This window comes from Wyeomyia smithii, chromosome 3, assembly GCF_029784165.1.
Source record: "Wyeomyia smithii strain HCP4-BCI-WySm-NY-G18 chromosome 3, ASM2978416v1, whole genome shotgun sequence".
NCBI lineage: Eukaryota > Metazoa > Arthropoda > Insecta > Diptera > Culicidae > Wyeomyia > Wyeomyia smithii.
In genome coordinates this window covers 117922332-117993168 of record NC_073696.1, presented here as the reverse complement: position 1 = coordinate 117993168, position 70837 = coordinate 117922332, and the positions used below count along the sequence as shown (strand labels likewise).

The 70837-nt window shown below is 38.2% G+C and overlaps 7 protein-coding genes across 9 annotated transcripts; 3 read left to right on the top strand and 4 right to left on the bottom strand.

Annotated features, from left to right (window-relative positions):
- The first annotated feature begins 10414 nt into the window (after positions 1 to 10414).
- LOC129730073 (histone-lysine N-methyltransferase eggless) lies at positions 10415 to 16987 on the top strand. Of its 2 annotated transcripts, none has more exons than XM_055689097.1 (10): positions 10415 to 10585; positions 10641 to 12905; positions 12970 to 13093; positions 13380 to 13523; positions 13586 to 13992; positions 14060 to 15313; positions 15478 to 16242; positions 16300 to 16342; positions 16398 to 16564; positions 16619 to 16987. In XM_055689097.1, the coding sequence occupies exons 2-10, from the start codon at positions 10659 to 10661 to the stop codon at positions 16823 to 16825; spliced, it is 5358 nt and encodes a 1785-aa protein (XP_055545072.1). In that variant the 5' UTR covers positions 10415 to 10585; positions 10641 to 10658; the 3' UTR covers positions 16826 to 16987. The 2 variants fall into 2 exon arrangements, with proteins under 2 accessions (XP_055545072.1, XP_055545071.1); XM_055689096.1 differs by having other exon boundaries at positions 10421 to 10585; positions 10653 to 12905; positions 16619 to 16986.
- LOC129730074 (MTRF1L release factor glutamine methyltransferase) lies at positions 16947 to 18849 on the bottom strand. The gene is made up of 2 exons (XM_055689098.1): positions 17697 to 18849; positions 16947 to 17485 (listed from the first exon to the last, which is right to left on the bottom strand). Exons 1-2 carry the CDS (start codon positions 18204 to 18206, stop codon positions 17024 to 17026), a joined length of 972 nt encoding a protein of 323 aa, XP_055545073.1. The 5' UTR covers positions 18207 to 18849; the 3' UTR covers positions 16947 to 17023.
- A 498-nt stretch (positions 18850 to 19347) lies between these two features.
- On the top strand, positions 19348 to 20778 carry LOC129732137 (protein C10). Its single transcript, XM_055692686.1, has one exon. It carries the CDS (start codon positions 19416 to 19418, stop codon positions 19764 to 19766), a length of 351 nt encoding a protein of 116 aa, XP_055548661.1. The 5' UTR covers positions 19348 to 19415; the 3' UTR covers positions 19767 to 20778.
- Positions 20779 to 29760: 8982 nt separating this feature from the next.
- LOC129728510 (uncharacterized) lies at positions 29761 to 30822 on the bottom strand. Its single transcript, XM_055686956.1, has one exon. The coding sequence runs from the start codon at positions 30820 to 30822 to the stop codon at positions 29761 to 29763; it is 1062 nt and encodes a 353-aa protein (XP_055542931.1).
- A 7365-nt stretch (positions 30823 to 38187) lies between these two features.
- LOC129732014 (uncharacterized) lies at positions 38188 to 39406 on the bottom strand. Its single transcript, XM_055692462.1, has 3 exons — positions 39270 to 39406; positions 39030 to 39207; positions 38188 to 38955 (listed from the first exon to the last, which is right to left on the bottom strand). Exons 2-3 carry the CDS (start codon positions 39186 to 39188, stop codon positions 38638 to 38640), a joined length of 477 nt encoding a protein of 158 aa, XP_055548437.1. The 5' UTR covers positions 39189 to 39207; positions 39270 to 39406; the 3' UTR covers positions 38188 to 38637.
- An 11079-nt stretch (positions 39407 to 50485) lies between these two features.
- On the top strand, positions 50486 to 54884 carry LOC129731372 (FAS-associated factor 2). 2 transcript variants are annotated; one of them, XM_055691300.1, is made up of 5 exons: positions 50486 to 50906; positions 52766 to 53196; positions 53261 to 54030; positions 54148 to 54364; positions 54437 to 54884. In XM_055691300.1, the coding sequence occupies exons 2-4, from the start codon at positions 52818 to 52820 to the stop codon at positions 54322 to 54324; spliced, it is 1326 nt and encodes a 441-aa protein (XP_055547275.1). In that variant the 5' UTR covers positions 50486 to 50906; positions 52766 to 52817; the 3' UTR covers positions 54325 to 54364; positions 54437 to 54884. The 2 variants fall into 2 exon arrangements, with proteins under 2 accessions (XP_055547275.1, XP_055547274.1); XM_055691299.1 differs by having other exon boundaries at positions 50487 to 50906; positions 54148 to 54884.
- A 10102-nt stretch (positions 54885 to 64986) lies between these two features.
- On the bottom strand, positions 64987 to 66219 carry LOC129728509 (uncharacterized protein K02A2.6-like). Its single transcript, XM_055686955.1, has one exon. The coding sequence runs from the start codon at positions 66217 to 66219 to the stop codon at positions 64987 to 64989; it is 1233 nt and encodes a 410-aa protein (XP_055542930.1).
- Between the last annotated feature and the right edge of the window lie 4618 nt (positions 66220 to 70837).

The window sequence follows — 70837 nt, the reverse complement described above, 5'->3', positions numbered from 1 at the left end:
GCTCGCTCTGAACAAGTTACACCCAGAATGTATCAAAGTTTCAAGACTACGCACTGAAAGTTTTAATGATTGACAAGACTGTTTTAAAATACAAAAACTGTTAGATGAGTCGCTGGTATCTAGATCATTGAAATTCAAATACATAATAGGTCATTTAAATAAAATTCTGAAAAAATACATACCTAAGTATATTGAAATGTTCGGAGACTTGTTCAATATTGTAAGAAACACAATAAGTACTTGGTGAATATTTTATTTAAATAAATTTCTGCTGGCAGTAATGGTTTTCCAGAACATCCTGCAAAAACACCTTAATACAATCCTTCTAATATTTTAACAGTCTCCATACTCTACATTTACACACTTGTTGTGAAAATAACGACAAATAATGTCCACAAAAATAAAACAAATCGAAATAGTAACTAGTACAACTTTATTGGTGAAAATAGTACACTTTCTGTTGAAATTTGCTTCATTGTAAACCTATCGTCCAAAAAGTTTTAAGCAAAAGATCTGCAGTCAAAGAAGCAGATTCAGTTTCCTGTTATGTTAAAAAATGTGAAATCCAGCTATGAAAAGGAACATATTCCGAAGACTACTTGGACTCACTCACTTTTCTCAGAGATGGTTGAACCGATTTCCACAAAATTAGTGTCAAATAATAAGTCTAGCTGCCGCATAACACCCTATTGAATTTTACTTTAATCGAACTGTAACTTCGTCTGTAATGTACCGAGATGTGGAAACCACGAAACTTCATTATCTCATTATCATTCATTACAAATAACAAACTTCATAACAACCCAAGCAACATTTGTAACATCTATTTTACTACGAAATGAAATGAAAAGTCACACAGTGATCTTATTATAGTTACTGTGAAATAAATTAGGTCAAATAAAAGTAGAAAACGTAACATATCAGTCGCGAGTAGACTTTTTATCTCACCAAGATTCATAAATGTTACACAGTGGGTAGTGTAACTTCGATGCCGAACAGTAACATTGATCAATCATTGTTTGTTACAATTTTGTTTACATACAACTGATATGTGGAGATTGCAGAAATCTGATCACATTGTCACTAGTCGACAACTGGTGTGCAATATACGTATTTTGAAAGGTTACATTGCAGATTTGATTTGCTTAGCACAGGGGTTCTCAACCTTTTTTTTGTTCGCGTACCCCTTGGCGATATTTTTCATATCGATTGTACCTGGCTTGGAATGTTTTCGCAGAGTGAGAGAGAGTAGTGATAGATATTGCTACAGTGATGTTTTAAGAGCAAGATTGAAAAACAAATGAAGTATTTTAAAGAAAAATTGTCCGCCATTACTGATTTTTCTTTTGCGTACCCCCTGAAGGCTTTCGAGTACCCCCAGGGGTACGCGTACCCCAGGTTGAGAACCGCTGGCTTAGCAGATCAAAAACATGGACAGCTCTACTTATCCGGAGCAGCTCGTCATTTTTTACCAAACTGATCGTGTTGTTGGATGGTCGTTAACAATTTTTTTCTTCACCCAGTTCGCCTGCACCACCCTGCATGCATGCTCATAGTTGGTAGGGTTTTTTTAGTTATCAGTATCTGCAGTTGTGTTGTGCAGACAAAACGGCATCGCTGCTTTGTTTTCAAACTCTTCACGATAAAAATATTACATCGGAAAACTAGAGCAAGACAGACCATTCGCATTGCTCATTTCTATGTGCAATTATTCATATTTTAATGATTGGAATCAATCCCCCTCATCAGCGCAGCAAACTGATGTAGTTTTCGCCGTGTCGAATTCAAGCTATTGCGACTTTAGGGCTTTCAAAAGTTATAATTTTTATGCTATCAGAATGATTTAATTGGTATTATTTTATGGAAAGTATTAGTACATGTAGAATATTATAAATAAATAGATAAAAAATATGACCGTCTTGTCCGTGGTTTCCCTATGTGACCGCTTCGTTACATTATAACCAGATTCATGGGCATAATAAGTTACTTCTTGACAAGATTTGTCAAGCTATTGTTACATGATAATCCATTGGCAGCATTTGAGATGCCGTTGTTTCAGTGAAACAAATTTGGACGATAAACAAGTGACAAACAAACATGCCGAAGTTTAATAGTAGTTACGGCAGATAATTGTGATTTCCGAATACAACGTCAAATTTATTCTACTACCGACTGAAAGTTTTTGTACACCTTATCTCAAAATGTCATGTTTATTTTTTTTTATTTGGGAGACCATTGCAACTATTTAGTAAAAATTTGATCCTATTGCAACAAAAATCAAAACAGGAAAAATCTAAAAGTAACATTGAAATTTTGTTAGAACAAAAAGATTTCCATACAATGTTTTATAGAATATTTCCGTAACAATTTACATTGTAACCGCTTTAAAACGAAAATCCGCGTAAAAAACAAGGTAATTTAAAAGGCGCGCTCATTAAAAACTCCGCGCAAAAAAAACACGAAAATCCGGAAATCCACGAAAAAAGCAATATTTCGAAAATTTGCGTATAAAACCGTATAGTTGACAATGCGCAAAAGAAAAACTCATATAAAAACGTCTGAAAAAACCTGAGTTTTCTCTTATTATGCTTCAATTAAACTGACTCGTTTCAACTAGCGCTACTCTCAGATCATTTGATTTTTCTTTAATAAATATGTATCTATGGTTCCAACAAAAATATAGCCACTCTATTGACCGGCAATGTAAATTCGAGTGAGATGATAGAAATGGCGATTGTTTTGAGTAAATAAACAAATTATTTCTGCTTCATATAGAAATATCCTGCAACAATGTTTTCCTACAATAAGAGAGGGATAATCGATTAATTTTTGCTGTTAATAAACTACTTTTAGGTATATGATTTGTTCCGGCATTGATAAATATTTTTAACGAGTATCAAAAATTATAAATGAATGTAATAAAGTTATTAAATGCTCCAACATTTTCGAGGCGCGTGCTTTTTACGTGAGCAAAATCATCAGTTTCACCATGAATTTTAATTCGCATGTCGAATTTATGTATAAGCACAGAAAACCACTCACATTTATATGACATGAACATGCTGGTTTTATTTTGAAATATGTCGCTTTCCATTTTGAGGCATCTGTACTGAGTAAAAGCTAGACAAATTTGTCTGAGAAATTTGTTAAATCAAAACTTGAATTTGACCAAAGAAAAGTTTCATGATATGCACAATGTAACATGAAACAAGTTTTTTATCTGTTTCACTGCGATCGATATGTTACAAATCATGTTACCTAATGGTCAAACAGAAACATCATTAGTAATAACTGGATAGTTGCATATAAACTTCCAATTTGCGCTTTTCAGATTACATAGTAGTAATAATGTTTGTTGCAGAGATCGCACATGATTTTTTTGGTTTGTCACATAATGCTTACTGACACTCAGATGTAATAAAATATGTTGCTTGGGAATTTGATATGTGGCTGATAAGTTATGGAAAGAAAAGAAATTCAAAGACTATTAAAAGCTATACCTGCTTTGATCGGTATATGTGGCCTCAACATAATTTAAATGTGGTATCGTACAATTTGAACTTCCCAAATTCATTGATTCCTTGCGATGTGTTTAAAATCTGCAAATGCACGACGAATTGGTCATAGGATATAATCAAACTCGAATAACAAATCGTTTAAAATGATTGGTTTTATCAAAATGACAACATCCTCGACTTTTGGCTTTTGTACATCGCCTTAATTCTGAATATATTCATATTGGGTGGTATTCGGTCATTTTCAGCAGATTTTCTGGCATCAATCTGACACCGGAAATACCCATATTGGGAGGTATTTAGTTATTTTGGTTGTTTTCCAGAAACTAAAAGTGGTCGTTTTTAAATTAAAAATGGTATCCAGGGTCAATGTTTGGTTTTTATGCATCATCTCGATAACGGAAATATTCATATTGAGTATTTTTCGGTCATTTGCGACTGTTTCCTAGAAGTTGCCATTTAGCAATTCAAAATGGTGCCTGAGGTCAATTGTTAGCTCCTTGCATCATTCTGGTTCCAGAGATACTCATATTGGATAGTATTTGTTTATTTTGAGCTGTTTTTCACAAACCGGTAGTCGCCATCTTGGATTTCAAAATGGTATTTAAGATAATTTCTGGCCTCTGAGCGTCATTCTGGTTGAAGAAACACCCATATTGGGTGTTATTCGATCATTTCCGGCTGTTTCCCAGGAGCCGGAAGTCGTTAACCTAGAATCCAAAATGGGGTCTTTAGTCGATTTCAGCTGCTGTGTATCATTCTAGATCCGGAGATACTCATGTTAGACGGGAATCGGCTATCTTTGGCTGTTTTCCGGAAACCAGAAGTTGCCATCCTACAATTGATAATGGTGTCTGAGGTCAATTTTTAGCTTCTTGCAACATTCTGGCTCCGGTAGTATTTGGTCACTTTGGGCTGTTTTTTAGAAACCGAAAGTCGTCATTTTGCCTGTGAAATCAATTTCTGTCATCTGGGCGTAATTCTGGTTCCGAAAACATTCATATTGAATGGTATTTGGTCAAATCCGGCTGTTTGCCAGACACCGGAAGTCACCATGTTAAAATTCAAGATTGTGTCTGTGATCAATTTTTAGCTTCTGTCCATCTTTCTGATTCCGAAGATACTCATATTTAATGGGAATCGTCCATTCCAGGCCGTTTTCCAGAAACCGGAAGTTGCCATCTTACAATTCAAAATGTTGTCTGAAGTCGATTTGTGGCTTTTCGGAAATACCCATATTGGGTGGTATTTGGTCGTTTGCCGCTGTTTTTTCGAAACCGGAAGTCGCCATTTTGAATTTCATAATGGCATTTGAAGACAATTTTGATCGATTTTAGCTCCTGTGTATCATTCTAGATCCGGATATTATTATATTGGGTGGAAATCGGCCATTTTTGGCTGTTTTCCAGAAACCGGAAGTTGCCATCTTACAATCCTAAATGTTGCCTGAGGTCGATTATGGAACAAAATTGTAACCCCTAAAAACATCCACATGCCAAATTTGGTTCCATTCACTCGGTTAGTTCTCGAGATGTGCAGAAATTTGTGTTTCATTTGTATGGCACCCCTTCCTTTCAAAAGAAGGAGGGGTGTCCGAATTTTATGGACATATTTTTGCTACTAAAAACATTTACCTGCCAAATTTGGTTCCATTTAGTTGATTAGTTCTTGAGATGCTCAGAAATTTGTGTTTCATTTGTATGAAACCCCTCCCTTCCAGAAAAGAGAGGGGCGTCCAACTATTATGGACACTTTTATTACCCCTTAAAACATCCACATGCCAAATTCGGTTTCATTTGCTTGATTTGTTCTTGAGTTGTGCAGAAATTTATGTTTCATTTGTATGGGACCCCGCCCTTCCAGAAGAGGGAGGGGTCTCAAACTATCATAGGAACCTTTATCGGCATCAAAAATCCATACATACGTCGATCGGTTCGGTAGTTTTTGAGCCTATATGGATCAGACAGACAGACAGACCGGACTGCATATTTATATGTATAAGATTACAACATCAATATTTTAGAACCTAAAGAGTGAATATACATTTATTAGATTGAAGCGTTTAGGTGAATCTATTTAAACAAATAAAAGTTGAATGAGAAAGGCTGGGTCTGACCGCTAGGTGGATTAATTTAGGTTTTTTTTTATCCAAGATCTTTAGTAGAACACTTCACTTTTAGATTTTTCTTATTCTGCTCACAAAAATTGTAAATCAATTTACGACGGTCTTCTACCGACAACGCCATTTTCTTAACTAAGCGTCACTTGACAGATGTAAGTTTTCGCTTACCACCCCAGCTTTCACGGGGTCGATTTACCCGGCGGGTGGTGTAGCACTGGGGTACATTCCCAAAAAGGGGTTAGATTGGGTGGAAATTTAATGTAAACAAATAAATAAATAACGAATAAAACAAAACAAATAAAAACAAGAAAGCCTAACACTAACCTACTCTTCCGTCCTCCTCGCCGACTCGTCGCAATGGCGATCTCCCGCCTGCTTCATGTTCGTCAAGGGCCACCGGGAGTATCAGCGTCCTATACAGCTTTTTACCTGCCATAATGCCTAACGTTATAATAAAAATTTTGTAATAAACACCTTACTTACCTACCTTTTTGACAACTCTGCTTACGTCAGTTTGACTTTTCATGTATTTCGCAGCGAAAACAATAAATCTGGCAACATTAGTGTTGCCAAAACTCTAGAAATCACGAAACTGACGTAAGCAGAGGTGTACGCAATCTACACACATTGTAGCACCCGCCATTATGGTGCGTAAAAAGCTGGATACAGCGCTAGTTTTGTGCGAGTTTGCAAACTACGGGACCTTAGCTGGTAACGTAGTCCGTAGAATGCACGGCTCTTGTTGTTTCAGAATCGTTTAAAAAGGCAGCTTCCAAATAAAAAAATTCAAACGAAAATATGATTTGCTTAAAAAAGTTTATGTTTGATTACTTAATTTAGAATAAAATCCGTATTGTTATCATAATAACATAACAGCTCAGTTTTAGCAATTTCGTATTAATGAAAAAAAAAACATTAAGTAGCGAAAATAATTATAAAATTTCAAGTCCAATATTGTAATTCATCCTAATTATTCATCACTGTAAGGAAGAGATGTTGTTCGCTTTCTCGGACATAATTGTCCCATAAGTTTTAATGTATTTATTTACCCGTGGATTGCGTGGATTGTGCTTGACTCGTCATAATGGGGATACTGTCAAACAACGTTGATAGTATTGAAGTGTTCCATATACGGGATCATTCATATGTTTAGTACTGCGTTCAGTAGAGGAGGACTATTCAGCAAAGCGTTACACTGCGCGAGACCACCATGTAAAATTGCGTTCAGGGGTATTGAAAATAGTTGAAAATTTTAAGTTCCGTGTTTTAGGTAATGCATAAATGTTTCTACGTTATATCCCGTTCACACTACACCGCATATGTTTATTAGTGCTGCTGATAATCACTTGCAAACGTTTGAACAACTTCTGTTAAGCTAGAGTTCCACTGTTGAATAAGTACACGAACAAAGAATGCTGCAACGTTAGTTCAACAAATAGTTCAACGTGTTGTTTATTCAGCATCGATCGCTTCAGCACTGCTATTGTTCCACATTTGCTCTCATAACAGCTTCCAAATTGTTTCTTGAGTGAGGGGTCTTGGGTCCGTTGACAGCTCGATTGTATGGGATATCAGGTAATATGGATGGTGATATGGCCTCGATAGCACGAATCGTCTGATATCAGGTGATATGCGGTGTAGTGTGAAATATAGACACTATATATATAGACCTGCGAAGTGAATGACAGCAACACTAGAATCGCTGGTTTTTTATATTGTTGTTATTTGTTTGATGCGAATTTTTCATTATATTCATTTTGGCTCGCTCGTTTGACAGTTGTTTTGGCTCGCTGCGATTCAGTCCGCAGGTCTTTATATATAGTGTCTATAGTGTGAACGGGGTATAATGTGAACGCTCGAGATGATATCCGATAAATATCACCTGGGGATATCAAGTGATATCCGGCGTAGTCTGAACAAGGCATTAGAGACGGTATTTAAATCGATATGTAAATTCCTTACACGCTCACTATTTGTTACTCTAAAGTGAGTTAGATATGACCCATTTTTGAAAATAGTGGAGGTACCCTAAATTGAGTACTTTTACGGTTACTCACTTCTGAGTAAGGGCGTCATACGTCAAAAACTGATTAGAATCTAGTCTGTTTATGCAAACCAGGAATTAACGAAAATGAGTACAAGTTACCCAGTTTGCCTAAATTTGGAAATTTGATGATTTCTGGTTTTGTAAATCTTACTCAATTAATAAAATAAATTCAGAACAATCAAAATCATAGATTTATTTTTCATCGAAACATTATAAAAGTTTTAAATCATTCACGTGTCTTTATATAATGCGGCAACCAACCGGTTCACAGTTGCCCGTGAACTGTGGCTCATCTTTTTGTACAGTATCATCATCCGTCACCAAACACTGCGAAGGATTTAAATTGTATCGATTGCATGTATTGGGCACTGTACATCGATACAAATGTTTCCGTTCATCATCACGAATAAAAGCCCGACTTAAAACGGCATCGCAGGACACACAACATGCGGTTGTTCATTTTGAAGAGATGTTTTTTATGTTTTCAAATCCTCTGCAATAATGATGTTGGACTGAAATTGTTATGGAATATTGTTACATGTTGTTTGTAATGTAATTGATTAGGAAATTATTGATTTGATGAAAGATCAAATACTTACTGCTAGCCTGTAACTCTCTAATTCATCCCTCACTACGCTCACGGGGTAAATGTAGTGAGAGCGATCTCGGGGTCGTTCTTCTCCCTAGGCGGGTAAAATCAGGCTGTTCAATCTCACGTAGCCCTGAAATATTTCACCCAGATGTGAATGGGAACTTTTCGCGAATCAATGACAAAGACTAGCGGTCGACTGTGGCCCGCCTACACACGCGAACCTTAACAAAGAAGGTATGCTCACAAGCCGAGAGATGTCTAAGTTTTTAAACCGACCTAAAACAAGCGAGGGTTGGAAACCGCTTTACCGGTTCGGAGTACAGCGAACTTTTCAAAAACAAAAAAGGAAAGTGTATGGACTCACGCACGACACTTGCGATAAACTTTTATCTGCTAGGCTTAACTTAGGTTATGAACAACTCACAAATTTTACGTTAAATACTATTTCCTTCCTGGTTGCCTTCAGCACAGTCCCGTGGGTTCCTTCTCTGGTCTCACTCGTCACGGAAGGACGAAGATTGCCAATGTAGGTTCCGAGTCAATCCGTCGGGACCCCAGCATTCGGGATGTTGCTTTACCCACCGTGATTTTGGATACTGAATCGATCAAACTGCTCTTCCGTCTTCGTCTCCGCCGTCTGGTTAACTGTTGGATCGGGGACTGCTAGTCGAACTGGACAGCGTGCACTAGCTTTTAAGTCGCAATGTGTATTATTTAGCTTCGTGCTCACTTCTACTTTTCTGTACTAATTTTAACTACTTAATTTTCTGTGTATCCCTGTTGGTTTTTTTTTTCTCGCTTGTTTTCCGTCGGTCTAGTTCCGCCACTGTTTTGGCCAATCACCGACGCCCAGGGAGGCGACTCCACACCCAGGACCCTAACTCACGACCCGTTTATTAACGGACCGGCGCCAACGGCTTTACTTCCTCATGCGATGGAAGGCGTGATCCCAGAGATTTTTCGCCTCAGAAAATCTCCCGGTGTCGGCTAGGATTGAATCTAGACCAGTTGGGTTGGTTGTGAGTGGATCACGCCACCTCACAACCATCGACACCTATGTCGGCGGTGGGTTTCGAACCCAGGCGTCGAGCGTGGTTGGCGGAGACGTTACCAACCACACTAGGCCCCCGCTGAAGCTAAAGGTTGTTAGGAGGGAGTTTACATCAGCTAAAAGTAGCCGAAGTTTGACAATTCCTCCGCATCCGCTTGCGTTAGTTGGGTTCCGGAGGACGCGGTTAGTGAATGTCCCTGACGTTTATTTTTCGGGGTCCGTTCACACCATTCTATGGGCAGGTATGAAAGTTGGTACGCAGCCCCAGAAGTACACCGCTGCCAAATGATTTGGTAGTGGTAGTATTTCTGTCGCCTAATCGAACTGTCAGCCTGATTTACAGAGCCAAACGAGGGAGAACGACTGCCCGTGAGTGTTGCAAATAGCTTGGGTTGAAGACCCAAGGCCAGTCCCTTTTGAAACCGTTGGTTACAAGCCGACGAATAAAAAGCGACACCAATTGTTCTTCGGAAACAGATAATATCGCTGTTGAAAACTTTTGACATATACATATACTCAGGGGTGAGTAAACATGGTAATTATGAAAATTTGGGTAAATGTTACTCAATTATCCAGTACCCGATAACTCACTTTTTGACATTTTGTATAAGAATACCAAACTAAGTAGATCCTAATCAAATTAGAGTTAAAATAAAGCAGCGTGTACAGTGTAGTGTGCTAGAAAACAATTGTTAAAAAATCCTAGAAACTGGCATCCTTCTTACTGATTGATTTATCAAGCCAGGGATACCAGATGTGGAGATTTGTCTGCAAAACGCAGATTTTTAAAGCCCGTGTGCAGTTTTTTGTTGATTTGCAGATATTTGCAGATTTCTATATTTTCTCTATATTTTCTATATTCTATATATTCAGATATTCTTATATATTCAGATTTTTGTCAGAGTCTCCTTATATTTGCACATATTATCTCAAAATGTGTGCAGATTTTTGCAGACCTTTGCCTTCGCGAACGAATTTTTTTCGAATCACGAATAGATTTTTTTTCAGATTTCGAGTAGATTTTTCCGGTTTTTCGAGCAATCGCAGACATTTTTCAAAAACATCTGGCATCTCTGGATTGATTTGTCAAGCGCATTGCATGCATCAAAACAAAACTCATTTTAAGCGTCAAGTGAAAAAAAACGGTATCATCAGTAAATTAAAAGAAAACACCTTATACCACTGTGATTTTGATGTGGAAAATACATAATTATGATACTTAGTTGGTTTTGATTGCATGGACATAAAAGTTTTTTAAGTATGTATCACAAACTTTCAATACAATGTCGATTACAATTTGCTAAACGTTGAAGGTTATGTTGTAGCCCATTATGGATACTATGGATTTGCAAGCAGACTCTGGCCCGGCAACGGAAGACACAACGTCGAACATTGATAATGAGTCCTCAATTCTAGAGGAACCTGTTTTGACTGCCAGAGACTCAGATGAAAAAACTAGTGCCGCTCAATCATCTGAAAGTAAGGAAGTGGTTACTGTTCGCGAAAAAAGTGAGAGCAAAGTCGATAATTCGGACCAAAATGATCAGGTAAAAACTGCACCACCAGTGATTGCACTTGACGACAAGGACGAGCCGGCTCAGGTTGAAAGGGAAGACACTCCTTCAAATAGAGAAAATGATATGTTGGATGTAACTCAACTTGGAGATAAAGTGACACTGAGGAAAAAGCAGAATCGTGAGATTGCTTCTTCAGATGAAGAAAACAAGTTTCAGTCGGTCGCAGATAAGTTAGAACAGAAAGAGGAAAAGACTCAAGATGTGAATCAAGAATCAAGCTCTAAGGTTGATGATGAAATATCTAAAACTGAAAACACTGCAGAACAGTTGAAAAACACAGAGTTGGAAAAAGCAACAATAGAGCAGGTAGATAAATCTGATGAAATATTATGTGAAAATGTAGTAACCAGTAACTCAATAGAAACTGATATTAAGACAAGTGAAAATGTGGATTGTGCTGAAAGTTTTGTCGAAAATGAGGCCATAGAAAAATCAACCGATAAAAAAGAGGTCGACAATACGTCAAATAAAAAATCTATAGATGAAACTCCGGTTGTTTCTGAACAAAAAATTGAAGCAGACCTTTCAATATCAGAAATTACGACAGAAGGATCTAGCAATTTAATAAGAGATGAAGTTTGTCATGACGAGACTGCAAACGAAACACAGGATGTTGCCGAAGACATAGTGCCCAACACTTCAGAAGAAAACCCGGCTGATTCATCAGAATATGAAAACTCTGCCTGTGACAAAAGCATTAACGAATCTAAAAATGAAGACATAAGCATTAACGAATCTAAAATAGAAGACATGTCAGATGTCAATGAAGAAAAAAATGAAACCCCAGATGATGATGTAGTTATGTCCTTTGTTCCAGATTCTGGAGGAGCACAACAAACCGAAGGTCATAAATCAGATCAATGTGCAAAAACGGATACCGATTTCGAACATATTTCAAATGATGAAACTGAAGCTACTGATAAACAAAATGACGAGGTCAAGGATGAAGCTGAAGCAACCTCGAATTGCAAACAGGTAAATACTAATAGTGACGAAAATGTAACTACCAAATCCACGGAAGAATTATCGAGTGGCGAAGCGAAAAATAAAGCCCGTAAAGAAAATAATGATGATGATGATGATGACGTTATCATGGTAGAAAGTGATTTAAATTTCACCGATAACTCAAAATTATGTAAAACTGAGAAAAATAGTGAACACATAGAGACAAGTTTATTTTTAAAAAATGCTCTTCCTCAAGAAACCGAAATTGTCAATAACGTGCAAAATGAAAATAAGACAGAAACTGTAGCTCTGGAAGATAAACCTAAGGAACATGCAGAAGAAAATACCGACAAACTCGATACGGACACAGCAGTAACGGTTGCTGCGGAATCTCAAACAATAGAGAAAAGTAAAAGTTCAGATTTATCTGGCACTGAAAAGGATGCAGATATTGTTGACAAGACTACTAAGGAAAATGATATAGAAATTGTTAATCTCGATGATGAACCTGAAGAGCCGGATTCGGCGGCAAATACTGACGATCCCAAGCCAGATGCAGCTGAATCAGTAGAAAAAAGTGATACACTTCCAACAAATGCAAAAGATTCATCGGAAAACACTAAGCCTGATGAGATGCATACAGAGAAGACTTTTGTTCTAGATGAGAAACTGGGAGTTTTCGAAGAGAAAACCACTCAACCCGAAGAAAAAATCCCGCAGCTAATTTCTGGCGATTCAGACGAGGATGTAGTAATGATTGAAGATGATGAACCAGCACCATCAACAACAAAGGCTAGTTTTCCTGGCCCTAAAGTTGTTGCTGGTGGCAAACTCGACCTAGCATCTGTGAAGAGAAATGTGGTTGTAAGCAAAGAAGCCAAACCAAAGACAATAAAACCACCCAGTTTCGATTGTGTTAATCCTGATTGTGCAAAAGTGTCTACGGAAACTGCTCCAGCGCCGGGGTTTGTCTTAAATTTTTACAATCTGCCAAAAAAATCCAAGAAACAACGGGTGTGCTTAGTTTGTTACGATCAGGTTGTGGAAAAATATTCTGTAAGTTGGAAACTGAGCTATGTCCCGCTTATTAACACTCGAAATAATTTGTTTTTCGCTACAGGAAATGTGTGAGTCGCTGGTTGATCAACAGCCTCTGTTGTTTTGTAAAATGCCACAGAAAAATGAATTGGTGGAAATATCAGACAGCAGTGAAGAGGAAGAGGACGATTCACAACAAGAAACAGGTATTTCAATTTTATAGAAAATTAGCTGATGTTACCGCGCCCTTCCATTTTTGGGGGGAGCGGATTAAATAATATTAATTTGGTCTCGAGGTACGATGCTGGTTTTACAAACTAGTCCGTGAAATGTCCGAATCATGGCTCGGGCGAGACTGTTCGTGTCAGTAAGATCGCAGCGTTGTCCTCGCAGTTATCCAGTGTACACTAATAGTCAACCGCAATATCTAATAATGACTGTTAGGCTTACTGCTTTTTTAATGAAATGTTAATTAGTAATGCTTTTTCTTAGGCAAACCACTTTCATCTGACATTATTTCGCTAGTTGAGACTGAATTGCAAGACATACTGACATCAACATTTGAGAAAATTAACCTGAGTAAACAAATAGAATGGACTGAGCAAATTATGAAGCAGAAGATTGCTTACAATAGTAGTAAGTATTCCTAATTACATATATTGATTGTAAATGAAACATAAAAACTACGTTCTGCGCAGGATTATCCGACGAAATCAATAACGAACTCAACGAACTACAGCGCAAAGTGGACCGCATTCATCTGAATCTCTACTCCAAATCACGACCAAGATATCATGATCTTCCTCCATGTAATATCTTTCATGAAGTTGACTTGATGAACAAAAACCAACAATCGGTATTGGGACAATCCACTCACCAGCCCTCTCAGTCCAGCGCTCGTCAATTCTCACCACAGAAAGCACAACCTGCTCAGAATCAGCAACAGCAGACACAAAAACCGTTAGTCTCGTTGCCTGTGGCTGCAAAAAATGAAGAATTCGTCAGACCGGCAGTTGTCGTTGGACAATTTTATTTTGCGGTTAAACACAAATTGCTCAGTAACTGGGCGGAATGTCAAGTAGTCGAAACAGTTAGTGCTTCTGATGTAAGTGCTATAATAACTAACTAAGATGGAACAGTTTGTTTGTAATATTTTTTGTTTTTGTTTATAGAAAACTCTCTACAAAGTAAACTTTTTACACAATCAAGGCGGAGGTAATGCTCCAATCAAAGTTGTTCCAGCAAAATTCTTAGCTTACCGACACTCTTTCAACGTGAAACTACCACTCGGAACCCGTGTGATTGCTCGTTTCGATGCTGGAACAACACAACCTTCATACAAACTAACACAGGCTACCAAAAGTACTTCGTTCTATCCGGGAATCATAGCCGAGTCTTTTGGAAAGTATAACCGGCATCGCTATTTGATTTTCTTTGACGACGGGTACGCACAATATGTATGTCATGGCGATGTGCGAGTTGTCTGCGAAGAATCCAAGGAGGTATGGTTGGACATTCATCCACACTCACAGGAATTTATTAGGAACTACTTGCTAAACTACCGTTCACAAAGACCGATGGTGCAGGTGAAGGTTGGTCAGAGAATTATCACAGAATGGAAGGGAAAATGGATTTATGCAAAAGTTATTGACATCGATGCAAGTTTAGTTCAATTGCATTTCCCTGAGGACAACCGTTTTGAATGGATTTATCGTGGTTCAACACGCCTTGGTCCGCTGTATCAAGAGAAGGCTCTCAGCATGAGTAAAATGAGCAGCAACAAATTTTCGAAATTCCAGAAAAGAAATGAACCTTCTATTGAGTATATTACTATCGACGACGATGAGAACGATCAAAACAAACAGGACTCGAAGAAGCAGCCAACACCTCAGGAACAAGCTCTGCAGTCGTATCAACAGCAAAATAAGGTTCTCCAACAACAGAGCTCGGCTGATGCTGCGGCTAATCGTTCAGTAGCGAAAAAAAGCACTTTTCATCGCGCCGTTGTATCAACGTCTCAACCATCAGCGGTGTTTATGAACAGCTCCACGATCTACTGTGAAGACGATCGCCCGAAGGGTAAAATTGTGTATTATACTGCCAAAAAGCATCTGCCACCACTCAAATACAAACCGCACGAGTGCAATCCAAATTGTTTGTTCAAAATCACGCACAATCTCAAGTCGTACAGTCCGCTGGCAAAGCCTTTGCTATCGGGCTGGGAACGGCAACTATGCAAAATGAAATACAAAAAGGTGTACGTCGTGTATCGGGCGCCCTGTGGTCGGAGGTTGCGTAACATGTACGAGCTGCATAAGTATTTACGCATGACAAAAGCTACGCTCAACGTTGAGAACTACGATTTCGACCCTATGGTGCACTGCCTTGCGGAATATGTGATCGAAAATCATATCTATCATAATCCGGTAAGTGGTTATTTATTCTCATTCATTTCCATTATAGAACCAGTAAAAAGCTTTATTGCTTTCTGCTTAAGCATTTGAGCACGAAACAATTGTTCATCAAAGTAGCAAAACGTTTCCACAGTTCAAAATCTAAGATAACATTCACTTATTTGTTACTCTCACAGGATCTCTCGGACGGTCGCGAATACATGGCAGTACCGTGCGTGAACTATTTCGATGATTCGAAACCTCCGCCCTGTGTATACTCGACAGAGCGTATTCCTACTGAAGGTGTCAACCTAAACCTGGACTCGGATTTCATGTGCGGTTGCGATTGCGAAGATGACTGTATTGACAAAAGTCGCTGTCAATGTTGGCAGCTGACTATAGCCGGAGCTAAATTCGGAAATCCAAACACGTCGATCGATAATATTGGTTATGTTTACAAACGCCTGCAGGAGACGGTTGTTACTGGGATTTACGAGTGCAATTCTCGATGTAAATGTAACAATAGCTGCCTGAACCGGGTGGTGCAGCATCCGCTTCAAACCAAGTTGCAGGTGTTTAAAACTAGTAATCGTGGTTGGGGAATCCGCTGTCTTAATGATGTTTCAAAAGGAAGTTTCATATGTATCTACTCGGGACATTTACTGACCGAGGAAGCAGGAAATATGATTTGCCAAATGAATGCAAACAAGGCAGGTGATGAATATTTCGCTGATTTGGATTACATCGAAACTGTCGAGCAACTGAAGGAGGGTTACGAAACGGATGTAGTGGAATCGGAGAGTGAAAATGATAGTGATGAGCCAGATTATGATGCCAAACGGGACAGTGATGCATCGGACGACGATTTCACTACCAACGTCAACCCATCGAATGCCGTAGTCAAAACCAGATCCCAAGTTAGGAGGGATAGTACAAAAAGAACGGAACCTAAATTGGATAAGGTAATTTTTATGCACTTGCGATTTGAAACATATTTGAAATTATTTTTTATTTTTTAGAAATATAAAAAGAAGGAGGATACCAAGAATGAATCCGATGATGGTAATAACGATACGATTTGTAATATTCTCTCTACTACATTTTTTTATTTATTTAGAGCGTGAAATGGTCAGTTTAGTTCCTAATGCCGAAATGATAATTACGAAAGAAGATGAGACAAATACATCGATAAAATATCGCTCTGTCCGAAAATTATTTGGAAAAGATGAAAAAATCTACATAATGGATGCTAAAAAATCCGGAAACCTTGGACGATATTTCAATGTAAGCTCCTTAAATACGTTATTCTATAAACTTTGACTCAAAATAATGTTCCAGCATTCCTGCAACCCGAATCTTTTCGTGCAAAATGTGTTTGTCGATACGCATGATCTTCGTTTTCCGTGGGTGGCTTTCTTTGCATTATCCAATATCCGAGCTGGTTCTGAACTAACGTGGAACTACAACTACGATGTTGGTTCGGTAGAAGGAAAAGTTCTTTACTGCCAATGCGGGGCAGAAAACTGTCGCCAGCGATTACTGTAAGAGGCACAGGTCAGTACCTTACCATTATGTAAGTGTTTCTATGTTCTGTGTTACTGTACTAAGTCCATACGAAATAGTGGGTGTTCGATAAAGTTTTATGAAATAAAAACCAGATGTGAAATAACTTTAGTGTCAACAAGAAGCAAAATTGTATTAATTTATATATCTAATTTAATAACAAACGGTCACATAATCGTACTAAACTTTCATAATTTCTACAAATCTCTCATTGCGGAAAAGATCCTTGTATGAACAAATGTATTTCAATCCTATTCTTGACTCGTGTTCGTCTAAATATGCGGCAATCTTTTCGGGATGAGAACTGTCCACTTCAAGCCACAGTGTACCTTCCGGGTTCAAGTGTTCGCCGGCTAACTCCAATATTGCTCTAATAATAGCTAATCCATCTGCTCCACCATCAAGCGCACGAAGATCTTCGTAGATTTTAATCTCCGGCTCCAGTTGCAAAAGCTGACCGGAAGGAACATACGGCGGATTGCTGATTATCATGTCAAATTTATCATCTTCAATTTCCTTGGGAAGTTTGTCTACCAGTTTATGCTTAAATATTCTAAGTCTGTCTCGAAGTCCTTGGCTTTGAGCATTTGCAAGTGTAAGCTCGCACGCCAGTCGATTTTGGTCCAAAGCAATTGCTGATGACTGAAATGATAGAACGCAAAAGAATACCTTCTGTTAAAGTTGGTTCACTTCAACGTTCGCTTTTCTCCGTAGGAGTTTGAAATGATTTGTTAGAAATGGAAAACTATAGCTAACATCAAATCATGTTTGGATGATGATCAGTAGCGTTTTGTTGGTTCACAAGTCCCAACCTTTCGCAACAATCCTGTGTGTTATATAATCTTATTCTTACCAGCGGAACGTGCTTCAAAATTGAGAGGACTATTGCGCCACTACCACAACCTATCTCTAGGAATGTCATCTGCTGTTTAGTATCGATTTGCTGTAGTATAAGTTCCACAAGTTCCTCAGTCTCCGGTCGCGGAATAAACACCGGTGGGATCATCTTTAGCGTGATATCCCGAAACTCCCATTCTCGGATTATATACTGTATGGGCATCCGAGCGAGGCGGCACTGGCAAAGCTCATCTATCTTGCTCAGCTGACTATCGCTCAGTATAAGATCATGGCTTTTGCGAACATCATCCAACTTTGGTAGCTGCAAAACGTGAGCTAGAATGTTGATGATGGATGTACCGGCTTCAGGAATGTTTTCCGACTTGAATCGAGTTTCCCACTTTTCTTGAATACTTCCAACGGAGAATGCTTTGGCGGTACGTAATGCTTCGGAGCAAAACTCCTGCCGGACTAGAACGTTAATGCTGGGTTGGTTTTTTAATAGCCAAGGAATAGAACGTAACATTTTGTTTTTTTTTTTTTTGCCGTACACCGCTGCCAACCCGAAATTCTTTAATACTGCTTAAACTGACTTTTTGCAAGGATAATAATTTTGGCCGTTTTCACTTGTTCTTTCATATTTTAACTGTCTATTTTATAGTTATTTCTAATATACATATCAAATCACTGCTGCAGAAATTTCTCTTGCAAAAATAAGGGTGCTTGGGGTAGCATGTATCTTCTTGTTAAAAGAAAAACATGGTGAAATGTGATATTGATTAAGCCAAATATTCCTAAAATTTAGTCAAATTTTAACACAGTTTCAATTTTTTTCCAATCGGCTAAATATATGCCGCAACTATTGACTAAAATGAATCCTGTTTTATATCGTCCGATGGCCGGAAAAAATCCTGGAAACTGGAAGAATTTTGGAGAGAGTAACTAAAGCTATGATCAAATGTTCAAAATGCACAAAAAATAACAAAAAAAAATTAAATTTCGTCTATTGATTGATTTGACCATCAGCCTTCGCGCATACCACTTGAAATTGAAACTGGTAAGTGTACACCTTTCAATGTAGCATCCTGGCTGTCAGATGCTTGAGTTAATTTTGTATCCAGTCTCCACTCTCCCCTATTAACAATTTCAATAATAACAAACTAAGCTGAGAAGAACGCCAACCAATCAGTCGCTTGCTAGCGGTCACTGCCAAAAATAGACTTCCAAAGTAGCATTGGGCGATACGACGGAGAGTATCGATACTACAGTATCTAAGTTTTGCTAGTGCAAATAGACTTGTGCGATATTTATACTGAGAGTGGCAGCTTTTTAGTGGTTCCAGCTCGTATCAACTAGCTGGCATCTCTATCCGATTTGCTTCGCTTTATCGCAGCTAACATCGCAGCAGTTCTACGATGTGTGGGCTCCACTGACACTGACAGACAGCATAACATAGCGTATGAAAAGTGGCGTGATCTCGTGTACACATTGAGATGTTAGCCCTTGTAACATGGCGCGATGTCAGCTAGCTGGTCCGTATGCATAGAAGAATATCGATACAAATATCGCGGTTTTCAGTATCGATACGGTCGATTATCGGACGCTTGTGTATCGATCCAAAAAATCGAGATATCGTGCTGAAAGTATCGATATTTCCGATACTGATACAATATCGCCCATTGCTATTCCAAAGTTATTGTGGCAACAAGAACTGAATTTTGTCTGTACAGACAAAATGTCGTATTTATCGAACTTCACTGCCGAAACTGGTAAAACGATCCTAATCGATGTGCTAAAAACTGTAAACCAATCTGAGAATGCGAAGAAACTATCGGAAGCAAAGGCTAACTCTGGTAAGGAAATGATTAAAATGATGCAGTACGTCTTCCCGCTCGTGATGCAGCTGCAGATTACCGTCATCAAGGAATACGGATTCCCACCGAACCGAGAGGGATTGGTACAGTTCGAGCAAATTATTCGGGAGTTTGAACGAGAGGACGTGGATATTGCTAGATTGCGCTCGCAAATACGTTCAATCTATTTGCCACCAATAAATATAAACAACACCAATGATGTGCTAATTTAAATTGCATGTTGACAAGTAACCGAAACGTTATGATAGCGATGTCGCAATTTGTATTTCAAGCAGGACGATAAATTTTACTATATACTTTTTATGCTACGAACTCAGCATGTTCGAATTTATTCAAGACTGAAGCTATAAATTATGAGCAGTTTACAGAAGATCGAGAATGAAAGCTCTCATACTAAAACAATGCTTAAAACTGCCTGAATTTGTGAACTTAAACAGCGAGTTTGCTGATTTTATGGTAAACATCTTTTGTTATCTTAAGTATATAATTATATAAGGTATCTTGTATTTATTACTATACGGTTTAAAGAATATTGCAGGTTTTTGTCTTATAAATAAAAAAATGCTATTGTATTTTTTTTACTACCTACTAGTCGATAAACCGAAACAACAAATAGACGAAATAGCCAGGAAGTACAAAAACCAATCTTGGAATCAAACTGAATTAAAATATTTGCTTGCTTGATTTCAGTGGCGTCATTGATAAACTTTCTACTTGTCTTGTCAGATTTTACATCAACTTGCATTTACTCTGATCACGAAGCTATAATTAATTCGTTGAAGTTGGCTTAGGTCCCAGTGTTGGACTATCCGATATGTCAGCTCAATGTCGAATGCCATGAAGTTCTTAGTTTTGTAAGCACCCTCCAGATAGACTTACCAGATTTTGCTCAGGGGGAAAACGGGACAAATGAATTCTAAAAACAGACTAAGATCGATTTTTGAAAATTTTTACCAATGTAAAACGTACAAACTTAGATTAAGCTTAGATGAACCTGCCTGGTTCTATGAAAAGAAATACAAAGATGATGATGGAATTTTGCGCAGTAGAGTATGATTTTTGGAAATATGCTCGTAAATATAGTCAGGATATATTAGTTCTTCAAAGCGGTCAAAGTTTCACTTTTTCGACTGATAAAGAACAGCACAGTCAGCAGTTCATAAATTTCTTACAAATGCATCAGACGTCGACATCCAGTGTTATCTCGAAAAAAATCGGAAAATCGACTTTCTGGAACATAGAAAAAAATTTCCCAACTCAAGAATTTTTGAATCCGCTTTGAGGCACTGTAGTTATTCTAATAAACTGGCTACACGGTCGGAAATAATACACCGCAGAAGAAAAAGAATAAAAGTTACTCTTTCGAATAAAACGTGTGTTTCTTTACGGTCGTAACATTTTGGCGACGAGAAACGGGAAAAAAGTAAAGATTTTGTTTGAGTTTGTCTATGAATAGAATAGACAGTGGTTCGATATACGATATGCTTAACAATTGCTGATATCGAATCGTAATTGCATCGGAAACAAGTAAAAACGTTTGGTTGAGTGATAAGGACATAACCTCCAGACTAGCGTCTTAGTAAAGTGCTGCACAGAAGGGAAAGGAGCTGTTCCGTAAGGAACCACCGGTACATTCTACTTTGGTATATAGTAATCGAAGGATCAAAAAGATGGATAGTTACAAACCGTCACTCCCTCCCTTCGACACAACCGACAGCAGATCTATTGGAACGCGCTGGCAGAAATGGAAGCGGTCATTGGAATTATTTCTAGAGGTGAATAGTGTTGCTCTTGCATCAAGAAAAAAGGCATACTTGTTGCACTTTGGGGGTGCACATATACAAGATATATTCTACGACATACCTGGAAACGATGCACATCCCCTCGCAGGATCAGATATTTTTCGCGAAGCAATAAAATTGCTAGATAATCATTTCGCTCCTTTCTCCAATGTCCCTTATGACCGTTGCGTTTTTAGGAAAATAAAGCAGGCAGAAAATGAATCTGTGGAAAAATTCATAGCTCGCCTCCGTGAACAAGGGCGTTTATGTGAATATAAAGATGCACTTGAGATGAGAATCACCTAACAGGTGTTTGATAATAGTACATCGGATGATCTTAGAGAGATGATAATTAAAAAGAAGCTCATGACAAAAGTCGGTCAATCGGAATAAAGAAGACATGAAGAAAAATGCAGACCCGGTCGAGCCGAGTAGTGTCTATCACATTAGGAAAGTCAAGAAGAAATTGAAATGTTTTCGATGTGGGAACGTAGGGCATTTCGCAAACGATAAAAATTGCCCGGCAAAGAAAAAAAAACATGTGATAGTTGCAAAATAGTGGGACATTTCAAGAAAATGTGCAGAACGAAGCCAGAAAATCGAAAAATAAAACAGAGAATAAAAGTTTGGCGAATTCAGGATTCGGACGACGACAGCTGTGCTTCGAATGGTAGTGGCGAAGATAGCGAGAATGATATACAGCAAATCTACGCTATGGATACTGAACATGATCGGGTGACGTCCTATACAGGCGGTGTCAAAATTGATTGGGTTGTAGATTCTGGAGCTCATGTGAACGTCATCAGCCGAGGTACATGGCGATTCCTGAAGCAAAAGGGATGCCGATTTAACGAGGTGCAAAAATCACGGAAGTTTTTAAGAGTATACGGAAATGGAAAAATTAATATTCACAAAATATTTAAAACGGATATAGCTACACGAGAAAAGAAAGTAAACCACGATATATACGTAGTGGATAATATGGAAGGTGCTAGTTTGTTGAGCAAGACTACATCGTCAGAACTCAATATTCTTAAAATCTGCGGAGAGGTGTTTTGCCAGCAAGAAAAGGAGAATGCGAAGATAGGAAAAATAAAAGACTTGCAGGTGAAAATTCAGGTTAACAAAGATATCGCTCCGGCTCAGCAGCCTGGTAGACGTTTGCCTATTCCTCTCCAGGATATCGTCGAAGACAAATTACGCGATCTACTGCGACAGGGAATAATTGAGCCAGCACCGTTGAAAATTACCTGGGCATCTCCTTTGGTAGTTACACCGAAAGACGGAGGGCAAAACGTACGCATTTGTGTGGATATGCGCATGGCAAATAAGGCTATTATCCCCGAGCGACACCCGTTACCTACGTTCGACGAGATAATGCCTAACCTTGATGGTTGCAAGTTTTTCAGTAAAATAGACCTAGTGAAAGCCTTTCATCAAGTTGAGCTGGATTCGGATTCACGTGAAATAACTACCTTCGTGACACCGAACGCATACTACAGATACACACGGCTTATGTTCGGCATGAACTGCGCCGCTGAAATCTTTCAGAGAGAAATAGAGTGCGTTTTGAAAGGATTAAAGAATGTTAGAGTTTTTATCGACGATATTCTTGTTTTTGCTAAAACGAAGCAGGAGCATGATACCAGCGTGAAGCTTGTTTTGCAGAGGCTTGAGAAACATGGTATTACGGTGAATATCAATAAATGTGACTTTGGGAAAGAAAACGTGGATTTCATGGGACATACCCTATCCAAGCGAGGTATACTACCGATGAATGATACGATCAATTCCATACTGTCATTTAGAAAACCACAAAATGTAAGTGAAATGCGTAGTTTCCTTGGTTTAGTGAATTACGTTGGTAAATTCATCCCCAACCTTTCGGAAATGTCAACATCGTTACGCCGAATGACCATCAATGGTGCGAAATTCAAATGGACAGATGCAAGGCTGCAGTCGTTTAAAAGAATCAAGGGAGCGATGGCCAATCCCAAACATCTGGGATATTACAATCCACGGAATCGAACTACGCTAATTACTGATGCAAGTGATAATGGCATAGCAGCCGTTTTAATTCAGATTATTCACAACGAGCCACGGGTTATAAGTTATGCCAGTAAAAGTTTAACGCAGGCTGAGCGTAAATATTCTACACTCGATAAGGAAGCTTTAGCCATCGCATGGGCTACCGACCGGTTCCAGATGTACCTGACCGGTTTGCAGTTTACAATACTAACTGATCATAAACCATTATTAAATATCTTTAACGAAAAATCGATGCCGAACAAACGTCAGGAACGGTGGGTGCTAAGAATGCAGAGTTACCGTTACCACATGGTGTTTTTACCGGGAAAGAAAAATATTGCGGATCCGTTATCGCGGTTACCAGAGTAAACAGATGATAAGACATTTGACAAAGGTTCAGAAGCAGCCCTCTGTGCGATTGTAGAGGTTAACAAACCAGCAGCAGTTACAATGAGTCAAGTTATTCAATGCTAGCGAGAGGACGTTGAGATACAAGTGAAGCAAGCTTTGCAAGATGAGAAGTGGGAAGGTGAGTTGAAACGTTATGCACCATTTAAAGGCGAGTTATGTTTCGTGGATGAGATACTGTTGAGAGGATCCAGGGTTGTGATTCCAGTGAAGCTCAGGGAAACAGTACTTACTCTGGCTCATTTTGGACACCCTGGTCGAGAAAAAATGAAACGACGAATGAGAGTTGCGGTTTGGTGGCCTGGTATGGATGCCGACGCGGAAACGACATGCAAACAGTGTTTCGATTGTCAACTGGTTGCACCTTTCGAGAAACCGGAACCGTTATGTATCAGAGATTTACCAACAGCCCCCTGGGTCCACCTCTCCGGAGACTTCCTTGGTCCGTTGCCGGACAATAGCTATATTTTTGTATTGATTGACCACTATAGTCGGTACGTGTTGGCGGAACCAATGACACGAACAACTTCAAGTGATGTAATTCGTTTTTTGAAGCAGACATTCTGTAGAATGGGACTTCCACAAGCACTAAATTTCGATAACGCCAGGAATTTCTCTAGCCAAGATATGATAGATTATTGCGTTGATCACGGTATCAAGTTGACTCACACTACGCCGCACTATCCTAGTGCAAATGGAGAGGTTGAACGGCAAAACCGTTCCATTATGAAAGTTCTGAAAATAAGCAAACAAAATGGTACTAACTGGCGCGAAGCTCTACAAGAATATATTTATATGTATTCTTTAACACCACACACTGTAACAGGAATCCCACCGGCTCAATTAATGTTCGGAAGAAGTTTTCGGGACCTGATCCCACTTCTACAAATGGATCAAATCGAAGACCAGGAAATGCGTCTAAACACAATGCAAAAGTCTACAGAGACCAAAAAGTTGGTGCAAAAGAATCTTTGGTATCCGTTGGAGATGAGGTTTTGCTAAAAAACATGACCCCTCAAAACAAACTAGCAACAAGGTTTTTATCAACACCAGCCAAAGTGATTGAACGACATGGTAATTTTTTGACACTCGAGACACCGGACGGCCGAACGTATAAACGTAACACATCTCATGTTAAACCTCTAGTGCGACCACCTACAAACGATAAAGTGGAGGCTTCAAGCCATTCAACACCAGTAGATGAATCAAAGCTAGATGAAGTAGAAAATAGTATGGAGCTTACCAACACGATGAGACCAAAACGTCACACAACGCAACCTAAACAATTCGATGATTATTGCCTTAACCAATCCATTAATAAGTTAAACTTTGTTCCTTTCATTTTCTTTATTAAAATCAGGAAGATATGTAGTAATTCTAATAAACTGGCTACACGGTCGGAAATAATACACCGCAGAAGAAAAAAATAAAAGTTACTCTTTCGAATAAAACGTGTGTTTCTTTACGGTCGTAACAGGCACTACTTCCTTAAATCCGATAGACCATTTTACGAGACGTTTCTGAACTCAATTCATGAATGAAATTTTGACAGAAAGCTCGGAACCGCTGACATAACGCACGTAAAAGCAGCAGCAATATCAGCAGGATCCATGACACCTGTCAGTTCATAAAATGGTCTATTGAGTTGAATTTTTTCTGTTCGGACTCTGTTTCGAACGAAATTTCAACATGGTATAAATCAGCTTTAAAGTTAGATTTTTTTAAACTTTCAAAATTTTCTAACTTCAGCCGTTGCAAAAAAGTTCAATGTTTGTTGAATAATTCATTATTTTTCTCTGTTATTTTTGTTACATAAATTCAACCGTAAAAGAATTTCTGATCGGTTGATGCCAAAACCTCGAAATTCTGAAAACAAATGACTGATATATAAGCGCTCAAAACCTGACCACTTTTCCCTGGTTTTCCCTGGTTGAATTACTAGATTTTCAAATTCAGGCGCCTAACTTCGATATAGACGTTAGTACAACGTCAAAAAATTTTCGGGTTCGGGTCGGGTTCCGGTTTAAAAAAGGTCGGGTTTAGGTCTGAAACCCCGAAACCCGCCTATATCAAATAAGCATTTTTGTGAGATAATGATGTCTAATTTCATGCAACTGCAAAATTACTAACATTGAACCAAAGCATTGAGCATTGAACCCAAGTTTTCTTCGTTTAGCACTAAGATTGTGGAGGTACCTTCTTCTTCTTCTTATTTTTGACTTGTGCAGGATGACGTTTCATCGCTCCTCCTGCACGGGTATTATGGCACAGCTGTTTGCTATAACGCCAGTTAGTTTTTGTGGTTTCTGGGGTTTCTGTCAATATGTGCTCATTCTTTGAACTTCAATTTCTTTATGACATGAATAGTGTAGTGTATTTTTTTCGATTTGGTTCGGTTGTTTGGAGGCATACTTCAATTTTGATTCGTTTGAGTAATGTTAGCATATTTCTTAAGTTGTCGATGTTTTTACTTTCAAAGATTTCCTGGATCGATTTGTACCTCTCTAGGTCCAAACGAGCTCTCAGCGACCTGTGTTTGAGGCAGTGTAGAATTATCTGTTCCGAGGTATTGAGTTTTCCACATATTGTGCAATATGGGTTGTTGTCTATTTTCATCACGCTTAGCCAGTATGGCGAGTAGTCGTGCCCAGAGATTAAACGGTTCAAGGTTCGTGTCTCAGTATTTGAAAGTGGAAGATTATGAAACCATGACTTTCTATTGATACACGTTTGAAAGCTGAAAAATTTTCTTCCCTTACCTAGCTCATTTGTGTAACTCACGTATCAGTTTTGTACCTCTGTAGTTATGATGTTATTGAAAGTGTTCGCAGCATCGTGCGGAAATATTTTGTTGTTGCACATATCTGTTTTGTGCAGTCCATTTTTCGCGAATTGATCGGCTAATTCGTTACCTAAAACGTCCATATGTCCAGGAATCCACTGGAGCCGTGTGTTATTCTTTGCTGCTTTTTCAATTATTTCATGAATAATTTGATCTCGTTCAGTGCATTTAAATTGACTTCGAATGTATTCACAGCCTGAGTTTGAGTCTGTTAAAATTACCGCATTTCGTATTTGGTGTTTGTCTATGTACTGTAATGCCACGAAGATTGCTTCGATTTCAGCGGACATTGAACATACAGGATATTCGAGCCTTCGGCTGATTCTTACTTTGTTTTTGTCATCGTAAATTCCTATTCCGCAGGTAGAGTCCATTCTCGATGCATCTGTGTAGATGTGACAGCAGTTTTTGTATTTCCCGTGTAACAAGCCGAGTGTGAGTTGTTTAAGTACACGAGCTGGCACCTTTGTTTTCGACAATTTACCCCCTAATTCGGTTACGACCTCAATTTCCAACAATTGAGGTTCCTGTTGGCACTACGATTGTTTGTGATATGTTGTCCAGCAGTTGTTTGTATGACCAATATGCTTTTTCTATGTTTTTCACAGTAGTTTCAGATATAAAATCTGATTCCTTCAGCTGTTTGAGTTGTTGGTATTCTGGAGTATTGTATCTCACGTTCCTTATTAGTTCCTTGTAAGTATGTCAGTCTCTGCGTAAACTGCGTGGCTGTTGACTCGCGATAGCATACAGCGTGTTTATTGGAGTGGTTTTCGAACATCCTGTTACTCTCCTGAGGCAGGCGTTGTTAGCTGTTGATATGGCTTGTAAATTACTCTTACATGCGTTATTGTGGACGGATGCTCCGTAATCTAAATACCCTCTGACGATTCCATTGGATATAATACCCGTGGTTTGTGGGTGCCCACCGTATTTGTTTCCTGCGATTATTTTAACCATGTTTATGCGATCCATTATGCCACGCTTGATTTGCCTCGTCTGTGCTCCAAATCGTAGCTCTCTGTCGAATGTAATTCCGAGGTACGGGTGCGTATTTACCATTTCTAGCAAATTCCCTTCCAACATAACGTCGAGGTTTTTCTTGTTTCTCTGGAAAAGCATAATTTTCGTTTTGTTTACGTTGATGCCAAGATTGAGTTCAGAGGCTGCTTCATTGAATCGATTTAAAAACGCTTGTGCTCTGTTTTGTATTATTTCAACGGTTTGTCCTTCTATAATAACGGCAAAGTCATCTGCGAATTGGACCAACGTTACCCCGTGCTCTTCTAGTTTGTGTAATGATGTGGTGTATATATTAAACAGTGTGGGCGACATAACGTCTCCTTGTGGGAGACCGTCGTTTATCGTTCGTTCAAGGATTTCCGATCCTACCTGAATTTGGATTTTTCGGTCAATAAGAAAGGCTGCTATCCAGTTCATAAGTTCCCTGGGCGTATGTAACTTTTCCAGCACCTCGTCCAATTTTCTAGTGTTCACAGAATTATACGCGTTGGATAAATCTACAAAAAGTGCAGCTGCAATTTTTTTGTCTCGTTTGATAGCAGTTATTTTGTTTACAACGAAATTTACACAAGTTATTGTCGATCTATGTTTCCTGAAACCATAGGAGTGGTCGGGTAGTATTGCTTTTTGGATTAAAAACTTTTCCAGCTCGTACAGCACAGCGCTATTGAGGACCTTTAGTGAACAATTCACCATGGATATAGGTCTTAAGTTGGCTACAGTTTCCGGGCTCCGCCCAGGCTTTGGTATTGCTATGACCTTGATTTTTTTGAGGTTGTCTTGTAAATTTCCGGTTCTCCACATCACATTTAAGTCTTTCCTTATATTCTCCGATACTTTAGCGCTAAGATTACGTAACATGTCGTAGGTTATGTCGTCTGGGCCTGGAGCTGTCGCCTTTTTTTTTCTACTCAGTATTTTATTCCAGTTTGCAGTAGTTAGAATATTCCGTTTGATGCTTTTGATATGCTTCTCCAAAGGGAAAATGAAATCTAGAAACTCTCGAGCGATGTTTGCGTCTTGATGGACAATTGCTGTACTTGTCTTCTTCCTCTTTCCTGTTAACTTGCCGATTTTTTTCCAAAGTACTTTGGAGGTCGTTTTTGGATCTATTTGTTCAGCAAATTCTCGAAAACTTTGTACTTATGATTCCTTTTTTATTCGAACAAAGATACATTCAGTTTTTTTCAGTTCAATCAGATCTTCCAATTTGCCGCTTTTATTGAACTTTGCTCTTGCAGAATTTTCCCTCTTCCATGCAGCTTCTATCTCTTTACTCCACCAGAATTTAGGCTCATAACTGCTTCTCTGTTTAGCTTCTCTGACTATTTTTTTCGTCTTCTTTTGTAATTCCGCTACACCTGCAATTTCTTCGGCTTTCAACTCTGCTATTCCTTTTAAGACATTTTTTTTTATTTACGAACCATTTTTTCTTTGAGACGATTTTCATTTGAATTGTAATACATATTGCCAAATGTCTGCTTCCAATACTGTAGTCTAATATGGTCATTTCGGTATCTTGAAACTGGGCAGGGGAACACATAACCAGGTCAATTGTGGACGATTTTTTATACAGTTCAGCTGGGATATACGTTGGATTGGTGTTGTTTAGTAAGATAGCATGTTCTTCATTTATCATTTCGTACAATGCTAAGCCCCTGCCATCGCTGTGATTTTCGTCCCAGGCGAAATGGTGAGCGTTATAGTCGCCCCCGATAATGTACCTCTTACTAAATCTGACCGTTTTAAACACTTCTAGCAAACAACTTTTGAATTCAAATAACGTTGTAGTCGGTGCTACATATATTGAAACCACCACCAGATCTTCATCTTCCAACACACTGGATGTTAGCTGTACTCAAGACGTTCAAATTATTCCCATTTAGCGACTCGTGGGCGAAAATCATAGCCCCTCCATAACCATCATCTCGAGAGCTATAGTAGTTCTGGAAATGTGAGATTTTGTATTTTTTTGTTTCCAGTTCCTTTTTTGTCCAACATTCTGAAATTATTGCGATTTTATAATTATCTTTCACTAACACTCTAGTCAGTTCATCCTTGTGTTTCTCGATGCTTTGGACGTTACATTGTAATATTTTCATGGTCATTATTTACTTCAGTTAGTTATTGCGGTTTACCGTCAAATTTACCGTAATTGTACCTTATCTTGTTGGTGTCAGGTGGTTGACTTGATTGTTCTCTGTGGTCAAGCCCTTGCGGTCTCAAAGGCATTCCGGAATATGTTTCTTCTTCCTGTCCTTCCATAAGATCTACAGAATTCTGTTCGTGATCTCTGTACGTTCTCTGTCTGGATGCTTTGTGCAACTCCATCTTCCAGCGTAGTTTTTCTTTTTTATCTACCTTGTATCGATTAAAAAGCGCTACTCCATTGTTCCCTGAATCTTGTGTTTTACGCTTCTTATCGTTATACGCTTTTGCCTCAGACTCGATTGGGTCTTCCTCTGGTATTCTTTTCGCTTGTTGGTGTCTTTGTCTTGTTGGTCCTGGTTTCACTTTGTTTTTTACCGTATCTGCATATGAGTCCACCAGTGTGGGATGTTCCCTAATGTTTTCTAATAAACTGAACTGATTTTCTGTGTATATAGGATATTGTTCCCGTATTTCCACCACCGTTAGGTTAGTTGTTGCCATTATGGTTTTGAGGTTATTCTGTCTTTTTCGTTCTGGGCATCCAAAGTCTCCGGTTTGATGTTGACCTTCTGTCCGGCAATGTAGACATTTGATTAACTCCTTACATTCCTTATTGTTTCCATTTTCATGTAGTTGTCCACACTGGCCGCATCTTTGGCGTGCCCTGCAGTTAATCGATTTGTGGTTGTATCTGAGACAGTTGTTACAGAATACTGCCTTGTTAGCGAACGGCTTGACATAGTTGTTGCAACAAAACATGCGAACTTCCGAGGGAAGACGGTTGCTTTTAAAAGTTATTCCGATGCGTGACGCTGGAACCTTTTCTCCATCTACGTAGCGGTATAATCTGTTGACTCCCAAAATTGGTACTACACATGTCATGTTTTCCATAATCTCGTCCAGCGTCATATCGATCGGCACACCAGTTACGACACCTGATATGGCAATAAAGTGTTTCGGGATGTAAGCTTTGTAGTTCAACTTGTTAAGGGACTTGTCTGCTTGGATCTTGTTAGCGATTTGGCCAGTTTTCATTATAACGAGAAGCTTGTTTCTTCCTAGGGGTTTCATGTTGATGATATTTGGACTGTATTCGGTACTTTTGGACAGTATCTTTCCTAGCGATAGTTTGTTAATTCATTTCGTATCCTCTTCCGTGTTTATTAGCTCGACCAACACCATGTATGGTGCTGCGTCATTCACTGTGTATTCGTATATTGTGTGTGCTATTCCCGCTCCATCGGGCCTTTTTCCACCTCCAGGATCTCCTGGATCAGCCATTATCGAAATTTTCTAAGTTCGAACTGTATTTCAAGTTCTTCCAACGCTTCTAAAAATACAACTATCAATCCTTATTTTCAATTTTACGAAAAATTCCCGCGTCTTAGAGAAACACGTGCGCTTGTTTCGCGTGTTTTGTCTTGACCTGTTGAGGTACCGGTTCTGGAAATTGGATGGAAAGTTACAATAACTGTAATCTTTTGGTTTATTTTTTTTTTCTTCGTTTTGAGCTGTCATGTATTTGTTGACAACTCTGTGAGGGCCAGTAACGATGACTATATGCCCTGTGTCATTAGTTAACTTTTACAGGTTTAACTCAGTTGTTTGTACATATTGAACCAATTCCTGGTAGACTCTTAGGTCCAGTGTTCTGAACATTTCAACCAGATTTCGGTACTTTCCATTAAAGTTAAAATTATTTCTGATATTGCTGAATTTTGGACAATATAAAATTGTATGTTCTGCTGTTTCTGCTACTTTACAATTGTCGCAGTTCGTGTCGCTGACAATTTTCATAGTTCCCAACCAGTATTTCGAATAATTATGTCCCGTCATGAGCCGGTTTAAAAGTCTGATATCAGAGCCTCTCATATTTACATCTGTGAACCATGGTTTGTCCGAAAAATAAGGCTGAATGCTGAAGAAGGTTTTACCTTTTGTTTTGGAGTACTCTTCGTACCATTTTATAGTTTTCTCTAGTTTGCGTGTTTTGAAGTAATGTAGAGCGTCTTTCGCAAGTAGTGTATTTTCTAGAATGATTGCATGCTGTTTTATGCCGTGTCTCGCAAGCTCATCTGCTAAATCATTTCCAGCAACGGTTATGTGGCTCGGTATCCATTGCAGGCTGATATTCCATTTGGCTAATTTCTTAATTATTTTTACGAGCAGCGCTTCGCCTTCTTCGGAATCAAGGACATTGTTTAACATAATGCATGCCGATTTGGAGTCCGTAAATATCGCACAGTCGAGTAGTTGTAAATTTTCAATTGTCTGTACAGCAACTTCGATGGCAATCAATTCAGCGCTAGTAATGCCGGTTTCTTTTTCCAAACGGCGAGAGATTCTTTGGTTTGAAAATTCCATGTATACGCCGATTGCGCACTTGTCTTCCTCTTTTGATGCATCAGTAAATACTCTTTTCCGGTTTTAAAATTTCCCGTGCATTCCGCACAAAACTAGTTGCTTCAATCGTATCGGATTAATGTCCTTTTTGGAGCTGCTCATTCCGTCTAATGCTGAATTAATGACGACAACAGGTAATGCTGGCAATTTAACAACTGGAGATATAGCGTCAAAAATTAACTTGTGTTCCATGTACATTTGTTCAGCGAAACTGTAATCAGCATGCGCCATCTCATCAGAGGATATCGCTGGAAGTGTCACTAGTTGCTTTGCCACCGCGTTACGTTTGGATAAGTTCCTGACTATCTCCCTTGCTGCAATGTATTCTAGCCTGAAGCTTATTGGTTCGTGACCACTCAATGCTATTAGCGCATTAATAGGGGTAGTTTTAGTTGTGCCGGTGGCTCTACGAAGGCCCTGATTGTTGAGTACCTCGATGGATTTCCTATTTGTTGGCCTTGCATTATTGTGAACACAACTTCCGTGTTCCATAACGCTTCTAACTAGACTGGTGTGAAGTTTGAGCATGGTTTTTGGATGCGCTCCGTTCCTGATTGCAGATAATACTTTTATCATGTTGATCCTTTCTCTCACTTTTTCACCTATAACTCTCAGATGTGCTCCGAAACTTAATGTTCGATCTACAGTCACACCCAAGTATTTTGTATTGCGAACGGTTTCGATTAGTTGGTTGTCTATCCTGAGATTCAACTGTTTATTGCTCATTTGAAATAAGACTGCCTTGGTCTTTTCAGGGTTGATTTTAAAGTTAAGTTCCGTCGCAGTACTTGCAAATTCATTTATAAATATTTGACCTTTCCTGTTGACCTCTTCGAGGTTTTTGGCTGAAACTAATATACCAAAATCGTCTGCATATTGTACTAGTACAACACCTTCAACCTTAATCGTATGCAAGGGAAGTGTGTATACGTTAAATAGTGTCGGTGAAAGGACGTCTCCTTGGGGGAGTCCGTTACTCACTATCCTGGAGATGGAGTCGTTTCGCATGTGGAATTTAATTGTTCTGTTCGTCAGAAAAGATTTAATCCACGCTTGGATTTCATAAGGCACTGCAATGTTTGTAAGTATTTCGTTCATTTTTTCAGTTCTTACAGCATTAAACGCATTCGAAAGGTCGATGCAAATTAATGCTGTTACTTTTTTCTCTCGTTTGTTACGTTTCACCTCGTTAACCACATATGTAACACATGTAGATGTAGAGAGACCTTTTCTAAATCCAAAAGTGGTGTCCGGAAAAATGTTATTCTCTTCTAAGTGTTTTTGCAATAATTCCAATACTGCTGTGTTAGTGATTTTCGTAATTGTTGGCACGAGCGAAATGGGTCTTTTGCCTCCCGGAGTTGATTGGTCGCGGCCAGGTTTTGGGATAGCCACTATTTTTATAACTTTGAGTTCGTTTTCAATACATCCATTGGCCCAAATGTTGTTGATATCGCTTATAATATTTTTAACTACGTTTGTTCTTAGGCATCGCAAATCATCGTAGCTGATGGCGTCCTTGCCGGGTGCTGTCATTTTCCTCTTCTTCCCGATTATTTCATTCCATTTATTCGAAGAAAGGATAGGGTAAACTGCTAGTTTCGGATTTGTTTCTGTGGGAACTGCATCATGTATGCCAAAATGGGTGTCTAGAAAGGTCTCTGCGTCAGCTTTGCTATCAAATGGTACTGAATTCTCTTTCCTGCGAAATTTGCGTCCTGTTATCCGTCCAACCTTCATCCAAAGTTCTTTGGAACTTGTAAAAGGGCCGACTTCATCGGGGAGCTCTTCGAGTTGTTTGCGGATTTCTACTCTTTTTAGTCTTTGAAAAATTGCAGCTTTTTTCTTATAGTATATAAGATTTTCCTGACTGGAAATTCTTTTGAAACATCTTCTGGCTTCCGTTTTATCTCTCCATGCTTCGTTGATCTCTGGGGACCACCAAAATTTCGGGGCTCTGTTAGTTTTGAACCGGTTTCTTTTAATGGCTACTTTGATACTTGATTTTAGATCTCCAAAGGAACTGACCTCATTTTCTGTAAGGTCAGTTATTTCTTTTTTTACTTGTTTTCGGTTGACATAGTAAATGGGTTTTCTATCCTCTGATGATTCTATTCGTATATTGATGATCATGTGATGACTACCGAAGCTGTAGTCTGTCGTTTCACACGTTATTGTAGTAAATATATCTGAACTACCGAGCGTAATGTCTAGAAATGTCGACCTTCGGTTCAATTGTAGTGGTACAAAAGTAGCAGTTCCATCGTTGCAAACTATTAGGTTCGAGTTGTTAATTTGATCTGCTAGAATATTGCCTTTGTTGTCACATTTTTCATCGCCCCATGCCCAATGATGGGCGTTGAAATCTCCTCCAATAATAACTTTTTGTAGTGGTGTGATAGCTCCGATCAATTTTGACGTGTCTTCTTTAAAGTCGCTAGTAGATATCGATGGACTCATGTAAACAGACATGATTACTAGATTTTTTGGAAGGATTTTAACGCAGACTGCTTGCGTTTTATCGCTTAAGTTTGGAAGTGCTATTGGTTAGAAGTTATATTTATTTTCTAGCAGCATTGCGGCACCACCATATCCGTCATAGCGTGATCGAAGGATAGTGTGGTAACCTCCATGTTTGTACTTATTACCGTTTTCTTCACAGATGTTTGTCCACGTTTCGGACAGGATTGCTATCTGTATTTTGTTGCCAACTAATATTTTCTGTAGTTCTGCTCTGTTTTTCTTTAAACTCTGTATGTTACTTTGAATGATCTCGAAGATCCTATCGGTGTGTGTTATCCTATTCCAAACACAGTTTTTTTTTAATTATTACTTGTGTGTACTACCGTATTCGTTAAATTGAAATGTTTTACTGTACAGTTCTTGAACTTTTTTGCGATTTCAGATGAGCCCAACTGTTCAACGAAATCTGCATAAAATGACATTAGTTCTGTATGTCTTTTGCCCTCAGCTATTTTAATTGTTGCTTGTGCCTTTGCTTCAGCTTTTCTGTTTGCTTCATGAACTATTGATTCCCATCTCTCTTTCTCACTGACAGAGAATGGGTTTTTTAGGCCGACACCGTTGTTTTTAATGGTTTCCTGTGCAATTATTTTGTTGTGTTCTTCATTCGTCTTCTGTGCTCCATCCATTTCATGATGGCGGGGTCGCTTGTTAATATTTTGCTTCGTTTTTATATTTCTGTCCTCTGTTCCAGTTTTAATCGCTGCCTTGACCGTTTTTCGTTCTAAATTAGTTCTAGCCCATTGTTCACGTAGAGGGTCTCTCCATTTGAAGTTTTCTCCAACGACGTTGGCAAAACTTTGTTCTAACGCAGAAAATTCCTCCGCATCATTGAGTCGCTCGTACATGTTTTCTACGACCACTGGAAACATTTCGCGGGCTTCAGTGTAAGTAACGCATTTGCCTGCCATTATGTTTTTAATTTTCTCTTGCCTGATTTTTTCTGGACATTTTGGGTCTAATGTATTGTGGCCAGTCTTCCTACAGCTAGCACATTTCACTTCCTCGTTGCAGTCCTCGAATTCCTTAAGCGTTTCATGCTGATTCGTGCACTTCGAACAGCGTTTTGACCCTTTGCAGTTTTGTTCGCGATGATTGAAACGTAGACATTTATTGCAAATCACTACCTTTTGGAAGAATGGTCGTACTGTGCTTCGGCAGCAGAACATTCTGACCTGTTTGGGTAACTCAGGTGCACGGAAGGAAATACTCAGTCTTGTGGTGGAATCTTAACTCCATCGACGAATTTTGTGAGACGTTAGACTCCAACGACCTCATACTCACATTCGATATCGGCTTCAATCTCGTCTTCTTTGATTTCCGTTGGAATGCCAGATACAACTCCTGAAACGGTTACAAGGTGTCGTGGAACGTATGCCTTGTATATGCCTTCATTTGCGTTCAGTAGTTCCATTAAAGTATTTGCTTTTTGGAAACTGTTCAAAAACACAAGTACCTTGTTCTTACCCACGTATTTCATGTCTGTCACATGTCTTCTATATTCATTCATTCCTTTTATCATTGATCCCAGCGAGAATTTGTTAATTTTCGTGGAAACAACTTTTTCCTTATGCTCTACATAAATCCTATACGGTGCGCTGTCTCGTGTAGTGTATGTGTAGTTCTTCAGGTGTTTTCCCTTATTCGCTCCGGTATCCGACCGATGTGTCTGTGGTTGCTGAGTAGAATTGGTAGACATTTGCTGCACTTCCGACTGTAGTATTTCCTCCGAACTGTCCCACGAATCAATATCCGGTGGGTCTTTCACTCCTTCCATGTTTTCCCCGTCTTGCGGGGCTTCGCGCCGCTACCGACTCACTCGAGATAATAAACTTCTTGTCTTGCTGTAGTGCAAGATGGCGTCGTTGTGTTTGAGCAACACGTGGCTCGACTCAAATAAATTACACTTTATCTGCTCTTAAATCACCGTCATAATTCACGAACAAAACCGATCGTTTGTTATTCTATGCCGTCTCATCAAACCGCACTGCGCGAAGGTTTCCGAGAGAATGTGGTTTATTCTTCGAAACGCAATTTTAACAACACACTTCCACATTTTCATTCGAGCCAAAAATTTTACAAGCCCATGTGAACAAACCTGCGACAACTGTCAAATCTCTTTCTTCTTTTTTTTTATGACGTCACCGTGCAATGATCTATAATAAACAGAAGATCGAGTTCCCAATCGGAATGTAGCACCAAGGCTTTGCTTTAAGGTGGAAGTCGAGATAAAACCACAGACAAACAGACGTCCACTCCATATATAGTTCTAAAAAAATTGTGGTTTAGACAAATTTGTGCGACACCTACTGGACATATTTCGCAAATGAGAAACTTCCAGTTTGTCTGCTGTTTTGGCAGCACGGCGCGCAACAATGTCAACTGAGTTCAACAGAAAAAGCACACCAGCTCCACCACCGCTGCAGCGGGGATATTCCGCATAACAGTGACTCATTTTAATTGACCGCTATCTGTCTGTTTGTCTGTGGTAAAACCCTCGAAAATTCTCTAAATTTGCTTTCAAAAGAATAATCTTAACCATTTTTTCGAAAATGGGTGGATTTAGTGCAATTGAAAACGATCGTGCTAACTCTCACAATTTTTAATTACCAGATGATTTCACTGCAACCTTGCTTCTTCGAAGAAAAATCCTGAAAAATCTTCGTCCTTATTCAAAACGTTACACTCATGCGCCACCATGTGAGCTTATTGCCTACTAACTTATTTTCATAAAAAGGTTCTTTTCTTCGCTAATGGGTGTGCGCCTCGCTTAAATCAACAATAGCGGCATTACTGACGGCTTTTGTTTTTGATAATGAATGTGCCCGCTTGCTTATATCGATACCAGCGGCATTACTGCCCGCTAAGCAAAATTTCAAAATAATCGTTCTTTTTCTGGTCGATGAAATCGTCTTCCAGTGGCACGTCTGTTTGTCTGTGGTGTTATCATTAAAGTAGTACATTTTATACCAACACTCAAATTAATGTTCACATTGATGCTAAGTGAAAACATATGTGAATTTTATCCATCGTGTTTTTCACATAGCTTCTACGTGATTCACAAGCGAAGGAACTCATTTCATTCCGTGGATTCGCCACCAAAAAAACACGTAAAAATTACGTTGATTTTTAATGTGATGCACATTTTTTTCAGAAAATTTCAAATTAAAGAAAAATAAAAATCGTTTGATTTTCCATGCATTTCACATGATTCTTATTCGGTTTAACGAATCTGCGGCAGATATTACAGTAATAATGGCACAATTGAATCTTTATATTCATTTAGTTGTTTGTACGCTTCATATACAGCTAAACGAACATAAAACTTCAAATGTTCCACTATTACCGATGTGGGATAAAATTGATTAAATTACAAAGTTGATATTATGAACCATTTTATATTTTCATTGGGATAACAATATTTGATTTTCTACTTTAATCTACATTTAGATCATTTTTGATGGGTAAGCACTTTTTAATCTCATATGCTAGATAGTGGTCACAATAGTTATCTAACTGCCAGTATTGACCTACTACATGTATATCGTTATTATGCATTATAAACTTTATAACTTCGTATAGGTTCATGCTGTGATTTTCAAATATTGTCAAGAAGTATCCAGCTCTGTAATGATTGCCTATATATTCTAGACTACATGAGATCAGTATGTTTAAATCAGAATCTATTGGTTGCAAAAGGATATTGAAATAATTGCGGAGGCGTAGATCGAACATTTTAAAATCTCCGAATTCTGGAGACTTGAAAAAACTTTCATTCATAAGTAAATTGAAGAGAACCTTTAATACATAGAGTTATACATATATCTTTTCGCGAGGGCATTATATGCGCATATTGTTTAAAGGCCCTGTGCTTAGCTTCGAATCTGAAACACATCATTTGATCGATTGGCCTTGATGCAGCAATCAGCAATGCAGTGACGGATAGTGCACTATAAAGTGGTCAGCTTTCTGACCAGATAATAATTCTGTTTTGCGTACATCAAAGCTACATTTCCACTGCTCAAGAACGACAGCCCATGGATCCTCGTTTAGCATGCCATTCTGCAGCACTTTCCGCTTCTGGATTTTTTCCGGCTCGTGGTTGTAGTATTGTATGTTTCGCTGGTATTCATTTTCTTTGTTGTCCCGTTTGCGTTTTCGTTGTTTCAAGTTTCCGATCTTATTAGCGATCTCGCGGCCGGGATTCTTGCGATCTCCACCTTTTTCGATGTTATAGTTTTCCTGAAATAAAAAAAGTTCTTTTATTGTTCAATGTATATTGTATATGTATATTGTATACTGTAGGACAACGTTACCTTGCGCTCGTGCTTAAATAACGATGTCACCACCAATGCATACGATTCAAGGTTCTCTTTTCGTAGAGAATGTTTGTTGTTTAAATGGTACTTCGCGATTACTTCAGCCAAATCCAACTGTAGAGGTTCAGACAGCTCTTTTGGCGTACTTGATAACATCCTTCCCTTTTTCGGTTTGCTGTAGTAATTCAATTAGGGCTTTTGTAGTTAGCACCTTAACGTGTGATTTGTTGGATATACCGTCTAAGCTGCCCACATTTGGAAGCAACGAGCTGTTGTTCGAGCTGGTAGCATCTAGTTTTTCGATCTGTTTCGCATACGAGTAGCTATAGCATGCCACTTCACTCGGCGCTTCTGCTTGCAGCGGCAGTACTCCGATTGTTTCTGGTTCAATGTATTGAGCAGTTGCATCAACGACAGTGGTAGCTTTGGTTTCCAGAAAAATGTCATTCGAGAGGTGCTCGTCGTCCTGATTTGGGTTTGCAATCCCGGGAACGATTTCCCGGGAATTACGTTTTCCCGGATCCCGGGAACAGAAAAATTGATTCCCGGGATTCCCGACTTCCTCGAAAAATTTCGCAAGATTTTATATAGTTTCCCACACAACTGTGCAGTATAACTTAATAACTTATCAAAACACGTAACTTACGTAGTGTAGCTTCAAAGTAGGTATTATACGAAGCAAATATTTGCTCGAAATGACAATATTTACTTGCAGTGATATCGAATTATTTGTCAGAAGTATTTGTTGTCTTGTTCAATAAACGAAAAATTAGGCAAATATTTGCTTCGTCTAATGTCGTTCATTGCCAGCTAGTTCACTTTGTTCATTGATAAAATTTTTTGAAACCTCAGTCAGTGAAACTTGGGTGGTGGCCGCGATTTCCCATGGAAAATCATCTGTGCGGATTAATTACGGAGGCATTCTCTAAAACTGACTTCTTCAAAATCGTATTGAATGGATTACTTAGTATTCTATCATTTCCTTCCGGTTTGTCTCGGTCTTTTGGAGAAAATCGCCGAGTGGCCAATCAAAGTTCTAGTCACACAATCAAAATTCTTACACGGATACCTACTCTCTAATCAATTGTGATAACAATTCCAAAACGGTTTGAAATACTGTTATGCCAATGAAAACTAGATTTGTTATGCAGTTTGTTTTTTGAAAATATTTCGTATCGTATAATGGCATAGCAAATATATTTGATAAAAAATTAGTGAAGAGGTTAATACCGTTTAAGCAAACGGAGTTTTGGGCAAATTTTTGCTCTAATGTAATAGTATAGTATACATGTTAGTCCGAAGAAATATTTTGCCCAAAAAATTAAGTACCAAGTAAAGCGAATATTTGCCTCGTTTAAAGCCTGCCTCAGCTTACTCTTCGATCAACTGAAAGTATTGGACACTCCAGTTTCTAATGAAATGTGGCATGAGCTGGAATCAGTGATTTAAAAGTATTCTAGAAAACAAATGCCGGCGGTGATCCAGCGGACTTAAGCAAACTTTTACAGAAGGAAATTATATTATTTGGGGTTAACGGAAAATTGTCAGCGGATCTAAAGTGATTGTTTGACGACCCTGAAACCTACTCTTCTGCAAATATTTGCAACAAAAATCAATCGTGAAGTTCTGATGTGAACTTGAATAAGTTCTGTTTTTTAATTCGTTTTTCCATGCGAATGGATAATAAAATTGTAAACGATTTTTTGATTCCTTTTCTAATTAAACTCTATTTGATATTCGCTACGCTATTTTTCCATTCCCGGTTCCCGGGAATTTCTGGGAAATGAGATTTTTCATTCCCGTTTCCCGGGAAATCGATTCCCGGGAATATTGCAAACCCTAGTCCTGATTTATCTTTTTATCAAAATTGGCGGCTGGTTCGTATATCTGGTTGTCCGATATCCCGTCCGTTGACTTGAGTCGCAAAGCTTGTTGTTGCAGCAGCGGCACCGCTCTGGGCGTTAGTGTTGATGTTGTTTTTTTTTTATTATTCTCGCTTATTTTCCGTCGGTCTAGTTCCGCCACTGTTGTGGCCAATCACCGACGCCCAGGGAGACGACTCCACACCCAGGACCCTAACTCACGACCCGTTTATTAACGGACCGGCGCCAACGGCTTGACTTCCTCATGCGATGGAAGGCGTGATCCCAGAGATTTTTCGCCTAAGAAAATCTCCCGGTGTCGGCTAGGATTGAATCTAGACCAGTTAGGTTGGTTGTGAGTGGATCACGCCACCTCACAACCATCGACACCTATGTCGGCGGTGGGATTCGAACCCAGGCGTCGAGCGTGGTTGGCGGAGACGTTACCAACCACACTAGGCCCCCGCTCTGTGTGTTGATGTTGTTATCAATTGACAAACTTACGTTTCTTGTTCGCCACTTTCCGTTTCTGTTCGCCACCGAGTACTTCCAACTAATATTGGTTGGTGCCAAAAACTCCTCAAGCTGGTCGGTAGATATTGCCAACAAATCTAGGAACTGAATTGCACACTCTGCATAAATGAAAAAAAGAGATTTAGTACAACATTTATGCGATGAAATCACTTTTTACCGTCCAATATCTCCAATAGATTAGCGGGAATTTGTAAATCCGTCAGGAGTTCTTCTAATATACACTGTGCTGTAGCCATGTTGCTTTTTTTCATACGTGTAAAGGCTGTATTACACTCTTTGACCAACGTCAAATATTTGGCACTTTTTGACAGATAAAAATTTGGTCGAATGTCGCTCTCCAATTTTAACATGGGGCAAACACGGGCAAACAACAACCATGATGTCAAATAAATTTGACCATTATGTCAGAAGGTCAAATATTTGACCATTAGACAAAGAGTGTACTACAGGCTTAAAACACGTAGCAAGCAAGTGAAGTCGAGCTGTCATAATATGAGTTCTGTGGGTTCTAGATGACGTGATTTTCACGTAGGATTGATTGATTCTTAAGGTGAGTGTGAAATGAGCTCCACAAAGATGTTAAGGGGTGGGTAATCAATTTCAATTGCGTCAAGTAAACTCTCATAAAAGAGTGTGTTTATGAGTCTACGTGATTTTTCACGTACGATCAACGTGGAAATTATTTTGAGGGACCTTTTTCGGAAGATTTCTTTCTGAGTGTTACGTATGTCTTATGTATGTGATATTATGTTCTTAATGAACAATTTCAATAGACGCCTCTTGGCAGTACCGGGTAGATTCTTCAACAAGTTGAATTGGCTGCAGGACAGGAAAGTTCTGACATCGGGTGAGGGACTTGTTATCTCTGCGATATGTATACAGTTTCTAATATTGCGACTTTTACGCCAAATTGGACTACCCCGAAATACACGATTATCACAGTCGAATCTCGCACACGATTGAGTGATGGGTATCGATACTAGCGTTATCGAAACGCTTGACAGAAATATTCTATTATATAGACAAAAAATCTCTATCATGACTGCTACCTTAGTAGGTTAATAATAAATCACTCCAGCAATGGTCAGTGCTTGATACCTATATATATATATATATTAATAAAGTATACTTGAAACCGTGAGGTCTGGTATTGAGAAAGTATCGATACTCAGTATCACCCAATCAATCATGTAACACTTATGCCTTGTTCAGACTACATTGGATATCACCGGATATCGCCAGATGATATCGGATATCACCTCGAGCGTTCACATTGGAATGAGCTGATATGATTTGACATTTGCTTTGGTGATTGAAAAGAAAAGAAAACATAAAAAGGTCAAAACTAAAACAAGACAACAAGAGCAATCGGATTAGGATAGAGTTGTCAGTGAGTTGCCTCGCACCAACGCGAACTCTCATATGCAATTGTCAACAAGTGCGAGATGAAAATATATATATATATATATATATATATATATATATATATATATATATATATATATATATATATATATATATATATATATATATATATATATATATATATATATATATATATATATATATATATATATATATATATATATATATATATATATATATATATATATATATACATATATATATATATATATATATATATATATATATATATATATATATATATATATATATATATATATATATATTTACAGGCACTCTAGCAAAAATATTTCCTCCCTTTTTTCTCGCATGCAACGCGAAGTGCGAAATTTGTAGGGTTGCGTCAAATGTCTGTTGGCCGTGTTGCCAACTGCTTGAAGTGTGGTTATTATTGGTTTTCGAACATGATATCCGCGATAGCATGTAGCCGAGGTGATATCCGTTGACAGCTCGATTGTATGGGATATCAGGTAATATGGATGGTGATATGGCCTCGATAGCACGAATCACCTGATATCAGGTGATATGCGGTGTAGTGTGAACGGGGTAATAGTTTTGTTTTGATATTCAACCTAATTATCAACTAAAGCTGCTCAAATATATATACTTAGTGTTGCAAACAGAGCCGGATTTAAGGGGGGGGCCGGGCCCCGGGCCCCCACATTTTTGGGGCCCCCACAGAACGAGAAAAAGTTCTTTTCTCTATCAAAAATGAGATTCAATCAAAAGTTCAATTTGCAGTAAGAAAATTTGAACAGACCATTTCAATCTGAAACTTTCCTTCAGTGTTATTTTTTCGCGACACCAATATCACAACCACATCCATAAGAATTCACCTTCGATTCTCTTGGAATGACACACATTAACACACCATTTGAATCGAACCAGCGCGCATGGGAAATCAAGCAGGAAAGAAGATAATCCACAAGTTTTTTTTAATACATTGCTGTTGATTCCGAAAATAAGTTTACCTGTCCGAATCAGGGATACTAGATTTGCGTTGCAAAATACAGATTTTCAGAGTCCGTGTGCAGATTTTATTGACCTGCAGAAGTGTGTAGGGGTAAACAGGGTAAGACCGCCCTGCGGGGTAAGACCGCCCACTGTAGTTTTACTACCAAGTTATGAAATAATTGAAAAATTTCTTTAACGTGTCTATCACAGTATAATTACATAACATTTTGCACGTTTTTCTGTTTTGATAGTGCGTGAACGGTCGCAGAAATAATCAAAAACAACCTTTCAGCTGGCAACCAGTCAATGCGCTATTGTTTTGCGGCAACGGGACTTAAGGTTTTTCAGTCTAAAAATCTATTGTTTTGTTCGTGAATATACGCTTAATCGCTTGTCTGAATCTATCTTCTTTCGGGAATATCGAAGGCCGTGAGTAATCTTGTAATTTTGACTACTTTTTCGGTCAAATATGAAAATGTTCCACTGGGGGTAAAGTCGCCCACTATACAAGGGGTAAAACCGCCACGTATACAACTGCTTGTTGTTTTACTTCAAGACCCAAATGCCTCGACACTACAAAGGGAATATTTACAGGATCAGTAAAGCAACTCCAAGCCACATAAGACATCGATGTTAATCGACCATTTTCGATTTGGTTGAAGCTTTTCTAGTAATATATTTTAACAAGACTTATTTTTGAAAAAAGTAAACCTGTGTGAAAATGGTGTTAATGAACCAAAATAATTTTAGAGCCATGACGGTTTGTTTGATTGGTATGACGTCTCCGGCTGAATTGAAAATAGTAGTTTTTTACTTCCGAAAAAAATACACACTCTAAAAAAATTTAAAGAAAAGATATTAAAATAGAATTAAAAATATATTTTTTTTTCAAATTTATTTGAAAAAATATGTTTTTGCCTGTAAAATCTACAAAAGGTAAGCTAAAATTTTATGGTTGTTGGATCATGGAGTAATAGAAATATTAATAGCTAAATTTTTGTAAAGAATTTTTTTTTTTGGACGGTTTGTTTGGTGTATAGAGTCGTTGATAATTTTGTTCTTCAAAAAATAAACATAGAAAATTGAAAATATAAATAAACGAAAGAATAATTATTAGTATTTTTCTATACATAATAAGTCTTCAAAAGAATCATACAGACAGGTTTAATGAGTTTTAATTTTTAGCTTAAAGATAGGTTTATTATGAATTCAATATCTTGAAAACCCCCAATTCTGAAAAATCTATTTATTTTGAAAACCAAAAAAGTTACCTAAACATTGATCTGAACTTGAATAATCAGAAAACAAAATAAGTTGAAACTTAGAAATTTTTTTTTTCAGATGTTTCACAGTGTATATTTTATTTAAAAAGAAAAAAAAATACCATCCACAACTTTATCAGAGACACTATACCGATAAAATCAACCGTTTCGGCCCTAAAAATATTGTTTATCCTCAAAAAATGGTGGGCGATCTCACCCCGCTAGTGGGCGGGCTTACCCCGCATGAAAAAGATCTGCACATTTTCAATGAATTTTTAAAAATTGAAAAAAAAACTGGAAAATAAACAAAAATATATCAGTTCTTATTTTTTAAATGCGGGTATTGAATAGAAGAACCTCTTAGCGAAGAAAAAATGAAATTGCAGCCGCAACTTTTTTTTCTATAAACAGAATTGCTTAAGGGGGCGGTCTTACACCGCTTACCCCTAGTTTTTTCCTAGGGTCTGTAGATTATTGCCAGCGTAGCCTTATATTTGCGCAGTCTTTCTCAAATTGTGTGCAAATATTTGCTTGCGGATCGCATTTTTTTCGAATTGCGGTAGGTTTTTATTTTTCAGATATCAAGAAAAAAATTCCGGATTTCGAGCAGTTGCATACATTTATTTATTTGAGCCTAATGATCTCGAACGCAACTGGAGAAAGGTCTTTATCGAAGATGAAACTGATTGAAAATAGGTTGCGTACGACTATGAAGAGTGAAAGGCTGTCAAACTTAGCATTGTTAAGTTGAGAGTACAATATTCTGAAGGAGCTGAATGTTGATTATTCAATCAATAAGTTCTCTGCAAAAAAAAACTCGTAAGAAAAAATTCTAGCAAATTTTTGGTAACTTTTCAATGAGAAATAAGTGTTTTTAACTCGTACGATAAAAAAACGGGTTTGTTTTATTCTGAGGCCCCCACTGTAAACTGGGCCCCGGGCTCCCACAATCGTAAATCCGGCTCTGGTTGCAAATGAAAAACAAAACAAAAAATGAACCCAAAAAAAACTGCCACTGCGCTACTGAGGTGTCAATTTGATAGAGTGAAATAAGAAATTGGGCAATGAATGATTATCACAGAAGTCCAAATAGCAGGGTGGCCACTCAATCGGGAAAACGGAAAATGCGGGGAAAAGTCGGGAATTAAATTACATCGGGAAAAATGCGGGAAAAAGTCGGGAATTTTTTTATTTGATCGGGATTTTGTTACCAAGATTTTTTCAAAGTATTGTGCATGATGCAATTACAAATGATGGAGAAGTTGGAAGTGCAGGACTGCAAGTTAGTCCCTTAAAAGTCACATTTTTCTTTAGCAGTCAATTTTTTGACCAAAAAGTCACTAAACTTACTTATTTTGACCCGCTGACCAGCTGACTACTTTAAGCAGTCCTGCTTTTCAAATGAAATAAATGTTGACACCAAATGTCTTAGAATAGCATTAAATGCCGAAATCTGGTGGTATCCAAAAAAATTTAATGGACTCTGTGGGACTTCTCAAGATGGTAAAGCGGATTGAAACCGGGGTCGAAAATCGGTCCGCAGTCTGGGAATGAAAGTTGCCAGTTTGTCGAGAAAACGTTTTTAGTGAGAGAATCAATCATAAATTCTCATATGTACAATAGAAACTGTTGCAATTTCTAAGAGCAATGCAAAATAAGTTTCATTGTACAGTCTAACTAACATTACCAGTTATTGGTAGTTGTTTAAATGAACGAATTGAGGATAAAATTAGTGGCACACAGTTCTGATTCTCCAGTTTTTCAAATAGATTTTAATTTCAGCTAGCCTTTTAGAGGAAATATTTGGCGGACTCTAGCGAAATTAGCTACCTTTCCCGCTTAGAAACTCAATGCTGGTGAAAATTTGGATTTGGGACGAACTTGCTATACGGAGCAGTTAATTGAAAAAACATTTAAAACTTGCCACAAAATAAAGCAAACATTTTGAAATTTTTAAAAAACAAATTTTTGTACATATTTCAAACTCGTATTTTTTCTGTAAATTATAAAATTTTATTGTAAAAAACTATTTTTGATGTAAATACCCTTACACGGTGACAAAAAAGTTCGGTTACACTTTTTTGGGGTCGCCTGTAGCCTACACGTTGCATCTCTCTGGTGCCATCTATATGTCAAATGAAAGGGTTAACTTTGCTGCCTAAAGTGGCAGAGTTTCGTTTCTGTGCAGTTTGTTTACATTGAGTTGTGAGCCACGGCAGAGTTAAGAGCAGCTGTTATCGCTGAATATGTGAAAGGGTACAAACCCGGAGACATATTCAAACACCTGAAACCGCTCGGAATCAACCGGAAATTCGTGTACCGGACCATAATCGGTACCTAGAGACCGGAGGCACCGAGGACAAGGCACGATATGGACGACCAAGGTCTATGAGAACTCCAAGGCTGAAATAGATTATACGCGACCGGATTCGTCGGAATCCCGCCCAATCTGCGCAAAAGCTGGCAAGCATTTAAAACTTACACCGTACAAAAAACAGGTAGTTCATGGGGTTACCAAAGCTACAAAGGACAAGAGATACCAACGGTCGCGGGAGTTGCTCGGTTGGCGCGCAGATGACGAGATTTTTTTTCGGAAGAGAAGCTGCTCGTTTTGGAGCATACAGTCAATCGCCAAAATGATCGAGTTTGGAGTGTGAGCCTCCAGCAAGCTCCTGCGGACAAGCTGAACGTTGTCCGGTTTCAAAATAAGACGTCAGTGATGGTTTGGGGAGCCTTTTGCAGGAGAGGTAAACTGCCTCTTATTTTTATCGATAAAGGGGTCCAAATAAACGCAGCGTTACTACCTGGACACGGTTTTGAATAAAAATGTTCTGCCTCAAGCTGAACTATTGTTTGAAGACGATTACTACTGCTTCCAGCAAGATGGCGCCCCATCCCACACCACAAAGGTTGTTCAGGCGTGGTGTGAGGAAAACTTGACCGATTTCATTTCGAAGAATGAATGGCCTCCGTCGTCTCCGGATCTGAATCCACTGGATTATTTCGTGTGGAGATACATGATGTCGAAGCTGAACGACTACAACATAACAAATTTGGAGCAATTCATGCGAGTTATCACGAAAATCTGGGACGAGATGCCGATGAAGCACGTGCGCGCCGCTTGCAACGACTTTCCGAGACATTTGAAGCTGGTTCGATCAGAGAAAGGTGGTGTAATTCCGAGATATCGTCTGTGAAGTATCTTTATGAGTTACTGAATAAAGCTTTGAAAGCCAGATTCAGATTTTCTTCTTATTCTTTGAAATATTGAGATTTTCCTGTGTGACCAGACTTTTTTGTCACCCTGTAGAAAACAATATTATCGTTTTCGAGATTTTTCAAAAAACATTTTATTTATTTTATTTGTTTCTTCCTACGACTTTTGACATGCTTTTCGTATTGCAACTGGCCTTAGAGTACGATGCTGGCCTAATTAATCAGTCGTCGTAGGTTCGTGTCTCAGCTCGAAAGAGACTGTTAGTGTCTGCGGGATCGTAGCGCTAGCCCTGCAATCGCTCTGTGCTCCGCTGCTAAATCTGTGGCCAATAAACAAAAATACTTTAAATGTTTTAAAAGCCAAAATAATTAGCTTGATTGGTGTGATGTTTCCGGCAAAGCTTTAGATAGTAGTTCTATTGAAAAAAATTATTAAATATCTCAAAAAGCTTTGAGTTCTAAGTTGCCAAATGTTTCAAAGTTGATTATTTGAAAACGGAAGAAGTTAAAATTTCTGAAAGTTTTTTTTCGAAACCAGAACGATTTGTTTGATTGGTGCGATGTTTTCGGCAAAGTTGTTGGCAGTAGTCGAGTATTAAAAATATTTTAAATTAAACATTTCAAAGAGTTGATTTTCGAAAAATATTTTATTGATGATCATGGAGAAACAAAAACTAAAAATTCTTCAGAAAAAATCCTAATAAGAATTTGGGAAAATTTTGGGAAACTTTTTTTTTCTTGAAAAGTTTAAAAGAAGTTAAAAATAAATTTGTTCCCTTTTAAACGGTTTCTGCAAGACAGTTTGTGCAGCCTTTTAACTTGAGAGATAATAATTTAAGATCATTTTTCTGATTTTCAGGTTATTTTTTAAGTTTCGAAATCACTTATTTTGAAATGTTGGCCCCTATTATTTTTTTTATCAGCTTGGCCATTTTGAGCGCTGGATGCAAACAAGTTGAAGATGTTGGCAGATAACTAGCGAGATGCAACTTTGATGAACTAGCAAATCAAAATACTGAAAAAGTTGCGAATGCACTTCTGAAGTTTTTTAGAATCTATGTAATGCGTGATAAACGAAATACAGTTAAATCGCAGTATTTTTCCTTAATGTAAAAAAATATCTTTAATTTGAGAAAAAAACCCAAATCCATGTCACAAGTTTTGTTTCCTAAATAATCAATTCAATCAAAATTTTTATTACTTTCAGGTTAAGTAGTTACTTGTTCACCCTTAACTTCCTACGACCTTTTCCGATGATTTAAACAACGAAAAACAAAGTTTGTACGAAAAGTGCTGTTTGGTTTGTTGTTGTTCCCCTCATAGGTTGTTATGCGTTGAAAAAAAGGGTGCTTATATCATATTTTTAGGAGACAGATAGACAAACATAATGAATATAATAAACAAAATAGCTAACACGATTATTGACTGCTTAATGGAAGATTTGCAAATTTGAGAAAACCGCAAAAATTGTATTTAACCTGTCTACCATGGGAAGGCAAAGGTTGCATTTTATGTAACTAATCAACTGTTCGTGTAGAATGTCCCGAGCAAATTCGGTAGAAATGATATGAGCTATAACTTCCGATTTAGGGTCCAAAAATTGACGTTCAGCCGTCGATAGAACATAACCTAGTTACCGTTTCTGACAATCGGGAATTTCTTGCAATCATGCGGGAAAAAGTCGGGAAAAATGCGGGAATTCGAAAATGTAAAATGAGTGGCCACCCTGAAATAGTCATGCAAGAGACAATAATCTACCTGATATCGCATAAGGGTTGGAAAATTGGCAGCTATCGAATTTTCTGTGGGGAAATTAGCGCTGCAGCTCAAATCCGGTAGATGTCACTATTTTGTATATTTACGTATTGCAGGGATACCAAATGTGCAGATTTGTCTGCAAAACGCAGATTTCTGGAGTCCGTGTGCAGATATTTATTGTATTGCAGATATTTGCAGTTTTTCCACGGTTTCTGCAGATTTTTGTCAGAGTCTCCTTATATTTGCGCAGATTTCCTTAAAATGTGTGCAGGTTTTCACAGACTTTTGCCTGCGCGAGCGAAATTTTTTCGGGTCACGGATAGATTTTTTTTCAGATTTCGAGCACATTTTTCCGGTTTTTCGAGCAGTTGCAGACATTTTTCAAAAACATCTGGCATCTCTGACGTATTGGCTGGCTCATGTCAAACGTCATTGAAAAAAGAGAAGAAAACAATAAGAGCAAAAAGAGTGATAAATTTTCTACACCACATCCAGCAAAGAGAACAAACTTTGCTTTTTTACGCGTGAGATTTTCTAAAAAAGAAATATTTTCGAATACAGTTAACAAAATTATGGTTTCAAATAACTATTGATTAAAGGAGTTTATTTTCTGCACATAAAAACTTGATTTTGTATGTATTTGCTGGTGTGAATTACATAATTTGGAATTGTGATAAGTCAGTCAATAGGGCAAAGAGAAAGGAGTTTTACAGTAGCCTTCGTGTCCGGTAAAGTAAATAACCTGGATTAGCTAGGGAGCACTGGTGCTGGAACTATCACACTTTCCTTTGCTGGATGGGCATTATCGATCACCGCTGGCCATCGCGTAGTTGTAACTGTCGACCGAACTGAACGTTTACCTAGTAAGTTTTCCTCCCCTTTGCCAAGCACGGTAAGTCAAAGGTGAATGTACTGACATAAGCTAAGGCACTTCCCGAAATGTAACACCTTCGAAACGATTTCAATCATTCGATGTGAATGTCGCAGGTGGCATTCAGCAACGTTGGTTTGAATCAACAAAAATAGGTACTGAAGACTGGTCGAAATTGCAGTCAGAGGAGATTTTAGATTTTCATTACAGAAATTTTATATTTAAAAAAACTTAAAAGTAGGCAAAAGCTTCGATATTTTTTTCATTCGATTTCTGCAGTAGTTCCATGAATGCTACAACTTATGTAGTTGAGCTTGTAAAACATCATGATCCGAACTCTTGGATGGTTTAGGGAAACTAAATAGTCCATTAACATAGTTCTGAATAAATGTTATCAATCTTTGGTTACGCCTGTATATCACGATATCAACTTGTGAACAATTTGGGAAGTCACAATTTAGTTATGTTAGCCACATAGTTACAAGACATGGAACTGTTCGAAGGACATAACTTGATGTATAAGCTGTGGGAGGTGAATCTGTCGAACATCATTATCTGAACTTCAGGGCGGCGGATAGATTTTTCAGTTACTTTTTATTTTAAATTATTAAAACCAATTGGTAGGGTATCTAGCATCTGGAAAACCTGCATGTAGAGGATTTTACTGTATCTAGCAAAGTCGGGGGTGCGTGTTATCCATTCAAATATAGCGAGTATGTTTCAATTCATTTCCTTCAAATTTTCGTACTCACTTCGATATACTAAGGCTTATCGGTATATCTCTATCACATGAAAACTTACCGTATACTGAAGAATCTGGAGGAAAATGACAAAGGACATTAACGAATATTACTCCTTGATTATGAACATTGAATGTAAAACTAAGCACAGAAAAGGAAATCAAATTGAAAAACATATTCTACATTAAATGTTACTAAATTTGTCCCTTATTTGAATGTAGGTGGGTATTGTTTGTACGTATTGAGTAATTCCCAATGTGACGGGCTACTCCAAAATCCAAATGTGGCCGCAAATGTTGGTTTAGTTCTACGCAAATGTGTTTTTGCCAGAAAAAAAACAAAGCTCAATATTACAATTAAGACAAATAATTTTTAACCAGTTTTGGTCTTTCAATATTTGCAAAAATGCAAATATTCCATAAAATGAGGCATTTTTTGCAATTATATTTTGCTAGATTATAGATCTTAGTGCTGCACTTTTTAGAGCTTGATTGATCTGAAATAGTTTGTAATTAATTATGTCACAGGAGCTCGAAAATCTGCTCAAAAAGCTTTCACATGTATCAGGAATTTTGAATAAAACTCTGAACAAACATTTGGTGTAATCTAGAAAATCGCGAAGGATTTTGTTTTTGAAAACGACCAGAGGCGAGTTCATGAGATTTCGGAAATTCAAGTCATCAAATTATACATCAAAAACTCACTTATACTTTTTTTTCGAAAACAATATTGTTGAAAACCTTTTAAAATTATGAGCACAGTTGCTAGTATAAAACTAAAGTATATTTTTTAAATAATTTTTATTTCGTTCGAACGACGTGTTGCTTTCGACAAATCGTTCTCGCAAAGCTAGTCGAAGTTGATTCACTTCGTTGATTACATTCTACTAAACTTTCTAAAAGTAAACATTTCTGATTTTTTCAAAATCTTGTACCGATTGGTCTTTCAGCAATGTAACTCCCTCACACCTTTTGCGTATTTCATACTTATACTTCTACGTCGTCAATTTTCAACTCGGAAACTGTTTTTACAGCTATGATTTAATTATAAACTGAATTTTCTTGGGTAGATAAAAAATGTCTTATGTTCTTCTTTAATTTTTCTGCTACAGTATTGCACTGAAACATCGACATAAACGAGAACCTTATCGAACCAGAAGCACTATGGATAACGATGGCATGTCGAATGAACAGACGGAAAAAGTGCTGCAGTTCCAGGACATTACAGGCCTTGATGATATTAACGTTTGCCGGGATATTCTCATTCGACACCAGTGGGACCTGGAGGTTGCATTCCAAGAGCATTTAAACATCCGCGAGGGTCGTCCGTCTGCGTACGCGACCGAATCCCGAGCACCTCAGGTCGTCAACGATCGCTTCCTGCAGCATGTATTTTCCGCACAGCGCGGCCCTAGTGTCCCCGTACCGTCCGGTATCGGCGGAATGCTTGGATTTGTGGTCAATTACGTGTTCAACTTCTGCTACAGTACATTGTCCTCCATCGTAACCGCATTTCTCAACTTATTTAAAGATCGAGAAAGGAGTAAGTTTTGCTTCATCTTTAGTTTTATTCCAATTACGAGGCTTTTCTTTTTATTGCATTTCAGTCGTAACTGACCCCTTAGGTGATGTTTTGAAATTTATACAAGATTACAATGAAAAATACCCTGAACATCCGGTATTTTACCAAGGCACATATGCTCAAGCATTAAATGATGCCAAACGCGAGCTCAAGTTTCTTCTAGTCTATCTGCATTCCGAATCCAGCAACGGAGCGACTAGTTTTTGTCGTGAAACACTGTCTAACGCTCAGGTCGTCGAATATGTCAATAGGCGAATGTTATTCTGGGCATGTGATATTTCTTCACCGGAGGGATATCGTGTTTCGCACTCCATAAATGCAAAAATCTATCCTGTACTGGTGATTATTGCTCTGCGGGCAAACAAAATGGTTATCATGGGTCGAATGGAAGGTCACTGCAGTGCAGAGGAACTGATACGACGTATGGATACCGTCGTTAACGATAATGAAGTTTGGCTCAACCAAGCCCGTCACGATCGACTGGAAAGAGATCTCACCCAAACTCTGCGTCAGCAACAAGATGAAGCATACCAGATGTCGCTGCGGGCCGATCAGGAGAAACAGCGTCGGAAACAGGAGGAACGTGAGGCGGCATTGCGCGTGCAGCAAGCAATCGAAGCAGAACAGTTAGCTGAACAGCGTCGATTGGAAGACATCGAGAGGCTCAAGATGGAGTTGGCTTCACAAGTGCCTTCTGAGCCGGAACCTGGAGCGCCCGGGACGATCAGCATAGTCTTCAAACTGCCAAGCGGCTTACGGTTAGAACGAAGATTCCAGTCATTGAATACACTAAAGGTAAATTGACAGCTCTCAAACTTTTTTTCTTAGTCAATGATGTTTTCCTAATAATTATTTCCAAATGCCAAACTGAGCATTCTAAAAATATTGTAAAATTTCCAATTCACTTTACAGGACATTCACAACTTTATCTTCTGCCATCCGGATACACCCGACTCGTTCGAGATCACTACCAACTTCCCGAAACGGGTATTGCAGTGTAATGCCAAAGAAGAGGACTCGCTACCTACGTTGGTCGAGGCCGGTTTGAAGAATCGAGAAGTGCTATTCGTAGCTGATTTGGACGCATAGAATCAAACGTTGTATGAAGGACTACGCGGCGGCTTGCGAAGTAAGACCGAATATGAAACAGTTGCTGAATCAATTGCTTATGACCGCAAACTGATGGGGAGATTTTTTTCAGATAACAATCGTACCTTTCCTATAGTTTACTCTATCTAATTTCTTATTTAAAAAAATTGATTGGATAATGATTGAAAAAGTATACAAGAAGATGCACATACATACATTAACAAAACAATAATTCTCAAGGCCTTGAGAAACTGTTCGAATTGTGTTATCTCGTTTGATTATTTTTCAGATCCAATAGGAAACAATCGAATGTATCAATGAACAGAAAAATATATTTACGAAACAAATCGACACACGAGTAACTACTGTCTATCTTACTGAACAACTTTCCGATTCTGAATGCGCGGCGCGGTCCGGCTCGGTCCTAAGTGGTCCTAATTTTAAATTCAACAAAATGCTGTACCCGCAGTGAGAAAAAAAAAAATTATCGCACGTTGATCTTTTAGATTTCTTTTTAAATTATTTAAGGTTGAAATAAAACTGATTTTTCTGTAAGAATATTCATATACATTTTTTATATACAAACTTTGACGTACTCGAAACTACAGACGGTGTTATGACACTTAGCATATAAAAAACAACAAGCTCTACGCTCTAACCTTTTGTTTGCTTCTTCGTGAAGCCGTCACTTCGCTAGGCTTTCACATAACTGAAATAGAGTCAAAACTAAAACTCTACTGTGCAAATTTTTCAAGTTTAAAAAAAAAACAAATTTATCTTCCCGTGGCCTACAGTAGTGGATGAAGTACATATATCTTTATTTCTTATAGACTCAAAATTCATGCAGAATTTTACACGGTGTTAGTTTCAACAGTTTTAACCCTCTCTTAACCATGGTTACTCTAGAGAACCATAGGTTTGGATGCAAAAAGTCCTCATAAATATTTACCAATCTTACTCAAAATGCCTAAATATGTTCTTGACCAATCAGTATATTGTTCAAGAACATATTCATGCATTTTGAGAAGCATTGGAATATATTTCGAAAGACTTCGCATCTAAATCTGTGATGCTCTAGAGTAACCATGGTAGAGAGAGGGTTAAGTTAGTACTGGTCGAACTTCACCTCCACTTCAAACCGACGAAAAAAGACAAATCCAATTTAATAGAAACACGTCATATACAATAAATACTCTTGTATTGAGTTTTTACGGCCTCGCAGGTACAGCATAGCGATGTCGGTTGGCTAGCACCATACGGTTGTGATGTCGGGCTCGATTCCCAACCAGTCGAGGATCTTTACGAGCTGGAAATTCTCTCGACTCAGCACTGGGGTACGGTGTATCATTGTACTTATTCTACAACATGCAAAATGTGCCTAAAACAATATCGATAACAAATTTTCTCAACTAATCTGGTTCTTAGAGACTGCTATTAGCCCACCAGGCTAGCGTGCGATATTGTTGTATATAATATCATCGTTGAACAAATACGTTCCAAGCAATTATAATTGCAATTATAATTGCCGATCCTAGCGTAAGAGTAAAAATTTACAAAAGAGACTTACCATGGTGACAAAGCACATTTTCTTCCATAACAGTCGTTAGAGATGCGCAGATAAATTCAGTCTCTGACAACAACGGATGTAATACTTCCTTTTTTCTTTCTTTCTTTTTTTCAAAAGCAGAAGCTACTGAATTGTTGTATATTTTAAAGATGGTGAAAAAACCCAAATAGCATCTACGCGTTGTTCTTTGTGCAACTTCATTATTTCAGATCCATCCCGCGGGCGCAACTCACGCAAAAGTTCAAGCTTGCATCAACCGATGTGTCCTCTCAGAACGCACAACAAAGGCTCGTGCATCCCTAATCACCGTCAGCAACCGAAACAGCCAATAGCGAGCCTTATTGCAACAGAATTAACTGACGCTGGGGCCAGTAACGTAAAACTGAATGCATATGAATAAAATCAGAGTCTTCGTTAAATGCTAAATATTTTGAACAAATCCAATGTCTTTTTAATTGCTATTGATTTGATGATGTTTTTGAATGACCGAATTCATCGAATTTGAATGACCGCTTTCATCGATCAGTTCATGTTTGCATTAACCTAGTCAGTACCAAGATCATCAGTATTGATTACTGCTTGCACTGCTTTAACGATATCTGCATTTTGAAAAATATTACCAATACCAGTACAAATCATCATGTGTTTTGATTTTGAGTCGTCCAATACATTAAACATTCGCTAGAGCACCAAATGCGTTATGAACAACACACATTCGTTGTACTGGTTCCGAAACAGTACAAAAGATGCTCTGAAACAGCGTTGCTACTAAGTTTAAAAAAAAATCTGACAAAACGAAAATAAAAAGTCTGGCAAAAATCTGGCACTCATTTTTGGATAAAATTCCTGGTATTTAATGTGATGACTTTTTTTTTGTTCTCGCCGGGTGTAGGTAGGTGTAGGCCAGCCACGACCCGCCTCGCAGTAATGACTTTTTTGCAAGACGACGCGAATGAAATCTGGCAAATATCTGGCAGATTCTGAGGTTTATCTGTTTGTCTGGTTCGCAAACAGAAATTTGGCAAAATCCAGATTAATCTGACATACTGGCAACGTTGCTCTGAAAAGACGCAATATTGATGTGGTTACGCACAGTCCAACTTTTGCGGAACGAAATGGGCGGTCTCTCAACCCCAGAGGTAACTATTGGCGCATTTGTTTATAGACCATCTCACCGAATATTTTTAACATGACTTTTCTGACAGTTGGTTGGGGTCCGTTTACATTTTGGACTTGTGCTTCTTTCTGGTGAAGCAATCGTATGCGTACACTGAAATAATCTCACCTATTCATATTATATGGGAGTGTTATAAGTTTGCACTATTAGAACTTCCAATCAAAACGATGTGATCGAAAATGTGTCATGCATTCTTCATAGGATCGTCTGATAGATTCACATTACTACCAAGCTTTTGAAATAGATAAGAAAATCCTTTAAAAACTAAAGAACAAATAATCCATTAGACTCATTGTAAATACCATAATTTATATCTTGGCATATAATAACAATTTTATAGGAAAATCTCATGCATTTCGTGTTATTATCCTATAGAAATAACTTCACTAAAGGGACTGTATCTTTCATATGATATGTACATGAAAACAAATCGAAGTGTTTTTTTCATGAAGGATATAAGAATTTATTATGAAAATGATATTTATTTTAAGAAATCGGTACTTGATTGTTGACCGTTAAACGGCAATCCTATAAATTGAAGCAAAAATGAATTACGTCGGTCAGTGGCAGTCCACTACCGACTTACTGACAAATGATTAATGAAAAAGAAATTACTGGTTCAACGTTGGCCACTTGATCCGAGTTCCAGTGGTCTGGTCGTTGTTTGTCCTACGATTATATAAGTGCCAATTTCGTCGGTGTGATCTATAGTTGTGAATATCTATGTAAGTTTAAACTCAAATGAAGTTAAGAAAAATAACTTACCCATTGGAGATAAGGAAATATCCTTCCAATCGACGCCGTCTTTTCGTGGTGTAGCCATTTTGAATAACAATCTGGATTATTCGATACCAAATCCAAACGTCAAAACAAAACTTCACAAGTTAAACTGACTAAGTCACGGCGACGTGTGTTTTTTAATGGATTTATCAATAAGATTTATATGTTGGTTTCGATACATGACGGTTTTATATACCTACTTTATGAAATGTATTCCGCAATATTGCCTGTAAATTTAAATTTTTACGACACATGTTAGACGTAAATGAATTTCAAACAAATTGGATGTGAAAATCCGATAATTATTATTTCGTTGTGCGATTCGTTAAAATTAATGTATCACATTTTATTTACAAATGGATTGCCAATGGAATCATATGAAATTAAGAGATCTCTTGGTACGTTAAATTCATTGGACAAATTTAATATAGTATATATGTCGACTTGTTTCAGTGATAGTGGAAATACTGCTGTTATTGATGTTATTGTTATTGTTTATTGTTGTTAGATCATCTAACACATTGGTGGTCTTGATGATAATATAGATTACTAACTAAGTGCTCATTAATATTTACAAACGATAAGACGCACTTTAAAAACCATTATACCTGTCCTCTATGAAGAATGTGTTTCAATGTTGTTACCGAGATGTTAAAATCGAATGAATCTGCTACGACGTTGAAGCTAGCTGACATGGAACGAATGGGGCCGTGTTGCCCATGTGATGCAATGCGATGCGGTAGCGAAAAAACAGTTTCCTTAAAGACCTTTCCGGAGCATATAGATTTAACTGCTGCAGAATTTTCGGGGCGTCGGTTTCACCAGTTAAAATTTTGAAGACAAACACAGCCTGTGTATCGGAACGTCTTTGCTGCAGTGTTTCCATGCCCAAAAGCTGGCAGCGATCCTAGTACGCCGGTAGCTGCTGCGGGTCTTACCACGAAAGAAAACGTGAAGCGTACCGTACCAATTTCCTTTGCACGGATTCAATTCTTGCAATCCAATTTGCGTTGAATGGACACCACCCTACGGAGCTTGTTTCAAGGACAGATCGCACCAGAGAGTAGCATAAAGATCGGAGGCACAGTAAATCATGAAAATCCGAGGTTACCTAGAAAATAAAACCAAGTTGTCTGTTCGCCTTTGCTATGATCTCATTATAGTGTGGTCTAAAGGACAGGGCTGAATCCAACGTAAAACCCAAATCCCGGACCTGGTTAACCCTTGTCAGAGTTTGACCAAGCATAGCTGAACATTTCCGGAACATTTTTCCTATGTAACGAAATCACACAGCATTTCAGGATACTAACTGTCAGCAGGTTAATGGAGCACCACTTTAGAAAAACGTCGACTAGTCGCTGGAGTTCGAGACAGTCTGCAGTATTTCTTATTGTCTTGAATAACTTGACATCGTCTGCAAAAAACATTCAGCAATTTTCTGGCAACACTGAAGATGCATCATTTATGTACAAGGCAAAGAGCAGTGGTCCTAAATTACTGCCCTGCGGAACGCCTGATACATTTGAAAAATGAGCAAAATGTTGTGATCCAAACTTTACGTAGAGTGCACGATTTACCAAATAGACCATTTTACCACAGTGGGGGCCATTCGAAATTTCTCCATCTTATCGAGCAGGATACCATGGTCGACGCAGTCAAATGCAGCTTTTAAATCTGTATAAACCGCATCAATTTGGGCTCCTTCGGTCATAATCTGTAGGCACGTTGCAGTGAATTGAACGAAGAGCAGCAAATAAAGCGCACTTCTCGAATGTCGTGTTACCTTGACGATTTTTTAAAAAACGTGTTCTTTGGTAGACCTTCTTCTTTCCTTTTGCTGTTAACAAACGACTAAAAACGTTGGGGGTTTCGTCTGAGACAACTCTGCATTCTCTGCACACTGAACAAGTGTAGTCTTGAAGGTGTCATTAAAATACCCAATTGCAACATTGAGGGAGGGCCCACTCTCCAAAAATTGCCAGTCGATTTGAGAATTTAAATAGCTCAAATGGTCGAAGTCAGTTCTGCGAAAATCTAAATTTTGTTCGGTTGGACAATTCTCAAATTCAACGGGCACTGATTGCTGGACCGTGATTGTCAGCGCAGGGTGGTTGAAGTCTAGAGGTACTTGCGGCTCACTGCCTTAGGAAGTGCACACAAGGTTTCATTGTTAGTCAGAGCTAAATCAAGGAGACGATCATTACTATTAGTCACGTAGTTTATTTGAGACAGATTGTTTAGGCTGAATTAGAGTGGTCGGTATTACCGACTTTTTGGAAAACCGGTATTTTCATGTTTTTGCAGAATAATACAAACCTCGTGGGGTGACTCGTGGACTATGAACCTACTTTTCCAACTACAAAATTCGTAAAATCAAAGTTTGGGAAAGTAATGATGATTGTCCTCAAAAAAACGCAAGTCATTCTCTCTGTACTATTGAAAAATAAAACTGAAAAATAATTAATGATATAGGGCGTCGAACGTCTCCGGTAGTGGTTTTTTTCGGCCGGTTTTCTGCCGCAGTCTTATGCAAAAACCTGCCGAAGTAAACCACTGCCGAAGACGTTACCTACTCAAATTTGGATTTGAAATTTATTTATTTTTTGCTTAACGTCTCAGGTTGCATCTATGTATGGACGTGTCGCTGCATAATCTTGTTTTTGCATTTATGAGTACCTATGCTTTATTACGGTTCAGTTTTTTTTGTAAGATTTGGACCTCTGCGACCATTGTTTTGATCTCTTGTGGTATATGTTCCACATACAACACTGGATAAATATAACAGTGTTTGAAAAACTTTAATGAATGAATCTAGTGATATGATTACGAAGAACATAATTTCGAAACTCATGTTAACATAATAAAAACATGCAGATTTTATTTAAATTTTCTTTTACATCGCAAAACTTAGTTTCAAATTAGTGAATAGTTTTAAAATTATAAGAGAAACAATATTTGAAACTGTTGAGAAGAGTATATGAATGAAGAATAAAAAAGAAATCAAAAAATGACGATCTGACTAGAATTTACTTTTTACGAATCCGACGGAATCGAAGGTTGATACTTATTCATTTGATTAACTGATTGTTCGATGCTTTTTAAACAGCTCGTCCAAATTATTTATTATTATAATTATTTTATTAATTTTAGCTCCTGATGGAGAAACGAAAAATGTGGCATATGAACAAGTTTGTAACTGAAATAGAAATAAATATTTGAAATAAAAGGTTGGTCAAAAATATATAAAAATATAGAAAATTATAGAAAAAGCAGAAATTTTAACACGAGCAAACCCGGGAACATTTAGCAAGTTACTAATAAAAGCCCGCTGCGGTATGGGTGACGAAGCTTCAAAGAAACAGTAATTTTTAGGATGAAATATTGGCTGATTATTTCATCCTGTAAACACTTTGTATCAACAAAAAATAAATTCCTAATCCAAATTTATATTTATTTATTATTTCTTTAGTTTTACTTTCAAATAGCACAAAATGAATAATGACTTGCGTTTTTTCGCTGACATGATTGTGATTACTGACTAGTTTGATTTTCATAATTTGTAGTTAAATTGGTAGGTTAAAAACCCACGAGTTGCCTCTGTGACTATGAGTGTGTGAAGAGATTGGCTGTTCTACTTAAAAAATAAATGTTTTGCTTTATTGATATGAAGCTTTTGACATATTATCGATACACATAAACACATCGTCTGAATCCATGCAGAACAAGCAAAAAAATAACAAAAATTGATAAATAGGTAAGGGTAAATCAATATTCAATGTTGCTTCTGTCTTAATGTATTTATTATATACATCGTCATGTGATTTTTAACGCCTACCTAAGTGGGTAGCATTTATTAGCCTTACAATGATTTATGAATATTGTGACAAGTTTATTTTATTTAAAGAAAAATACCGAAAATACCGGTTTTTTCGCTCCTCCAATACCGGTATTTCGGTATTGAAAAAAATATCGGTTTTACCGGTTTTTGTTTTACCGGTAAACCGCCCTAGGCTGAATCCATCTAATAAGGCTGAACTCCCAGCTGAGATCTGCGACTGGATATAGTTAATATCTGGCATATTATTATTTCTACAACTCCAAATCAATTCAGACTGGTTGTAGTCACCAAATAGCAATGCGGGATCGTCCCGGTTCAAACGAGACAGAACAGATCCGATGGATTGGACATGATTTTCAATAGCAGTAACATCAGCTCTGCAATCAGGAGGCAAATAGATAACGCCGACACTGATTATGTAAAGCGGCATTGTAACTAATACTCATTTTATAATTGTTCTTAGTGTACTGGCACCTTACTTTAAATCGAAGACATTTTCAGTGCGGTGATATGCGGAGACATTTGAAAATATGTGATAACGACCCGTATTTTGCGTAGGTGGTGACCGTTTTCGAGTTGTCGGCGGTAGTTTGTTCAGCCTTCGGTCGGTTTTAACGAGCCATCTCAGGTTGGAAGAACGTGAAGACATTTGAAAAAATGACCTGGCATCCCTGATTGATAGTATCAATCGTACCATAGAGTAGTACGATGAGTACAGTATAGATTTTAGTATCAATTTGATACTGAAATCTATACTGTTTTGCCTAAAATAGACTAAATAGCTAGACTAAATATTGTCAGGTTTTTTACGCGAATTATTTTACGAGGTTCGCCTATTTTCAAATTAACGCGTTCAAATACCGCGTGAATTAAAAAATGGTTTCGCGGGTTATCGAATTATAAAGTAATGTATACGCAGCAGAAGCAAAACGCGTCTGGTTACATCGATAATCGTATTAAGAGAGAAAGAGCCTGTAGTACACTCTTTGTCTAATGGTCAAATATTTGACCTTCTGACATAATGGTCAAATTTATTTGACATCATGGTTGTTGTTTGCCCGTGTTTGCCCCATGTTAAAATTGGAGAGTGACAAATAATTATCTTTGACCAAATTTTTATCTGTCAAAAAGTGACAAATATTTGACGCTCGGTCAAAGAGTGTACTACAGGCTTAAGAAAGATATATTTGACAGTTCAAATTGTATACACGCTAAATAACCAAAAGTATAGAATACAAGCTTAATTTCGTTTAAGCAAATTTATGGTTAATCAATGTTAATGTTAACAAATTACGTGGGTTGGGAAACACAAACGTCTAAGTGTTAATTGACTGAAGGAATTGGTCAAAAAACCGTTCGCTCTCTAAAGGGTTCGTCCGGGAGATGACCGTCAACGAGGACACTTCTAAGTATTTGGTCGTAGAGCGTCTCGAGTTTTTCCTAAAGCCTTTCTTGGTGGTTCACTTTTCGCGGGTTTTTTATTAAACCCGTTTTTCGCAGAGTTTTGAATTTAGGCGGTTTTTGCGATGTATGTTGTATCCCTACGTAAAAAAAATCTGACTGTACCGATTAGTCAGCCTATAAACCAGAGAGACGCCGAGACACTCACCGTTAGCGAACCTATACATTAGAGAAATGACAAGACACTCACCGTTAAGGCAACTGTCAACATCAAAACGGGCGAGTTGTATCATTTTGCATTGCCGTTATCCATTTTGATGTTGACAGTTGCCTTAACGGTGAGTGTCTTGTCATTTCTCTAATGTATTGGTTCCCTAGTATTGATAGTGTCGACGAAAGTAATGTCCATCCCTAGGCCGGTGTCGTGCCACGTACGAAAAATCGTTGCAAGCACAAAACCGGTTCAAGCCCAAAAAGTCGATACACGAGCCACCATTGGTTCCATACGCGCCATCTGGTAAAAAATAAAGACACCAGACAGTTTTTGTTGATTCCCTGATAAGACTAGTTTGATGAACACAATACCGGCGTGATTTCACCGACAGTTTTGCTCAGCGACACATTTATCCGACCGCAGCGCACGGGTGGTGTAGCGGCGGATAGCGGAACTAACTTAAACTTAATATTGTTAGAAATTAATTGAATAAATGATATTTTTAATAAATTGCGTGTGAATTTATTGTTACGAAAGAAACATAATACCTTTGAGAATACAAAAATACGAATAGCAAATACCCAAAAGGTGAAATAAAAGAGAACCTCAACTATGAGAAAACCAGATCCGAAAAGTTGAAAATTAGAGTACATTCCTAGAAGCATGAAAAATAACCATCACCAAACCATGCTGGATAGTTAGCATGCATGCCAATCTACTTTCTGACAAAATCTCCCGATGGGTATATGGGTCTGACGGAAGTTATAGGGCAAAAGGTGTGCACTTTGTCAAATACTTTGGAAATACGCGAAAATTTAATCGGCCATTTGGCTTAGCAAACTTACATACTTACAGTTACATTCTTAAAGGGCGTATGTCTTTTTGCATAGGTTTTATTCGAAGCATTGTAGTCCAGAAACCGTTGGTTGTATAGAAAAACTGTCTGAGAATGAGTTGTAGGGAATTAAAAATGCATCATAAAAAAAATTATACGCTGCACAAAAAAATATATATATAGTTGTGTGACCTGTTACCGTCCCAGGAAATCACCCATTGCGCACTCCACTATTCGCGATACCAACACACGTCTTACCGGGTTAGCTATTTGACTCGCAATGACTAGCCGTGTCTGAATGCTCATGGTCGATCGTGCCCAAGAGGGTATACTCAGTTTATAATGAAGGGAGCCGTACAATAGTCTCGTCTCACCCAGACATCCCCCTTCCCTTCCGGAGAAAATAAAATAACATAAATTATTTTTTTTAAAAACTTAGTAACCATTGTAGTTGTAATGATTTGGCAGCACTTTTTGACAATGTGTCTTTTTTCACTTAAGAAAATCCATAGTAGGCCTCGGTAAGCTCATGCACTAGAACTTCATTTTTTTCGAACACCGAATGCAAGAAGACATATTTCCACCGAGCTGAAGAGATCAAAAAAAGGGGCAAAATTTGAAGGACGTACCTAGTATAAATATTCAAGCAAGAGGACGAAGCTTCACCAAGCAAAGTAATAAAAAAATGGCGTTGTTTCAAACAAGGGATTCATTAAATCAAGCAGAAAGACACGTTTGTATCTGAGCCATAAGGAAGATGTGAAAAGACTGGAATTTGAAAATGATAGTTTTAGTAGGTATACAGGTTTATTACCGAGCAAAAAAAAAACCGCCAGGCATCCTTCATCTATCAGAATTCTGTGCTGCTTTCAACTACCCTCATATAGTCAGATAGATAAGAAGGGGGTCGCTTCTTCCGTCTAGACCGCTCACGGGGCCCTTCATCAACAGGATCCATCGAATTTCGACGGCCTTTGAAGGTTTTAGGTGACCACGATTCTCGCCATTGTTGAACTTTTTTTGTTTGTGATACGTGGCGCTTCAGTTGTCGACCATCTGCGTCACAAAGGATCAAGCTGCCGTTTCGTTCCTGCATCACAGTGAAACGCTTTATGTCGAATCTACTATCTCCTTTGCCTCGAGCTGTACGTTCCACGATAACCGTATCGCCTGGTTTAACCTTATTCGTCTTAGCTCCACGGCGATAGTCCTCTCGCTTTTTTGAAAGTAATTTGGCTTCCCGATCTCTTTCGTCCAGCAACTGTTCATCATATCCGGATTTACCGTAGTTCAAAAGTGGAAGTCCACGTCTGATCTTACGGCCGGTCATCACTTCTTCTGGGGGTAGTTTTGTAATACTGTGATCTGCAGCGTTATAAGATTGGACTGCAGCATACAGTTCTTTTTGATAGCTTACTCCCGATGATATTGCGGCTGACATAGCCTTATTTACTATTTTCATGAAACCCTCTACCAAACCGTTTTGCTGAGGATAGAAAGGAGTCGAGAATATGGTTTGAATTCCACGGTCGGCGCAATACTTGGCATAATCCTCCCCATTTAAAGGTGGTCCATTATCGGATTTTATTGCCTTTGGAAAACCCTCTTTCTCAAAAATAGCATCCAATACGGCTTTCGTGTGTTCAAATTTCGTGGATTTTACTGGCTGTGCTAATGCGTATCTGGATCGAAGATCTATTGCAACCAAGATTGATATTCCTCCTAGTTTAATATATGGACCGTTAAAATCAATGGCCACAGTTTCCCATACTCCTTTCGGAGCGAATAATCTTTGCATGGGAGGAGGTTTCTCTGGTCTTCCGTTTACTGAACAAATGGCACAGGATTTAACCCACTTTTCTGCATCCGTAGCCATTCCAGGCCACCATACACGTCGACGAAGGATGCTTTTCAACTTAGCTTCGAGCGGATGTCCTAGGTGAGCTATCTCCAGTGTTTTTTCGCGAAGCTCTAAAGGAATAACGGCGCAACCATTCTTCATCAATATGCCGCCAGTGAAGATGAGATCGTCTCCAATAGATTTGAACTTCATCAAGCTTTTTGGCCACGTATTCGTTTCCATGGCTTGGACTACTTGCGTTAGGGTGCTATCTCGCTCTGTGCATTTACGGATCTCGTCTTCTGTTAGAAATTCGGAGTTGTATGGTTCCAGGTGACAAACTTCCCATTAACTGACTTCTTCGTTAAACGCGTCATCCTCTCCAGAATATAACCGCGAGGAAGGGTCCGCTATGTTGTCATGTCCTCTAATATATTCAATCTCGTAATTGTACGGAGTGAGGCGGAGAGCCCAACCATCAGCTCTAGTTAACACCCGTTTGGATTCTTCACGGGATCTTCTCAAAATGAATGCCATTCCTTGAGCATCTGTTCGCAAGACGAAATGTCTACCCAGTAAAAAGAAGGAGAAGTGCTCCACCGCCCATACTGCGCTTAATGCCTCTCGCTGATTTTGTGCATACCTTTTTTCCGTTGCGGTTAGCGACTTTGAAGCAAAACTTATGATTCGTGATTTGCCTTCATTGTTCTGCTGGACTAACACGGCCCCCAATGCGTTAGGGGATGCGTCTGTGTATAACACAGTTTTATCAGATTCCGAAAAATATCCCAGAGATATTGTTGAATCGATGATTTGCTGCTTCACGAACTCGAAAGCGCTTTCCTGCTCTTTGCCCCAGCTCCATTTTTGCGCAGAAGCCACTGACCACAAAGGAGCAGATATTTCCGAGAAATCTTTGATATATGAACTTACAAAAGATGCAAGTCCGAGAAAACTCCTTAGCTCGGACGCCGTGGATGGGTGTCGGAATCTTTGGATGTCCTTAATCTTCGATGCTTCAATATTGAAACCTTTTTCACTGAGCTCATGTCCTAGGAAGCTGATACAAGTCTGGTCGAATTCACACTTTGAAGTATTGAGGGTAAGATTATTGGCTCTGAGTATTTGAAGAACCTGAGCAACCGTCTTTCTCAGTTCTTTAATAGTTATTCCAAAAAATAGGATGTCATCAATATATACAATTTGTGTTTGACATCTTTGAGGATTCGCGTCATTTCACGTTGAAATACTTCTGGCGCACAGTTAACACCGAACATCAAGCGTGTGAAGCGATACATTCCATTCTCCGATAAAAACGTGGTCAATTCACGCGATTCTTCACTCAATTCGAGGTGGTAGTATGCGTCCGATAGGTCGAGTTTTGTGAAAAATTTGGCACCGTGCAACTTAACTTTCATCTCATCGATAAGAGGTAGACGGAAGTACTCCCGCTTAATGGCTTTGTTTGGTGCTCTCATATTGACCACTAAGCGGAAGTCATCCTTACCCTTCGGAACCGCAGACATGACACTAATCCACTGTGGTGCAGTAGTGACTCTTTCTATGATCCCTCTGGCTTCCATCTGTTCCAGACGTCGACGAGCTCCCTCGCGATATGCAGCTGGGATATTGTAGTACGCATTACTCACTGTAGGTACAGTGTTGTCCACACTGAATTTAATTTTCACGCCTGGCATTTTTGGGAATATTCCGGATTTCTCGCAATTGTTTATCGTCGTTCCCACCTTCAAGAGACCCATGTCACTGGCCGTAGCTCTGCCTAGCAAAGACCTTCCACCTTTTTTCACGACAAGAAAATCCGCTGTGATTATCGGTTTGGTTGTTTCAACTGCTTCTATCGTAGCACTAAATTTGCATTCTACCTGCATGGGTTTATTCGATGCATAAGATCGTAGATTGGTGTTCAATCGTACGTTATTTTGGACAAATGAAGCTGTTCCCATTTTAAATTCTTTCTCTAGCATCAGCCAATCTGCGCCTCCTACAACGTTCACGTCTGCTCCAGAGTCGATAAAAATTTTATTGGGGCTGACGATCCGATGCTACAATCTATTTGTACGTCCTGGAGAAACAGTGCATAGACATTCTATAAAAAAAGGAAAAGGTCATGCTAAATATAAGTATGATTCTGCGTTTTTCTAATTTTATTTATTTTCACAGTTTTACTCTTTTACCTGCTCATGATTTTCAGCGTGAGAGGACTGGTAACATGGCCAATAAAACAAACGTACATTGAATCGGTCCGTAAGTTTCTAATAAAATTCACGTGTATTTTCGCACTAGAGGTCATGAAAGGTTGTAAATTTTCAAGTATATCGGGTGTCGCGTGTGTAAGATACAAATTAGTTAGAGTGGAGTGAAAATTAGAAGATCAAAAATGGAAGTGATTATGCAGTGTAAATTGGCACAGAAGATGTAGTTCGCCATTCGTGTACGTTTTGATTTTTATCAAGTGAACGGTAGTGTTAGTGAAAAGAGAGTGGAAACCATAAAGAAGGAATGAGGTTCAACACGTCCTCTCCACTGACATCGATTGGGTTTGTGTGTGTTTTTTTTATCTTCCGCTGAGCTTTGCGCGCAGCGAAGTGCAAAGCTTTCTTGCATTTGTGGTTCCTGCTGCTGGCTCGCAAAATGCAACTGGAGAGACAGGAAACAGAAGCTAAGTATTGGTTTTGGTGATATTTCACGTCGTGTTTGAAACGGGATCAGAGTGAAATTGTGACTACCTATGTTAACGCACACAGCTTTTCTTCCATTCGATTTGAACGGCATGTGAGCGAGAGGGAATTTGTTTTTTTTTCTGCCTTTTGTGCTGCTTACGACCGCAGAGGCACCTTCGAAGATGCCGATTTTCTGATTCTTTCTCTCTCGATCACTTACTGTGTGTGTTGGGTAGCGCGTTTATGTGTTCATGATTTTTTTTACGTTGCATCAACTTGCAAGTTGCAGTAGGCTGACATGAGAATGTGTGTTCAGCAAATAGACCATCGCACGGTGACGTCGCGCACTTGCGTTTGACAGCTATTGGTGGCTTTGTTTGCCTTCGGGCGATACAGTTTGGTTCTAAATTATAGCAGATCATTTCAGTTGTGACCAGTGATGCCACATATATAGATTTGTCTGCTTTTATACAGGTTTCTTGCGTATTTTTCATGCAGATATCTGCATGCAGATTGCAGATTTTCTGGAAATAATACAGATTTTTTGGTTTTCATGGGGTAGTAAATTGAACTTCTTGATGTGGTTGAAAAGCGGAGAATGGCTCGGTTCAGCGTGTCGTAGGTTTTACTATATTCATATGCTACTATAAATCTTTGAACACGCTAACTTTCACAAGATCGAATTGATAGTTTTACAATAGAGTTTGATCATCTATCATTCACACGCGACAAATGTCTAAGTGCTTCGTCTGTCATGAAGAGTTCTGATCGGTTACGGTCATTTAACCATATTTAACCCTATTATTTTTATGATTTTCCTAGCTTTTGGACAAATGTTGATACACTTGAATTTTTTTTGACGTGGGACACGTCTTTGTTTACTATACTGGGATGCATTCTGTAAAATTGGAAATGAAACGGGCAAATGTTGCGTCAGATTTCAAACGTTCATAACAGCATAACCACATGATGGATAATAATAACCAATATGTTGTTGGATAGATAAAATGTATAACAATTTTGTAATATGCTAATTATCACTCTAATTTCATTGCTAAGCGGTAAAATTGATGAAAAATTTCAATAACAAATTTACGTCAATAGTGAACCAATTACATGCGAGCATTCCTAGCACAGACAACGTGAATGGACACCATCCGTTCCCTGTGATATTCCCTGTATCAATTTCGAAATAAAAATTGACAGTCTCCCCGTCCCAATAGGTCAATTTATTTTTGCTTCCATGAGCTTAGACTAATGTGATGTCTCGAAGGTAAAAGTTTTCCTAAAAGTTTGAAACAATACCCATCCTTGAACAATTTCTAAACCTGCGTGTTCTGAAGAACCTAATAAAAACTGATGTCTTGAAAGAAAACATGCCGGTAAAAGCAGCAGTACCAGTGGAGTAAAGAACCGCAGGTCTCTCGTCGTCTATGATTGCAGTGGTACTCTTCTATTCGTACATTTCAGCGGTACACTTCTATTCGTACTGCAGCGGTACTATTCGTATTGCAGTGGTACACTTTTGTTCGTACATTTCTATTTGTATGCAATTGAGGAAAAACTGCAATGCTGCTGTTGATGGTGATTGAAAGTTTATCTCATAAATATGATTGCCATAAATTACTCAACAAGAATTGTAAATTTTTGCAACGGATATTTATTTAATTTTATCTTCGATATTCACTAAATAATCTTGACCGGATAGTATCGAAAGAGTAAATTCCTAAATATATACATTTATAGAAGAGTAAGAGCCTGCGAATGCTTGTGATTTTTTTTTTGTTTATTTAGTGAGATTCGTACAGAATCTCTTTAACATTTCAAAATTGTTAGATGATATATGATTATTCCAAGCTTTACCATAATAAACGTATATTTCCTGTCTCCGTAATACAGCGAATGTAGTTGTAGGCAAATAAACAAAATTGTCAAGCAAAAAAAAAAATGTAATTGTGGATTGCTACGATTTTTTGCTGAAACTTGTTAATAATTTTGTTTAAAATATTGTCTTCTGTTTGCTAATTGATGAACCTTTGTAAGGGCTTCCATATTATTTTGAAAGTAAGATCCATACTATAGATTTGATTTAATTACAGTTAAATAAAACAAAACCATTCATTATGATAACGTAAGTATTATTGGATTTGGTTTTTGAGGATATAGAGTTAATTCTGACT

What these genes read in the sequence shown, in the direction of transcription:
- LOC129730073 (XM_055689097.1), top strand. Translation starts at nt 10,659, where the DNA reads ATGGATACTATGGATTTGCAAGCAGACTCTGGCCCGGCAACGGAAGAC. An exon ending in AGGTTGTGGAAAAATATTCT is followed by an intron (nt 12,906 to 12,969) that starts GTAAGTTGGAAA and finishes TTTTCGCTACAG; the next exon opens with GAAATGTGTGAGTCGCTGGT. An exon ending in ATCATATCTATCATAATCCG is followed by an intron (nt 15,314 to 15,477) that starts GTAAGTGGTTAT and finishes TTACTCTCACAG; the next exon opens with GATCTCTCGGACGGTCGCGA.
- LOC129730074 (XM_055689098.1), bottom strand. Translation starts at nt 18,206, where the DNA reads ATGTTACGTTCTATTCCTTGGCTATTAAAAAACCAACCCAGCATTAAC. An exon ending in TTTTGAAGCACGTTCCGCTG is followed by an intron (nt 17,486 to 17,696) that starts GTAAGAATAAGA and finishes CTATCATTTCAG; the next exon opens with TCATCAGCAATTGCTTTGGA.
- LOC129732137 (XM_055692686.1), top strand. Translation starts at nt 19,416, where the DNA reads ATGTCGTATTTATCGAACTTCACTGCCGAAACTGGTAAAACGATCCTA.
- LOC129728510 (XM_055686956.1), bottom strand. Translation starts at nt 30,822, where the DNA reads ATGAAAACTGGCCAAATCGCTAACAAGATCCAAGCAGACAAGTCCCTT.
- LOC129732014 (XM_055692462.1), bottom strand. Translation starts at nt 39,188, where the DNA reads ATGTTATCAAGTACGCCAAAAGAGCTGTCTGAACCTCTACAGTTGGAT. An exon ending in TATTTAAGCACGAGCGCAAG is followed by an intron (nt 38,956 to 39,029) that starts GTAACGTTGTCC and finishes TTTTTATTTCAG; the next exon opens with GAAAACTATAACATCGAAAA.
- LOC129731372 (XM_055691300.1), top strand. Translation starts at nt 52,818, where the DNA reads ATGGATAACGATGGCATGTCGAATGAACAGACGGAAAAAGTGCTGCAG. An exon ending in ATTTAAAGATCGAGAAAGGA is followed by an intron (nt 53,197 to 53,260) that starts GTAAGTTTTGCT and finishes ATTGCATTTCAG; the next exon opens with TCGTAACTGACCCCTTAGGT. An exon ending in AGTCATTGAATACACTAAAG is followed by an intron (nt 54,031 to 54,147) that starts GTAAATTGACAG and finishes TTCACTTTACAG; the next exon opens with GACATTCACAACTTTATCTT.
- LOC129728509 (XM_055686955.1), bottom strand. Translation starts at nt 66,219, where the DNA reads ATGGAAACGAATACGTGGCCAAAAAGCTTGATGAAGTTCAAATCTATT.